This window comes from Pteronotus mesoamericanus, unplaced genomic scaffold, assembly GCF_021234165.1.
Source record: "Pteronotus mesoamericanus isolate MK-2021 breed Mesoamerican mustached bat unplaced genomic scaffold, CSHL_Meso_final contig_177, whole genome shotgun sequence".
Lineage (NCBI taxonomy): Eukaryota > Metazoa > Chordata > Mammalia > Chiroptera > Mormoopidae > Pteronotus > Pteronotus mesoamericanus.
The window spans coordinates 2,004,827-2,076,915 of record NW_026555073.1 but is presented as its reverse complement, the minus strand read 5'-3'; the positions used below and the strand labels follow the sequence as shown (position 1 = coordinate 2,076,915).

At 41.3% G+C, this 72,089-nt stretch overlaps 1 protein-coding gene across 2 annotated transcripts; it reads right to left on the bottom strand.

Annotated features, from left to right (window-relative positions):
* Positions 1 to 38,318: 38,318 nt before the first annotated feature.
* Positions 38,319 to 43,626, bottom strand: LOC129065382 (ubiquitin-conjugating enzyme E2 D3-like). 2 transcript variants are annotated; one of them, XM_054566637.1, is made up of 2 exons: positions 43,613 to 43,626; positions 38,319 to 38,751 (listed from the first exon to the last, which is right to left on the bottom strand). In XM_054566637.1, the coding sequence occupies exons 1-2, from the start codon at positions 43,624 to 43,626 to the stop codon at positions 38,319 to 38,321; spliced, it is 447 nt and encodes a 148-aa protein (XP_054422612.1). The 2 variants fall into 2 exon arrangements, with proteins under 2 accessions (XP_054422612.1, XP_054422611.1); XM_054566636.1 differs by lacking the exon at positions 43,613 to 43,626 and having other exon boundaries at positions 38,319 to 38,774.
* Between the last annotated feature and the right edge of the window lie 28,463 nt (positions 43,627 to 72,089).

The window sequence follows — 72,089 nt, the reverse complement described above, 5'->3', positions numbered from 1 at the left end:
GAGACCTTGGAGGCCTTGCTGGGCTGGCTGAGCCCATGCCGCTCCCACTGGGCCCCGCCTGGTGTCGAGCTGCTCTAAAGCGAGGAATGGAGGGACAGGTAAAATGTGCAGCTTCTCGGACTTTGTCAGGCAGCCCCTTCGTTGTCGCCTGGGACTTTTCCTGAAGAGTTTTCACCAGCTTGTACTTGTTTTGGACTGTTTCTGTCGGGGAGGCGAGCGCTGGAACCGCCTAGCCCGTCCTGCAGCCGACGTCTCAAATTGTTGCATTTTTCTGTTTGAGCTGGCCATGAGCACAAAGTTGTAGCGGAACAGGCTTCCTTAGGAAGTAGCAACAGACAATTGTGTAGCTCAACAAAACTGCAAATATTTTAGGAGCTTTGTGCCGGGTATGTAGGACAAAGGACAAATATATAGATTTATTCACCTACAGACAACTCCTTGGCCTTTGACCACGGGTGCTTTATAAAAGGGTCGTAGACATTAAAAGACTCGAGGCGGTCGCAGTCAGTAATGAATATTTCCTCCCGTTCATCGTCTTGTCATATGACGGTGTTTTCCATCACTCAGGTTTGCAAGCTTCAGTTTGATCTTGTCAGGTTGCAAAAGCAGGAGAGTACCTCTCCTTCCCCCATTCTCCCCACTGCAGAGGTTGTTCTGTTTTCCCACTGGGTGTCGGGAAGGAGAGGTACGAGAAGATCCTTCTTGACAACCCAAGAGGGAAGTTGCGCCACAAACTCTGCACAAACTAAGCCATTCACCCAAACTATGTTAACTTGTCCGTTCAGTCTCTATTAAAATATGACTCTGAGGTCTATCTGTCGCTGCTGATCATTGCACTTTTTAAACTGCCAATTGTCTTCCTCATTCCTCATTCTGAAAAAATATGACTTAGCAGCGCACATTGCCGTGATATTTTTTGTTCCAGTTCTGTGTGCCTTTGCATCTACCCCTGAGTAAGAGACTCTCAGTGCAGAACTAGTATCTATCCCTGTCAGCACCTGTTGGGGACCCCTCAGGTCCCCCTCAGGGCTACCGCCACCAGTCTGACTTGCCACGTATGTTTAAGGACTGCTTCCTAGACAATATGCAGCGTAGCCATCTGCGCTCTGTCTCTTGTGCTGGCAGACAGAACTGATTTCATTGGCATTTTGTGCCTCGGAGGGTGCAAGGAGAGTAAGTCTAGATTCAACCCATGTCTGCAATCCTGAAGTGACCCCCACCCACAGCCGCTAATTTCATCAGCTCAGGTGACTGCCCCAAGCAAGGACGTCATGATATCCATTCATTGATGCAGGTCATCTTCCAAACCCACAAGAGAGATCTTCTGCTGGGCGTCAACAATTCTACTCTAATGCACCCCTCCAATGGTTTCCGTTTTATTATCCGGGGTGGAGGAAATGTTCCTTAGTCTAACACGATGCCCGTGTCCATAAAACATTTAGGCCAAAGAAACACAACCCCTTCACATAAAGCCCACTCAACTATATTCTCCTCCAGTTCTCCAAAATTATTCCCCTCCAAATTCTTAATCTCTTATATTCCTAACTGTAGCTTCCATTAGAGCTTTATCAACAGGTTTCGGGTTTCCAATATCAGGTACGAAAAGGGTTACTCAACCAGATATAATAGTCTTTTCCACACAACATTTGCGGAAAGGAGGCACAACCTCTTTGCATAAAGTCTGTTGAAACATTTCAAATTTAATAACCCTATCAACCTTTACATTTCTATATTCTCTGAATTGAATCCCTCCCAGGGCTTCATCAATGGGTTCTGACCCCACAGTATAGGAGACCACCTACCGCGTAAAGAGTTAACACTCTTCGCCATTCCCTGAATATTTCACCCAGACCCAGGGGACTCTGGCCCTTTTGTAAATCTTCCCTGTACTGCATCTTCCTCTTAGTTTCTCTAAGCGATTCCAGGTCATTGTATTCTCTGTCCTCTGGTATCTTAAAGTCTCCCCAAGTCGGGTAATCAGTGTGCACTTGTTTCATTTCCTTAATGCTGGGGATAAAGAGGGGCTTGTGATTGTCCAGCCAGCCTTTGATAGTCTGTGCGAAGGCTTTTGTTTCAGCCCCATCTATGGCTTTTTCTTTCACACTCTTTGTCAACAACCCCCTAAACAGTTCCATGTTGCTGGCACTTGTCCCTTGACTCTCTTTCTTCCTCTTCATTTAGCACCCTTCCAAATTTCCTTTATTTACTCCACTTCCTAATATCCCTTTGAAAATGTCTATCCTCGAACAACGAGTTCCTTGACTTTCCCCCGCCTCTCTCCATTTCTTTGTTAATTTCCTGTTTTTATTAGAAACTTGAAGAACCATAAGAGGAAGCTAAAAGAGCAAATTCGTTAAGCCTCCTTGGACCGCTGCTTGACTTTACAGCAGTAAGGCGACACCGGGCGCCATGGCAATGCGGTCCCCTTAACAAAGGCATTTACCATCACCTGAGGAATGGGTATATTCAGTGTGTGAATATCCTAGATAAATCTCAGTGAAACTGAATAAAGCCTGTCCCGTTGGGCTCACATAGGAGTCACGACCACTGTCTCATCCAGGGTGCTGTACCGGGAACTCATAGTGGGAACCGGATGGTCCCTCTTCTCAGGGAAAACAGACCTCACGGTGACTTTGGCCCAGTCCCTCCTTCTGCTGTTCCCCCAGGAACAACCGCCTATGTGTCTGGATCATATACGGCCATCTGTGATTGCGCCAGACTGATCCACGGGCCCTTCACTCACTCAAATGCATTCATCCACTCTGTGGCATGCAAAATCAAAGGTGCTTCCCCTAAACACCTTTTGTTCTTACTGTTTTAACTGAGTGTTTCTCAAGTTCAAGATGAGGTGACTTCTCACATTATCCTCTCTGGCTTCTGTAGTTGCTGGGCTTGGCCTCTCCCCGCATGAACGACCTTCTTGGCGACAAGAGGTCTTAGGGGTACTTTTTTTTGTTCCAGCATAATTTTTCCCTTTCAGGAAAATGGCTTAAGCTCATAGTAACCAAAATCTTAGTGTTTTTGGAGGTCGACACAACGCTCTCCTCTCATGTCATGTTAGCTATTACAGATCGCAGTAATCAAGGGGTTGTATAGTTCACTTTTTCTTACTGGTTTGCATTTTTCTACGCCTTCCAGCGATCCAAGTACCTGGGAGTTGGATCCATCCATAAATCCCCTTGGTAAGTTTTACCTTCAGTAACTGATCACAGCACAGATGCTGTTCCTGAGTGACACTGTTTCACGGGTGCGTTTGTCACTGCGTTCATGGGTGACAACAGGGTCGCTGAAGAATCAAAGTTTCTTCATCCTCCTACCTTTCATCCTTTTCTCTCCATACTACATATTTCCATTATCCTTGGCCTCTCTAATTTCATGTTCTTCAACATCAATTATTAGGTTCTTTATGATATTAATTGTGCGAGCATTCCCCTCATCAATTCTCCAATCCGCCAACACCAACCTGGGGTCCAATGACTCCATTCAGTTCTGACACTGAGTACCCAGAGTTAGCACAAACCCTACAGGTGAAGGGTTCCGTCCCACAAGACCTCTAACACTTTATACGCCAGAGGCAGGTCCCTGGGGGCACCCATACCTTGGGCTGACTGGCTGTGAATTCAGGTTCCCACAACCCCTCCTTAAGTTTGACAATTCACTAGAAAGACTTATAGAACTCCAGAGAACACTACTTACGTTTACCAGTTTATCCTGAAAGGACCAGTCAAACAGAAGATATGGCCCGTGGCACACAGCTTCCTGGCACAGGAATGCGTGTACCAGCCTAGAAAATTCTCATGTATATATACATAGATATATATGTATATATACACATGCTCACGTGTGCACACACATATATATGCATATATATTCATTAGAAAGTGACAGTATTTTTAAAAAGAGCAAATGAGTATACAATATTATGTTTGTCAGGGTTTTGAAGAGAAACTGTTATATCTCTACATCTATCCATAAATATAGAGATATTTATATATCAGTTTATAATTTAGAATTGGTAACTAATGCAAAATTTCGATCATTTCCAATATAATACATTCAACCTAACTGAGACTTAATTAAGAGGTCCACTTACATGGGACATTTCCCAAGTTACTGAATTAATACTAATTAACAACAAAGATTGTTGCTTAATTGGGATGGTAATTCTGCTTAATTGGGATGGCTTCTAGCGATTAAATTGTACTCAAAAAGAAATATCCCAGCTTGGTTTAAAGGCTAATTATACTTTTTCTCCCCTAAAGACTGCTCTGAAAGTACTGCTTTGTGAGAGCCAGAAAGAGTTTAACCCCCTCCCCCTTCGGTGTAATGGAGCAACTTAAAAGACCATTAATTAGCATCTTTTTTAAACACTGTATTATTGTTCTTTTACAGTGAGTCTACTTGAAGAAACCACAGCAAACTAGAATTCTCTCAACATAGAAAGTGTTCCCTCTTTTTGGTGTCAGAATCGGCAAGCTAATACGAACCAGTACATGGAACTATCAAAGCAGTACTTATAAATATTAACTTGACTCAAACTATCAAACAGGGAGCTAAGTGGAACAGGAATAAAACCATTAGAGATCAATACAAAAAGGTATAAAATCCAGTGCTTGATTTTATGGTACAGACAAAAGCATTACATAATTCAGAAGCGGGAAAGATTATTAGCGTATGGGGAGAGATTCAATGAAAGGAATATTTTAGAGAATCTAGAATTGGTTGTAGAATGTGGATTGGATTAGGGAGACTGGGGAAGGCGAGACAGAGGAAGCGGAGTTTAAGCAGATGAGGCCAGAGACGACAAAAGTCTACATAAGATAGAAGCTACTCAAAAGCAAACCAACCAACCAATAAACAAAACCTAAATTGTGAGGTGATAAGAACCAAAACTGAAGCACATACCTGGCAGAAATTTCTACTACGTCAGCCTCTAGGATGAGTCAGGACATCATTGAACTCAAGAATAAAATTTCCATAACGAAGACATGTTTTGAAATAAAATAGGTCGTATCTTTCCAACACCACCTGGTTCGCCATTACTGACTCATGTCCTAGCTTGTGTGTGTGTGTGTGTGTGTGTGTGTGTGTGTGTGTGTGTGTGTGAGAGAGAGAGAGAGAGAGAGAGATGTTTCTCCTTCTGTGTTAAATCTTTAAAAGCTGAATATTTAAGATTCCATTGTCCTTCTGGACAGCTCATGTTTCTGTTCTAGTCTATAAAGAGAAGAATTCTATAATAACTTAATCATCAAAACCTCAAGGAATGTTTGTCGTTGTCTTTTGACTTTGCTAAATTCGAGACTTGTCTTTAAAAAATACATTTTAAGAATGAAGTTGGGAATAAATTCTTAGCTTGAAAAGCATTGAACGGACACAGAAAAAAAATAATGATTTTTATTAATTTTGCAATTTCATACTGAACTCCCAGCACTTTATGTAAAGATTACATTCATGAATATATGAAACAAAGTTTTCAGGAGCAGCCTGTGGGGACCATATTAAGAAGGTATTACATGAGGTTACAATATGAAATTTCAATGATCAACCAATTGCAGTGCAATTCTATTTGCAGCCCTATATGAAACTATTCTGTTGCTATTACTGCGTTGTTGTTGTAAGTATATGACTTGGGGCAAACTAGTTTTAGGGTGAAAACGAAACATACCTAATTGTTGTGTTACCACTGTTTGAAAGAGTTGTGTAATCATAAAGCAAAGCAAATTAAATAGAAATAACCTACATCCAAACACGATTAGGTTTAAAGCATACGCCTCCCAACGCAAGGGAATTCAAGGTTTTAGTGACGCCTCCTTGTGTTCAGGCCATGAAGTAGCTGCCTGAACTGTCCATATTTTCGCAGGTTTATTTGTTAACTGTGTACAGTTTATTAAATCAGCATAAATATATATAATTTAATCAGCCTTGCAACTCTCTGGCGAGTTTGATATTAATATGGGCCAAGAAGGACTTTTTTTTTTTATGAGGACAAGCGCAAGTTTTTTATTTTTATTTTTTAAATCATTTTTATTATAATTCTATTACAGTTGTCCCAATTTTCCCCCCTTTGCCCTCTTCTGCCCGCCCCTCCCCCACAGTCAGTCCCACCCTGTTGTCCGTGTCCGTGGGTCATTCATACATGTGCTTTGTCTGGTCCCTTCCCCTTCTTTCTACCATTGTCCCCTCCCCCCTCCCCTCTGGTCCCTCTCGGTCTGTTCTGTTTCCATGCTTCTGGTTCTATTTTGTTCATTAGTTTCTTGTTCATTAGTTTCCTCTTTTGGGTACCATCCTATCTGTCTCTCACTGACTGGCTTATTCCACTGAGCACAATGCTCCCCAGTTCCATCCATGCTGTCGCAAAAGGTTAGAATTCCTTCTTTCCTTCTGCTGTGTCGTACTCCACTGTGTAAATGGACCACAGTTTTTTGATCCACTCATTTACTAACAGGCACTTAGGCTGCTCCCAGCACTTGGCTACTGTAAATTGTGCTGCTATGAACATTGGGCGCACAGGTTCTTTTGAATGGGTGTTTCAGGGTCTTTAGGGTATAATCCCAGCAGCGGAATCGCTGGGTCAAAAGGCAGTTTCATTTTTAGTTTCTTGAGGAAATTTCATACTGCCTTCCACAGCGGCTGCACCAGTCTGCATTCCCACCCGCGGGGCACGAGGGTTCCCTTTTCTCCACAGCCTCGCCAGCACTTGTTGGTTGTTGATTCGGTTACGATGGCAACCCTGACCGGTTTGAGGTGATGTCTCAATAGACTCTTCTCCAAGGAGGACACACAGAGGGCCCACAGACATACGAAAAGATGCTCAACATCATTAGCCATCAGAGAGATGCGAATTAAAACCAAGAAGGGCATTTATCCAAAGTGAGAGATAAAGCAAAATCGCAGTTAATTCTTGAGAATTAGACCATCTTGCACCTGCCTTGTATATTTAGAAAAGGAAAGAGTGTGAATTTCTGTCCATTTCACGGAGTGATTTTTCATTTTTTTCTTCTATGTACTATCAAATTCCCTGACCTCATGTGCCCCAAAGCCTCTGAATCTGGACTTAAAGAAGGAATGATAAGGAGCATAATGAAAAAAAACAAACAAACCCTATTTTCTGATACATTTTTTTATCCTTGAATTTTCTAATGACATTTCTATTAAAAAGTTCAATTCTTGCATTTTCAATGTTATTAGCTAACATTTAACTGTAGTAGCAAATAACATAATTAATAAGGTCTCAATGTTATTTACAATGTGGTGCAAAAGTAGGTTTACAGTTGTTAGTACACAAAACACAGAGTTTATACTTCTATTATTATTTATTAATTATTATATTATTTTCCAGAATAACTGTAAACCTACTTTTTCTGCACTCTGTGCATACCACATAATGTAATAACAAGAATATTTAATACTTGTTTTTAAATATATTTTATAAAGATGAATTATGAGGCTACGACAATTTGTCTTCTAGATATGCAGTTTTGAAATAATGATCTGAACGGTATATTTGTTGTTAAACTGGCAATAAAAAATGTATTTAGGATCTGGTGAGAACCATATTCCTAGGAATGCCTCAGATAATGTTTTCTCAAGATTTGAGAATGTGCTCTATGTGGCAATTATATAAATTTCCAGTTTGACTAACATTTCCACAAATACGCACATGATACAGAATACAATGTAATATTCTGTTATACTTTTCTCCCTGGGTTTGTCCAATAAGAATTTTGTAGTAAGTTGGTGATTTAGGGAGGTTTGGTAGTTTGTATGTGTATGGAGGGAGTATTTTTTAATAAATTATGAAGTACAGAATTTGATATTCAACATCACCTTGGGTATCTTCCATAAAATATTAGGATTCTGGAGGGAACATGAATGTCCCCACAGAGCAGAATGCAAATATTAAGGCATATACCAGATACCGCAGAAGGAACTATACTTACTCATTCAGCAAAAAGTATAAGGAAATACGTGCTAGCAGTTGCAAACATGCAATAGAAATGCAACTGAAAGTTACATCGAACAATGCTGTTCAGTTTTCACAAAGAATATAACACAGGGAACCAGCAATATGCTCAATATTGTCATAGAAGGTTTTAAATGAACTGCAGAATAAGAAGGGATGAGAAGCAAACCTTTTGGATGGGCAGCACAGTGGATGGAAGAGAAAAAGAAAGAGGGAACATTCAGACATGTGTTATCTTGCCCTCTGTTGCCCAACACACGCATATCACATATCCTGGAGAACTTCAGTGTTGGTACCTTGATTTCTCAGACAAAAACCTAGGGGATTTCTAGCTTTTCCAAAAAGTCCTGACTTCAGAAGGGTGTTACATACAAGATGTTTTTGTAGCAGTAGCCTAAATCAGTAGTCTGAGGTAACTTGTTTAAACAGACTGAGCAGAGTATGGGAAAAGCCTCTGAGAGATCTCGTGACTCACTTCAAACCGTGTTTCCCCTGGAAATTGGTTTCCATCGTCTCAGACCCGCAACGGTTATGCTATGCCACTTAATAATTAAGAAAATCATAGCGTGCTTTTACATATTTGCATCTCATTTTCCAAAAAAAAAATGTCCCATATTGCCTGTGTCAGCATACTCTACCCAGTTACAGTAGAATGTCCTCATGAAGAAACTGCGTTTCATGCTTTTTATCCTCACACCCAGAAATGAAATAGATACTCAATAGCTCATTGATTTTTTTCTTTTTATATATTAACTTTGCAGTGCCCTTGACTTTTAAAGAAGTGCTTCTATGTCTTCATATTTTAATACAATGGCAGGAGCATTGACAATTTTATCTGTACAATATTTATTCACATAATCATTTATCAACATCTGGTCATTTTTAATAGGTTTTCCAGTCATTAGTTAGAATTAGTAAAAGCCAACTAAATTTGCATATTAATTAACTTGATCAGAAAGCTCTAACTACATACAGAGTTAACTGACATTTGTGAATTTAGATGATTATTGTCCTACACTTCAAGATAGATCGGTATAAAGTGTAGGTTTTACTTAACTGTGATTCTGATGCTGAATTTACATATAATGATCAATGAAAAGAAGTAATACACATTATGCATGTAACAGAATCATTTTACTATAATTTATCCTCAGGATATGCCATAAATATTTAAATTTGTTTAAACAGTTTGATAAAATATATCTGAAGATGTGAAATGCGCAGTCTGTCACTCAGTTGCTTAAAATAACACATGGCATCTTCTTATTTTGTTTGTTTAAATGTGGGCTTTAAATATGGCAGTAGAAATAAAGGTAGGGACCATGAAGAAAAAGATATTTGCCCCATTATGTTTCTCGATAGAAGGAACATAATGTATTAAAATATATCCCAGATTCTCAAAGGTAGGCACCATCTAAGCTTACCCTTATATAGAGAATGCTTTTATGTTTTAAATATAAAATTTTCTCATGACAATAAGTAATCTAATATCCCAAAGCAATTAATAAAAGTTTTTCTTTTTGTATGTAAGGCACATATTTAGTATTTACTAACATGTCTCTACTAAGGGACCTTTTAAATTTTAAAATAAATTCAATTTGGCCTGGCTGCAGTGGCTCAGCGGATTGAGTGCCGGCCTGAGAACCAAATGGTCACAGGTTCGATTCCTAGTCAGGGCACAGGCCTGGGTGGCGGGCCAGGTCCCCAGGAGGGGGCGCACGAGAGGCAGCCACACAGGGATGTTTCCCTCTGTCTCTTTCTCCCTCCCTTCCACTCTCTCTATAAATAAATAATAAAATAAAATCTTTTTTAAAATTAAAAATAAGTAAATAAGTTCCATGTAATGTGATGTATATCTTTGGAATACTTTTTAAATACCCATAGATCCTTTGAGGAATACAGAGATGAAGAAGATGTGATTTTGCTGATTTGCATTACTCAGATTGGTCCAAAGCACTACCCACATGGGCCATTTTGAACATAGGGCAGTTGCAGTCTTCTAAAAACCCCCAATTGTTAAAATTCTTTCTTATTTTCAAAATATCCTGTGTATTCATAAAGGCCCTGGATTTTTTTCCCCAGGTTTGTAATCAACTGACAATTTATTTAATAATTTGGCCATATATACATTCTTAAAAATCCTGAAGTGTCTGGATTGGTTGTTGGTATTGATCAAGTTAAATCGATATGTAGACTGTGCCATCAAATTCTTCATCAACATAAACTGTTGACTTTTATCTCAGTAATGTGACTTGAACCTCAGTATTTATTTTTTCTTTACATAATATATATCTTGTCTTTCATTTGGCTGCATTAACTGTAACGTTATTTGAAATAATATACAACTCCTCAAAATAAATATCATTGTGATCAAGGTATAACTTATTTACCCTGCCCCCATATGCCTAGTAGAAACTTTCAGCACAAACTAGACACGCCTCATATATTTTCTACTTTTCATACAGGAGCATATGTTTTAGATAAATTACACATGAAAAGAAATGACAATTATGTACCATAGTAATGACGATACCCATAGAACCATTATTTTGGGGACGATTATTATGCCCAGTATTTTCCATACATTATCTCATTTAACTTTTACAACAACCCAATTGGCTAGATGTATCAGGAAACTGACCCTCATTGATGTTACAAAAGTTGCTGCCAAAGGGCATTAAATTGATGGAAGACAAACTGGGATTTCAACACCAGTCTGTCCGACTGTAACATATTAACTATGAACCACTATTTCACTGTGACTTTTCATAGAGTTGTATTTGGAAGTATATTCATAGTTTGACATGGTCTATGCAAGAATAAAGTGGAAAGTTTTGTCAAACCTAATTGACCATACTAGATAAGCCACTTGGATTCGAGCTCAACTAAACTGAGTATATTTTTCCATTAATTGGATACTTTTACACCTTCTAAGGCAGCATGTTTGATTCAACCTAAGTTCTTTTTCATACTCCCTGTATTGGAATTTCAGACCTGACCTGATTCTCGGGTGCTTGCAGATACTAGCCTTGCTTCAACTACTATTTTTATGGATTCATATATCTGCCTACTTTTCTCGTGCACTCCAGATTTATATACAGATTACAGAATATATAAAAAAGAGTTTCAGATTTATATACTGATGTACAAGACATCTTCGGCTATTCCACAGATATTTGACTCTATGTCAGAAAAACTTAACACTTTCCACTTTCCAAATTTGGTCTTCTCTCATTCTCTCTGTCTTTGAATGACGTCATCATTCACTCAATAGGCTAAGCGTAAAATTTGAAAGGTATCCATGATGCTTGCCTCTAACTCATTTCTCATATACAATTAATCACAAACTGTGTTCATTAAACCTCCTAAATATCTCTCATCTCCCTAATTCCACCCGAATCATCTTACCAAGGCCTCGATTATGCCCTTTCCTGGACAATTTTGATTTCCATCTAACTACTTTTGTTTCCGATATAACGCAAAAAACCCCGCATCCTTCATACTAGAGCAAGACTGCAAATCTGATCACGTGCCCTCTTACCTAAAATCCTTCATAGAACAGTTTATAGATTCTATAATAATAATATAATTTTTACTAGAATTTTTAAAAATTTCTGAGGCTTTGACTTGATGCTGTGTTCACATTTGTATGTGTAAAGCTACCTAGCTAGGAACATGGAAAGACAGACAAGCATCTGCTTAGTACTCTCTTTCCCTTCCTATGTATTCACTGCTTAACCCTAAACCCACTCATTCAGTAAACTCATCGACAAATATTTTTGATCTGTTTTTGCTGAGCACCTATCGCATGCCTGCCCCCATGGAACTTACTACATTCGAGTGTGGAGAGAAGGAACTAAGACTAATAACATTGAAAATTTATGAAATAGGGGATTCCAAGATGGCTGCAGAGTCCTTGGAAGGTCCTCTCAGGTCCTCCCGGCACCAAACCAGATATACGGGTGAATTGTAGAGCCATCAACCGGAACGACCAGCTGAAGGACAGCTGAACAGAAGTATTATATCCAAGGAGTTGCAGGAGGAGTCACAGAGAGACTGGTAAGAAGGGCAGAGACACGGAAAGGGCTGGCTCCGCACCCCCACGTGGCAGCTGAGAAGCAGGAGGGATACCTCGGCGACAACACTCCAGCGAGGAGCGTGGGGTCCCCGCCTGTGCCAGGAGCGCACTAACCTGGACCTCCAGCTACTGGGCGTACCGCCCTGCCAAGCTCAGGCCCTGCAGAAAGGACTGGTGGCGCCCACCACGGGCCTTCGCCGTGCTCTTTTTGGGGACAAGCTGCAGGCAGACCCTCAGAAAGTCCTCGAGCTGGACGGCGTTGGAATGGTGGCCAGACATGCCCGGCTCCTGCAGGCTCAGCCGGCACCACCCCCGAGAAGAGGCTCTTTGGACCGGTCCTCCCAGCTCAGGGAGCGCTTTAAAAATAAAGGATCACCTTTCAACTTACAAGCAGCCACTGGTTCCAAAGTCCTCGGTAGGCAAATCAAATTAGATGTCACACTTGGAATGACCTCATTGAGAAAAATCCCAGCCATTATTTCTTCTCTTAAACTCAAATTCACCATGATTGGAATGAACGCCATGTCAGGGTTATCTGCTGATGTGAAAAAATGAAAATATATAGCTTTACTCATAGACCATGATGGATGGAGCCCCGTTGATTTATTTATACCAGTTAAAAGAGTTAATACCCCACAGTAACGGTTAAAACAAGAAACAGAAAAGCTACGGCGTGCCACGCCAGATTTATTGAAAGAAGAGGTTATAATTCCCGCTATTTCTCCTTTTAATAGTCCAATTTGGCCCGTCTTTAAAGAAGATAAAAATGAGTGGAAGCTAACTGGTGTTATAAGATCCTGAATGTTGTGGTTTCTCTCATTAAAGTGACCATATTTTGCAAAGGACCCCTGCAAAATATTTCCCTGTCACTGACCTAACCGATACATTTCATTGTTTTCCAGCGGCAATTTGACTTCTCCCTTGAAGGCGCCCAGTGTGCTTTTACCTGCCTTTCTACAGAATATTGAAACCGCCTGCCCTGGCCCATCACCCTTGTCGCCGAGGCCTGGAAAACATAACCAGCTTTCTTGTCGATAATACTCTCTTTCACTTGGAACCCCTGGAGGCCGTCCAGGCAGACCTGAATGCTACCGTGGCCAGATTCCAAGACAGAAGCTGGGTTATGGCCTCGCATAAAATTTAAAGGCTGCTGACTTGCGTTAATTTCCTGGGTATTATCTTGTCAGCAGACAGATGACAGATTTCTATCAACTATGGTAACTAAAGGTTCCGACTACCTTGTGCAGGCCCGGGAGCCGCTGGGCCTCTTTGGCCTCACTTGCTTATGTGATGAAGAATTAGCTGTCAGACTCTCCATAAAGCCTCTACTTTTATGTGGGGCCCCACAAAATGGAAAGCCTTTGGTATCGCCAGGGTCCGAATTTCGGGGGGAGGCCCTGGTCCCCAGAACTACATATTTTGGAGCTTGTAGACATAGCACAAGACCAAATGGCTTTCTGTGGGGTTTTGGGTTCAGCTCCTGTCCACTGTGCACATACGGTGTCAGCTGAAGGACTCTCTGCGGCCACAGAATCCTCGCTGTTATAATGGAAATGGTACCTTCAGAAGTAAGACTAAACCTGAAACCAAAATTCCTTCCACATTACAGGAGGAGGTGGCTTTCTACACCTTCGGTTCACAACCCACCAAAGGTTCGGAAGCCACAACGGAAACCCCATTGCCTGAGCCCTTTGCAAAGTAAGGAGCACTTTGGGACCAGCTAACTGAGGAGGAAAGGAATCCGTCGGGGCCTCCCTCGCGTGGGACTGTGCCCATGGCTCTGAACAACTAGGGGAATTACCAGCCATCAGCTCTGTTCTACAGGATGCCCAGAACAAAGTGTTGTCAGCTGTCTCCCTTCCTACACATTCTTGGAAATATCCAATGGTCCTAGTCTTGCTATGTGTTCCAACTAAAGGAGAAGCGACAATTTCCCAATCCGGAGCGAAGAACTATGGGGCTGCTCCGCTTGACAGCCGCTGGTCAGCATGCCCTTTGAAATGTGGCTCTCCCAAGTTTTCTGCTCAGAGAGAGGCTTACGTGCCCAAGACTCTCTTCATTGATCAAGGGGATAAAGTCCTCTGAAGTTCCCTCACTCAGCCTGTCTTTCTGTCATTGCAGCTGGCGATCTATACCCATAAACATTCTGGCCGTGGCAGAGTCCTTGCAATATCCTGTATGATAAACAGGGAAGTTGCTAAGAAAGTAAATCATAAAGGTTCTTATCACAAGAAAGTTTGTTTATTTGTTTTTCCCGCTTTTTTGTTCTTGTACCTATATGAGAAGATGGAGTTTAGCTCAACCTATTGTTGTAATTGTTTTTCGATATATGTAAATCCAAAATGATGCTGCACATCTTACATCTATACAGTGATGTATGTCAACTATTTCTCAATAAAAGGGAGAAATAATACCAAAGAATTTTAAAAGCATTTTCTATATTAACCTGAGTGGATATCAACGTTGTCCCAGCCCAAGCGCTCATTGCTGGGGACGGTGTCACCTTAAACAACATTGCCTAGTCCAAAACTGTTGGAGATGACTTCCACGAATTTTCTTGTGATGAGAACCTTTCCACTCTGTCTTTACCGGCTCTTGGAGTTCCATCTACATCGGACCTGGCAAATGCTTCCCGCCCATGTGTGCACCAGACACCCTTGGTGCTCCGGTGCCTGATTACACTCCTAGGTCTTATTTTAAGAGGTGGGACTCAGCAGGCTGGAGGGATTTTCCAGACGTAGCAATTTGCTTGCCCCATGTCCCAATCTTTTTTTTTCCCCCATACCTGTAAAACTAAGTTCTGCCTGGTACAGTGTTATAATTCTATATTGTGTCTTGCTAAGCCCCTGTGGAACCAAGTCCAATGTTTCCACAATGACTTCATGATTAATGCTCCTGCTAATCATTAATCACCAAGCCCCTCCTCCTGCCCAAAGGAAGACCTTACTGAAGTGCTTGAGCTTGGCGGTCTCCCGGGTATAACAGGAGAATTCTACTGGCTTCTCAGTGCTTAAACCACACTTGTTCCTCTCCATCTTCTTCCCTTGTTCACTTCCTCATTATTCATCATTCGCGCCTCTGTCTCAGTTTCTCTTATACTAATAGTGCTTACTCCTCTCTCTCTCCAAAGCACTGCATGGCAAATAAAATCCAAATCCATCTCTCCTTCCACTTGGATATTTTCATAGTTATTCAAAACACATACGCATTTAACTGAAGTAGCTTCTTTTAAAGATGTTATTAATTTATTTTTAGAGCGAGGGGAAGGGAGGCAGAAAGAGAGGGAGAGAAACATCCACGTGTGGTTGTCTCTCATGCGCTCCCTACTGGGGACCTGGCCTGCAACCCAGGCATGGGCCTTGACTGGGAATCGAACCAGCAACCCTTTGGTTCATAGACTGGTGCTCAACCCATTGGGCCCCACCAACCAGGGGTCTCTTCTTCTTCTGAAAGTACTGCTAACACCTCTCAAATTCTCTCTGTGGGCAGTTGGTTAACCAACCACACTTACCACTTCCTTTGAAAGATGCCCACACTCTGCCGGCTAAGCCCATCCCACGTGCCAAATACGAGCTGCCCCTACAGCTCCAGCTCACTGTCACCCTCTTCTCAGTGCCACCCTGTTTGGCCCTCCCTGGGCGGCAGCCTTCTTTCCGGGGTGTTCTGGCTGGCCGTTACAAGATGCGAACTCTCACAAAAGCATGCGGACTTGAAAATACTGTGGATATCACTGTCCTATGGAGTATTCTATCAATGTCATTTACGACTAATTGGTTGACAGTGTTGTCCAGGTCATCTATATCCTTACTGATTTTCTGTCTGCTTGTATTAATTATCGAGAGAGGAGTGTTGAAGTCTCTAACTGTAATTGTAGATTTATCTATTTCTCTTTTGGTTCATTAGTTTCAAAGCTCCATTGTTAGGAATCAAGCTTTGTCTTCTTGGTGAGCCTCACCCCTTTATTACGAAGCAATTCCCCCTTTTTATCCCCAATAACCTCTGTTATGCTGCTTTATATTAATATAGCTAGTCCAAAATTTCTGTTTAACATTTGCATTGTGTATCTTCCTCTGTGTCTTTACTTTAAAGATACATATATTTTCACATTTAAAGTGTGGTTGGTGGATTTTATTTTACTTAATATTTTAAAAGCAGCTTAGTGCTACGCTTCGGTGTCTTACTAACTTGGGAAATTTTTACCCATTATCTAGTGAGATATTTGCCTTTTTCATTTCCTCTCCTTTGCCATGTAAGGTTCCAAATTCACAGGTTCTGGGGGTTAGGATGTGAACGCCTCTGAGGAACCATCCTTCTGGTAACTACTGTAGTTAGGTCGCTTGCTCCTGTCCTGCAACTCTTGGATGCTCTGTTCTGTTTTTTCTCCTCTATATTATTTTTCTCTCTTTGTGTTCTTTTTAACGATTTTATTTATTTATGTTTAGAGAGAGGGTAAGGGAGGGAAAAAGCGAGGGAGAGAAACAGGCCCTGACCAGGGATCAAACGCACAATCCAGGCATGTCCCCTGACTGGGGACTGAACCCGTGGCCTTCCGCTTTGCAGAACAACATCCAAGCAACTGAGCCACACAGGTCAGGGACTCTCTTTGTGCTTTAGTTGAATAATTTTTATTGATCTATTTTTGTTCACTGATTTGTTTTTCCCTTGACTATGTTGAGTCTACCAATGAGCCTTTTGAAAGGGTTCTCTTCTGTTTTTTTGCTTTTCATTTCTAGCATTTTCTTTTGATTCTTTCTACCATTTTGTATCCCCTCTGATGAAGTTCTCCATCTAGTCTTCTGTGCTGTTCATCTCTTCTGTTTGAGCTTTGACACATTAATTACAGCTATTTTACATCAAATTGTTCCAACACCTACGTCTGATGGTTACCCTGGTTCCTGAGAGCATGTTGTCTGCTTGCTTTCTCAGGCCATATACATTTTTAAAATACAGTCCTGCTGTGTAGTATAGTAGAGACTGAGTTAAATAATGCTATGTCTAGAAACGTATCTAATTTTTTTTCCTGCCAGAACTTTAGTGTGGATGTTTGCATTGATGTGCATAGGAACCGATCTGGGCTCGCGACTTCTTGTTCAGATTACAGACTTCAAATTCCTACAAAGGTAGTATGGATGTGTGTCTGCTTGATTTTGAACTTCAGGTAAGTGTTTGGAGCTGTAACTCAAGAAGGGTTTCTTTGTACACTTTAATTCCTCTCCTTCTTTCTTCTTACAGTTTTCTCTTGTTTCTCGTTATTCAAACTTTTTCGTTGGGCAGTAGGTATGGGACCCTGAGCATAGTCTCCATTGCCCTGATTAATGCTTAGTCTTGTGCATGCACTGTGTTCTAGCTTCTAGAGCACGTGGCCTTCTTAGTTTTCTTGTTCCTGGCTATCATTAGTGTTCCCTAAATGTGTCATTGTTGTTTATGCTCCCAGATATTAAAGCTTGCTTGCTTGCTTTATTTATTTATTTTTGAATGGGAGATCGACTTCAAGGTTTCTTTCCCAAGATTTGCACAACAATAGACAACGCTTAGCGGGAACTTTCTGGTCTTTTCTGGAACTGCACCAGGGCATTTGGTAGGAAAGGCTCTGCAAGATTTCCCATGCTCCTCCAATTTCTGTGCATCCAGAGGACTTCCATTGTCTCTGCAGCTTGCACTTGACCTTCACGCATTTCTCAGCCATTCTCACTGAAGCTTTCTTCCTTGTGTCTGGCTTGGTTTATTCCAGATGAACGTAGATTTGCCCCTCCTTTTGCCTTGTGGACAGGCTGCCATTCGATTTTGGGCCATTTGTGTGCACTCTGTTCCCAGCTCTCCACAGAATGGAAAATAGTCACGAATATGAAATTTCTCTGACTCCTTTTCATCAAAATGATGGTACAGAAGCTCTATCGATCTCTTTCCATCCTGGGACAGAATATGAAAGCCAACTGGTAGCATTCCATTTTAATTTTTCTTGCAACTTTTCTATTAGGTGGTTACCTAATAGAAAAATTGCATTTTTCAGCAATCACTCTAGTAGTCACAATATGCTTTCTTTATGTATCATAGGCTACTTTAAGTTAATACTGTTCCACTTTACAGAAAATATAAACACCTTGAAAAGTAGTTTTATCTGACCTTTGTCCTATGTTGTGTTATTGTGATTATACCCCTTTTCTGGGCCGTCATTATGTGTATATGAAGCTCAAGCCTCATGATACGCTGCTGCATTTTGTTTTAAACCGTCATCGTCGTTGTCTTAAATACTTTAAGGATGGTATTTTATTTTATATTTGTGCTCTTCTATTACATTTCCATTGCTCATCATTCCTTCGTATTGATTCCAGTTCCCATCTTCTGCTAATTCTCTTCAAACCAGTGAACTTTCTGAAGCAGTTGTCATGTAGCAGAACTACTGGAGGTAAATTATGTTGGCTCTTGTTTATCTGAAAATGTCTTTATTTTACCACATACATAAAGGATAGTTACAATTGATAGAGGATTTTGAGTTGATGGGTTTTGTGTTGTTTTTGTTTTTCAAGACATCAAAGATGCCATAGTTTAGTCCCTGATGGAAATTCAGTTATCATTCATATTGTTTTCCTCCTATATACAACCTGTTATTTTTCACTGGGTGCTTTCAAGATTTTCCCTTCTTTTTTCCGCTTTGATTTTGGTAGGCCTCACTATAGCTTTATTTGTATTTTATCTGCTTGGGATTAATTGAGCACCTTGGATCTGTAAATTTGTGGTTTCATTTTCATTACATTTGCAAAGTTTTACTCATCGTTCTTTCAAATCCTCTTTGTATTTATTATTTTCTCTTCTTCAAGTGATACAAAATACATAAGATACATGCCATGAATCTTAGGTTTTTAAATAGTTTTCACATATCCTTTAAGTTCTACTCATTTGCAACGTCTGACTCAGTTTTCTCCAAATTGAATAATTTTTCTTGTTCTACCTTCAAACTCACTGAAATATTTTGCTCACATCTCTACTTTGCTAGTAAGTCTAATCTATTTTTCATTTCACATATTTCATCTTTTATTTATCCAATTTTTATTTAATTCTTTCCTTTGCAATTTTGGAGGTGCCCTTCTACTCGCTTAGGCTTTTCCGAGGTATAATCGGAGTGTCTGCATCGTCAGTGAATTCCCGTGTCGGGCTGGAATCCCTATTTTCAGTTGCACTGCTCGGTCAGTTTATTCTCAGCCAGGACTTGCTGACTTTCTGAGGTTAGTAGTTAGACAATACTAACTTTCCGAGGTCCTTGAGAAGAAAGCACCTCTCCGCAGCTTTCCTGCATCATTGCTTCTCAGCAGCATTTCCTCCGCTCCAGTGGCCTGCACCACGCACTACAGCTTCCTTAGCAGCTCTGAAAACTCCTTTCTGTTCCCTTAGTCGAGTCAAGTGTCTGTCTAGAAAGTTGCCGAAGGCAGGAAGGGCGGTGGCCGTAGTGCAAACATGGGTTTCCTGTCTCAGAGCGGTCATAGTCCCGGAGTTATTCTGAGGATCGCAGGGCGGCCTCCTACTCTCAGGAGGGACCCTGTGCCGGAAGTGAACATGCTGACGTTATAACCCTGACAGCAACCCCGCTGACCTCTCGCAGAAGGAGCGTGAGTCGTTACGTAGAAAAGCCCAAGTAGCAAAGCGCTTCATTTGGTTCAGATCACCCCGGGCGCTGTCAGAGCACATACAGGCACAAAACACCCATTCAGGACAAAACTCTGCTATTTGTCTTGATCCCACGGCATTCAGTAAGCAAGCAGAATGTTTACAAAACATCTCCTTAATTATTATCGCATTGGCTTTCTACTCCATTTTGCTAAAAAAAAAAAAAAAGTTTTGAAAAGCCCTCTTACATTTGCACATAAAAATGAAGTCATTTAAGGTGCGTTTGGGTAGCTGAGTAGTTAACTACCTGTTCTTCCTGCAATCATTCACTTGGCACATGAATTTCTCCTTTTTTTTTTTTTTAATCTTATGTGAGTAATGGTTTTCATTCTCTGGAATAGACGTGGATGATATCACCTGAATCAAGCTCACATACCTGTGAATTTTAAAATATTCATTCTTTTGTGCCCTTGACTATTTCACACTGCATTTCAAATCTTTTCTTTCCTCAATGTTTTATTCTCTGATTGTTAAAAGTGTGGCAAGTGCCATGGGCTAAACTCAATCTATCAGTGACTAAGATGTAAAACCTTGAGGAATCAGTACTGGCATGGGAATATTCACTGTAGTTTCCCAGGGTCTTAATCTCAAGGAGAGCATGCTTGCACCTTGCAGAGGAAAGGATAAGAATCAGGCTGAATAGCCCTGGCTGCTGTGGCTCAGTGGGTTGAGTGCCCGCCTGTAAAAGAGGTTCGATTCCCAGTCAGAGCACATGCCTGGGTTGCGGATCAGGTCCCCAGCAGAGGGCGCGCGAGAGACAACCACACATGGATGTTTCCCTCTCTTGCTCCTCCCTTCCCCTCTCTCTAAAAACAAATAAGGACTCGGGCTGAATAATTCTGCATGCGTGCTACATTCACTGTACATGGCAACAAGTAGGTTCAAGGCAGATACAAAATCTGGACTTCACCCTCCAGTACCATAGCTACTAACCCCCTAAGATTATTGGCACTTTAAATGCAGTAGTCTGAATCAAGATGTGTTGTGAGTTTAAACTGATTTAAAATGTTGAAAAGGAAAAAATATTGGTAACAAATACTTCGCATTTTTTATTTATTTTTTTTCTTTTTTTAACATCATGTGGATTCTCTGGCAGTGGGGTATTGAGAATGTGAAATTCTGGTTCCAGAGTCTAGCTTCTTTGCTTAGCTTAGTCCTTTGCTTTCTTGAATGTACCTGCTGCAGTTCATATGGTGATGCTCACCACTCAGGCATGGGGATGTGTTCGCATGTGCGTATTGATCCACGTGATGCATGACAAGATATTCTGGGGGTAGTTTCATGTGTGTATAGTTGTCTTAAAAAATCTGAACAGGCTCTTCTAATAGGTGTTTGACTTACTTTCAATGACATTTTAAATAGATAAAACAAATGCAACATAAATAGCTTATGTAATAATTCAGGCAAACATTGATGCAATTTCAGTGTTATGTGGCCCTCATAAATTCAATCTTAAAAATAAATCATTGATTTTCTCCCCCATTGAGTGCCTCACTGACACTGGACTTACTAATACTAATCATTCTTTTAAGTCTTAGAAAAAAAGTAGTGTATAGTAGTCCTATGGCCCTGGCTAGGGAGCTCAGTTGGTTAGAGCGTCATCCTGATACGCCAAGGTTGTGGGTTTGATCCCCAGTCAGGGCACATACAAGAGACAACGAATGAATGCATTAAGTGGAACAACAAATCAATCTCTCTCTCTCTAAAACAAAATTGGTAAATAAAAATTTAAAAAATAGCACTGTGTGCTTCAGGTGTTATCAGTAGGGAAATTACAGTGATGAAGAAAGAATGTCTTCATATGAAAATGGAACCTATCATCTGAGGCAGTTAATTCAAAGGGAAAAATTAGCCAAAGTAATACTATCATAAATTCTGAATATTGTTCAAGTCTCCCATACTGGAAGAAGTAATATCAGCTATTATTGTCCCTAAATCTTGAATTTAATTCACAAAATTAAAGCTGTATTTATATAAAATAAAAGCTATAAGATATTATTGGTTAATGGGTAGAAAGTTGATTTTTAATGTTCATATTATACTGACAGATTGCGCTCACCTTAGGTCACCTAAGTAATACCTTCTACAGCTGTGAATTCTAGAGTGTGAGCTAAGTATTATTCGTAAGCATGAGAAATGTAGGGCTTGCTATCACAGAATAACCAATTTTTTTAAAGCAAGCCCAGGTACCACACCAGGGTGCTCTTAGGATCACCCAAAATAATAATCATAGGAAAAATGTAAGGTTTTAAAATCATGATCGTTATCAAAGTAATAAAAATCACATTTAGTTTTTGCCTGTTTTTTAACTCTATGATTGGACAATATTCTCAAGATTATCAGGAAATGATTCTCTTATGAATAGTAAGGGCTTTGAAAATAATTAATCATGTCTGCATAAAATATATGTGTTCTATTAAAATAAACAAAATTCTATGCTCTTGTCCTCTTTAAGAACTCATTAATCTGAGAATCATTGTGGATTAGTGGAAACGTGTACACTGTGAATCCCAATGGTCTCTCAGAACTTAAACTAGTCCTGTGACTTTGGACAAGATACTTAACCTTAGAGAGCATCATTTGCTTTGTTTATAAAAATGAAGATGGTAAAAGACCAGTACTCAAAAAAGTAATAATAAGATCCCGAAGAAAGAAATGAAGGAAGAGACAACTAAGTAGAAGCATATACCGTGTTTATGGATTGGAAGAATTAACATCATTAATATGTCCATAGGACCCAAAGCAATGTATTCATTCAACCCCACTCCTATTAAAATACCAATGGCGTAGTTCACAGAAACAGAACACATATTCCAAAAATTTATATGGAACCACGAAAAACCCAATTGCCTCAGCAATCTTGAGAAAAAAGAACAAAGTTGGCAGTATCATAATACCTGATATCAACCTATACTATTGCTACAAGGTCATAGTAATGAGAAAAGCAAAGGTACTGGCATAAAAACAGACATACAAGTCAATGGATAGAATAGAAACCCAGAAATAAACCCACACCTTTATGGTCAATTAATATTTGACAAAAGAGGCAAGAGCATGCAATGGAGTGAAGACAGTCTGTTCAATAAATGGTGTGGGGAAAACTGGACAGACATATGCAAAAAAATGAAATTAGATGACCTCATTACACCATATACAAGAATAAACTCAAAATGGATTGAAGACTTAAATGTGGACTCGAAACCAAAAAAACCCTAGAAGAAAGCATAGGCAGTAACATCTCACAAAATTCTTGTAACAATATTGTTTTTGATATATGTCCTCAGACAACAGAAATGAAAGAAAAAACTAAACCAATGAGACTACACGAAGCAAAACATTTTTGCACAGCAAAGGAAATTATCAACAAAATAAATGCCAACGTACTGAATGGGAGAATATATTTGTCAATGATACATCTGATAAGGGGTTAATATCCAAAATCAGTAAAGAACTCAAACAACTGAGCACTAAAAAAAAAAAACAAAACCCCGGAACAATCCAATTAAAAAATAGGCAAAGGATCTGAATAGACATTTCTCCAAAGAGGACATACGGAGGGCCTATAGGCACATGAAAAGATGCTCAACATCACTCGTCATCAGAGAGACGCAAATAAAAACCACAATAAGATATCACCTCACGGCTGCCAGAATGGCCGTCATCAATAAATCAACAAACAACAAGTGCTGGCGAGGCTGTGGAGAAAGGGGAGCCCGCGTGCCCTGTGGGTGGGAATGCAGACTGGCGCAGCCGCTGTGGAAAACCACCAGAGGTGTGGAGGGTCCTCAACAAATTAAAATGGAACTGTCTTATGACGCAGCAACTCCACTTTGGGGAATTTATCTGAAGACACCTGAAACACTCATTTGAAAGAATATATGCGGCCCTATGTTCATTGCAATGATATTTACAATCGCCAAGATCTGGAAGCAGCCCAAGCGCCCATCAGAGGGTGAGTGGGTAACAATGCTGTGGTCCATTCACACCATGGAATACTCCTTACTACTCAGCCATTACAAAAAATGAAATCTTAACCTTCTGCGACAGCGTGGATGGACCAGGAAAGTATTATTCTACGTGAAAGAAGTCAGACAGAGAAAGACAAACACCATAAGGGTTCCTCCTTTACATGTGGAATCCAAAGAATGAAATACACAAACAAACAAAACAGAAACAGACCCATGGCCACAGAGAATAGTACGCGGGCACAGGGGTAGTTGGAGGACTGAGTGAAATAGGTGAAGGGATTAAGCAAAAACAAAACAAAACAAAATAAAACAGAACTCACAGACACACGCATCGGTGTAGCGATTAACAGAGGAAAAGAGAGTGCGGGCAGGTAGGAGAGGGTAAAGCAGGACTCAATGGGGAGGGAAGGAGGCTAGACTACAGCTGGTGAACACACAATACACATACAGATGATGTATTATAGAATTGCACACGTGACACCTGTATAATTAAACATCGTCATCCCAAGACACTCAATAAAATATTTTTTTTAAATGAAGGTGGGTATTAGACTGGATCACTGATTCTTAACTTTCTTTTTTTATTCATTGTGGAGTTTTGTGTTTTTTTTTTTAAGTTTTGGTTGTTAAACACCAGAATTCTTACCTGAAAATCTTATGAGAGGGCAGTGCCCTCTAGCGACCCCTAGAGGAGAGGGTGAACATAACTGATCTCCGACCCAGGGGATCTGTTGGGGTTTGGCCTGCTCGGATATTCTACATTATTTTTTAGTCTTATCTCTGGGACAAGCTTGCACCAAAATAATTTTTTCCTTTTATTTCGAGAGTGAAAATGCAATATTAAAATATTTCAACGCAGTGATCTGCATGTCTGGGTAAGATGCAAACCATAATGCTTTGACAAACTTATATGCATAATTTTACCCAAACTCTGGTCTAATAATTATTCTTCTCTCTCCATTTACCTAAGAACTCCCTTTCATTTTCTTTCCCTTTTGTCAGGTAAATGTATTCTCCTCAATGAGCCAGTTAAATTGGGAAAAATAATTTATTTTCATGGATGCACATTAAAATGTTTTGAAAAATACATTACACACTGCACTGCACATCATTACAAAAATAAGAAGTGTTATTTAATGATCAGCATTCCTAACATCGGATACAGGAGATAAAGTAACCTATGGGGAACTTAGAGAAGAATTAGGAGGAAAAATATGGCCCTACATTTTGACACTACTGCTAACTTTGAAGACCTTGGGAAGTTCAGACAATGTGTGACTTACCCCGCAGCATAGTGACACCAAATTGGGTTACAAGACTAGACTGCTAACCTGCAAAAGGCTTGTTTAATGCCATTTGCTCATCTACTCCTAACAATTTCACCTCTGCATCCAATGAATTAATTGCTTCATGTCCATATAATTGTCGCTCTTTTTAATTGTCCTACACTCTTTTCCAGAAAGGAGAGACAGATGTTTTATAGTTCCTTTGTTCTGTCATTAAGCTGTGTCTACCATAACGGCACTTTTTGTCTTTACAATAAAATGACTTTCCTAATACACATATGATCCAATGTTGTTATCCATGCTCCGTGAGTGTGTCTTTTCTGCCCAAAGCTGTTTTTAGTGCTGTATTTTTTGCTTATTCTACCACACTGAAGGCAAAATACATACGCAATATATACAAAATATATTAATTTTTCTCAAAATCCATCACTGTTATCATATTAAATATTCTAACCATCACATCTACCTCCAGAAAAAAACAGTCACATAATCTTCCAAATTAAAAAAAAAAAAATGCCACACGAAAAATGACTCAGTAGCTTTCAGGAGAAAAGAAAGAGAATTAATGTGGATAATATATTTGTGTTTCTCTCACTGAATTCAGGCCTCTTCTTTGCAGTGTTTAATTACTGAAAGCTTTTGCATCTTTAACTTCCCTTCTCAAACTTCTGCAGGCTGGAAGTGTGGTTTCTAATGAGGTACTAAATAAAAAGAATTGCACTTCAAAGAAAATGTATGTATGAGACTGTGTGTGTGGAATTTGTTTTAAATGATTATGATCTATATCATTTAGGACCAGAAAGGACAAAAGTTTAACTCCTGCTAATTCAAGAGAGTTGGGTGGCAGAAAGTAGGAAACAGTAGCTAAGGGTGAAAAAAAAATTGCTATGTAAGATATTAAACATGTTATAGAGACCGGAAGAAAGAAGTGTGGTTTAGAGAAGATCTTGAATAATTAATTATTTTTTATTTTTTCCAGCTTTAATAAAGTATAATTGAGACACAAAATTTTAATATAAAGTGTACCTGTGATGTTTTAGTATGCATATACATTGTGAAATGTGCCCGACTCTCATATTAATTAGCACATCCATTACTTCGGTAAAAAAGTTAGGATGTTTTGCCCCGGGTGGTGTGGCTCAGTTGGTCAGAGTGCCATCCAGTAGACCAAAAGGTTGCGGGTTCAATTCCCAGTCGGGGCACATATCACTAGGCAACCAATCACTGTTTCTCACATCGATGTCTCTTTCTCTCCCGTCTTTCTGCCTCTCTTTTTTCTCTCTCGTTTCCTTGCTCTTTAAAAGCAATGAAAAAAAATGTCCTTAGGTGAGGATAAAAAAAGAAAAGCCAGGATTGCACTCACATGGGCTATTTTACATAATTTGTTGCAACCTTTTGAGAAAGGATGTGATTTGATGATAAACTCAGACAAAAAGCTTTTGTAATGAGTAAGTTCTGAGGATCTAATATGCATGATGACTATAGTTAATAACACTTTATTGTACGCTTGAAATTTGTCTTTTTCTAATTTCTTGCTATGAATTAAAATGATTGTGGGGAACAAGAACATTGGCTCTAATACAGCTTAACCTAGGATTTATAAGACACTTTGAAGAAGTTAATTTAATTTATGTGAAGATAAGATTAATAACAGACAAAACCAAATGATTAATTACAGCATATTTATGCCATTACTTCAATCTGAAATGCCTGCATTACTATAGCAAAAATAGTGGATTGCGTATACCCAAGAGAAATAAAAATATTTTTATACAAAGACAAGCTCAAATAGTTCATAATACCTTTATATGTAATTATCAAAAACTGGAAAGAATCCAGATTTCTTAATTTGGTGAATAGAAAAACAAATTGTTGGCCCCGGTTGGTGTGGCTCAGTGGATTGAGCACCAGCCTGTGAACCAAAGGGTCACCAGTTCGATTCCAAGTCAGGGCACAGGCCTGGGTTGTGGGCCAGGTCCCCAGTAGGGGGTGCTCAAGAGGCAACCACATGTGGATGTTTCTCTCCCTCTCATCCTCCCTCCCTTCCCTCTGTCAAGAAAGAAAGAAAAGGAGGGAGGGAGGGAAGGACAAATTGTATATCCATACAATAGAGTACTACTCAATGATAAAAAGGAACCCTCTAATGATACACACAATAATGTAAATGAATCTCAAACCATTATGCTAAGTAAAAGAAGCCAGATACAAAATAATGCATATTAATTGATCCCATTTTTATGAAATTCTAGAAAGGCACAACTAGAGTGATAGAAAACCATGGATATTTTCTGGAAGCTAAGGAAGAGACGATATTATAAATTGTCAAAGGGCATGAGAAAACTTTTTTTAAATTTGGAATAATTTCAGATTGATAAGAAGGATGGAAAGATATTGTGGAGCATTCCTGTGCGCCCTTCACCCAGTTTGCACTAATGTTAATGTGGTACAGCTGTGAAAGCTAAGAAATTAATACTGGCACCACACTGAAGTAAAATATACGCTTTTATTTGAATTATGCCAGTTTTTTCTCCTAGTCTCTTTTTTCTGCATCAGGATCCAATCTTTAGTCACAGTGTCTTCTTCATCTTCTGTGGTCTACAGCACGTTCTCAGTCTTTCCTCAGTCGCCCATGAGTTTGGGTTCCTCCCGCCCAGGATGACGTTATGGGTTTTGGAGAAGAGAGAGGGGAATGTGCTTCTCGGTTCATAATATCAGAGGGTGTGTGATATTAACATAAGTTACGATTAGTGATGATGCTCTGGATTATTTAATTAAGATGGCTTCTGCTAGTTGTCTTCACAGTAAAGTCATAATTATTCTCCCTTCCCATGATGTTTTTTAGAAGCAAGTTACTATGCCCAATCCACTCTCACGGGTATAGGGGAACATCTTCACACATCACTTGAAATTCTTTTATAAAGGAAATCCACCTCTTCTCCCCCATTAGCTTATTCAGTCATTTATGTACCTCAGTGTAGATTCATGTACCTTCATCCTTTGTATTGAAATCCAATATTATGGTTATTTAATTGTTCAAATTATTTCAGATTTGACATTGGGAACTCTTTAAGATTGGTTCCACTCATTGTTTTAACAATTCTTACTTTCTACTTTCTGGTACTAGCGTATATTCCAGGTTCATTATTCATTTTCTCTACCTTAGTTCTAGAACCATCCATTTCTCTAAGGAGCCCTGGGTCCTTCCACTGAAAAAATGGTGTTTTGAAACCAAAATTTGGGCACATGGTCACTTTTGGAACTGATGGCAAAGTTATTTATGATCGTTCTACTGGAATTTATGTGATTAAATTTGTCCATACTCATTAAAATGTATGCTTAAACTATGTGAAATGCATTGTATGAAAATTACATTTCAGTGAAGGTTTTTGCAGAAGAAGATTGTTGAAAATATTTAACTCCATTTTTTCTCATACTGCTCTTTTCTACAAGAGACACTATGCAAATGAGTAAAAAGGCAAAAAAGCTAAAAACTGGTTAAACTAATTGTAATCTTATTTTTGGCTGAGTAGTCTGTGTGCGTGTGCATCTGTGTGCATATATAACAGAAATCAGTTTATTTATCAGTAGTTTGGTCAAATAAATTAGTGGAGTTATTTTTCTCTCTTTTCTTTTTATTCTTTTTACCTGTATATCCAGTTGTTTGGAGTTGTATATTTGATTAAGTTTTTTAATGTTGAAATTTATCTGTATATCTATATATATACAAGTGTTAGGAATTGTTTAGGATTGTACTTTTGATTAAGATGCTTGATCTAATGATCATATATTAAATCTTTGTCATATTTTTTAATTTGAGTTTTATTAACAAACGATATCTTTTCTCAAAATGTTGCAAAGAAAGATATGTGAAGCAGCCCACATGGGCGCACTGGGTATCTGATGAGGCAACTTAGCTTTTCCAATGATTTCAGTTGTGAAGTCTTGATTGATAGTGTTGAAGGGCCATCAGAAGCCCCCCATACTTAAGAAAGAATGCGATACTTACGTCATTGGTACCCCCAGCGTGAGCTCAGTTATTGGTTTCTGTTCTCCCGTTTGGCTCCTGTGCTCATCTGTCCTCTGAGGACATTTTTAGACAGGCTGCAAATATTCGACGTGACCCGCTACTTGTTGCAGTTAGTACTGAGGGGCTTTGAACAGGTGTTGTAAGAGGTTTTGTCACTGGGCTGTGTCAAGTTTCCTGTGGAGACAACCAAAGAGGTTCCAAGGAGGAAGAGGAAGACGCCGAGTTCCCTTTATTTTCTTTAAATGTAGAAGGTGGAGTCAGACAGTCCCTACGCACATGATAGAAAAAGGAGTTAAATGCCATTCTGGCAGCCAGCAGCCAACAGGCAAACTCTTGCGAAAGCAACGGAAAACATCAAAATGAGTGAATAACTTAATGAGTCTTACTATCTGTTTGAGGGACTGGCTTGTAAGGCGTTCTCAGTAAATGGTTGTTGTAATTAGCACAAGCACTTTTTTGGAAATGCTTGCATTTTCTATTAAGGTTATCTATAACAGTGGTAATTTACATTTTCTGAAAACATGGTTTTCCTTTGATAAGTGAAATTTGACATCACGTGTTGACAGGAGAGACGTGGTTCTTCTTGCTGACGCATGTAAAGAATTACAGATCGGCAAATGGATGAGCGCGCCGTCAGTTTATTAGCGATCCGTTCCCATGGAAGAGAGCGGGCCTCGCTAAGACAAGGGCCGGGGTGAAAGGCAGAGGCTCAGGGCAAAGCAGGGCGGCAAAAGTAAGGAGAGCGCCCAGCGCACCAGGAGAGCGAGTCCTTTGTCCTGAGGACTTACATAGTTGGCGGAGTGAGAGCAAAACTGTTCCATATTGATTAACAGGTGAAGGTGGTGCCAGCTTTCCCGGGGTCACATGGCTCCCCAGACTTAGGTGTGTGGGGGGTCTGTGAGGCGAATCCTTATCTCGCTCCAGACTCTGTTCATATTTTTGTATAAGAGATATGGGACAGGAGGCAGATAATTATCTGTGGGCTGTTTCTTTGGGAGCTGTGGATGCTCTCCTGCCTTTCAGGCCTTGGGAGGAAAGCACAGCTTCAAGGCTTTCTTTCCCAGATGGTGGAAACGCTCCATAGAATTTCAAGGCCTTCTCCTCTTCCTTGCTAACATAGTGTTTTTCGTGATGTTGGAACACCTGGCAGTGTTGTCGGACCAGGCTCAGGGCTGCTGACTTAGGGGGTGAGACAGGTCTCCCTCCTTCTCTCTGCCTGGGTTTACTATTCATTCCACCGAAGTGATAAAGGCATTTCCTGGCAGCCAGGATGTTAGACGCTGGCCAGTAAGAGCAGCGCAGTCTCAAGAGTCCTTCCTATGCTGGCTCCTGCCTCACATGCACATGGATGCAGGAAATTGTGAACACTTTATTCTAGGATTTTCTTTAAAGAAATCACGTCTTGAAGCAATTCTACATTTTAGGTTTGTACAAATATTCTTACATTTATGTTAACTGTGTCCATTGAATAGAGGCCACAGTTTCCCTCAGAGGAAGACATGCACTCTCACCTACCAGGATGTGAAATGAAAAAGCTTGTTGGAGGGCGATTTTTCAGGAATGTGGGTGTAGCTGTATGTATGTGCGTGTCACATAATTAATGGTCTATCAAGACATGTCTTCTTCTCTGATTAACTTTTTATTGACCTCAGAGTATTTTTTGAAGCAATATTTTGTATTATTTGTAATAGGCTGTATTTCTTTTTACATGTAGCCAGAATTGATTCACTTATTCCAAAGATATGTTCAGTAGCTTTTTCTGTAATAAGCACAGTGAAAGAAATCCACAAGTTATCCCCCCAATGAACCTTATAGTTAATGAGATAATAAAATAATAGAAATTAACATTTTTTTGGTCAAGGTAGGTTTTGTCACACTTATGTTTGGCAAATGTTTTAAAAAACTTTTTTCTGACTTCTGGTCAAGATGGTGGTATAGGCAGACATGACTCGCCACTTCACACAACCACATCAAAATTACAACTAAAATATAAAACAACCATCCCTCAGGAATCTCAGGAATCGAGCCGAATGGAAATCCGACAACTACAGAATTAACTATATCCATCCAGACTGGTAGGAGGGGCACAGATATGGAACAGGCTGGTCCCACACCCACGTGGATAAAAATCCAGGAGGGATATCTTGGGAGTGAAGAATCCCAAACCCACACCAGGTCCCTCAGCCCAGGGTTCCAGTGCCAGGAAGATAAGTCCCCGCAACCTCTCGCTGCAAAATGCAGCTGAGATTAAGTTGGTGGGAAAAACTCCTGGAACCCCAAGCAGTTCCTCTTAAAGAACCCACACACAGACTCCCCTACCCAGGCTCACTCCCTCTGGGCTCCAGCACTCGGGTGGCAGCTTGAAAGGCACAAGCGGTGCACAGAGAAAGACAAGTGTCTGGCACCAGGGTGAGCAGAGGCTGTTGTCTCTCTGCTAAACCCTCCCCCTACAGAGCTGGCAAGCTGGCGCCATATCTGAGACCTCATCAACGTGGCTATCACTGTGTGACCCACCTTGGAGATCCCCAGAGGCTCCGCCCCACCCAAATTACAGGCCCATCCAAGCTGCTTTTCTCTAAGAATGGCTGGCCTTGGCTCCCCAATCCTATCAAACAAGCAGCAGCTGACGTCAGTGAGCCCCAGGCCTGGCACTAGCACCAGCCAGATTAGATTCAGAGCTTGGCTTCGTCTGGGAGTCTCCAAGCCCAGTACAAGTGGCGGCCATCTCAGATTGCTTTAGCGCTCAGGCACGGTGCCCCAGATGAAACACAAGTGGAAGCTGACCTTGGCATGCACCACGTGGGAAGCCCCAGGGCCAGCGCACCCAGGGGACAGCTACAGACCAGGTCGGAGCACCGCCACCCTGCCCCTGCACCCTGCATCCTCCACGGAGGGCGGAGGTTGGGGGTCAGTGGTCATAGCCAGGCCTTGCAGCTGACTGATCTGGGTGAATTCTTCCATTGATCTACCAAGAACAGCCAAGGCTCAACGACAATAGGAGGATGTACTCAGCTCATACAAAGGGTGCGCCTCGAGTACCCAGCTTGGGTGGTAGGGGAGGCTGTGCCACTGGACCCTACAGGACACCTACTACATTAGACCACACGACCATGGAGTCACAGCAGCTCTACCTAATGTATAGAAACCAACACAGGGAGGCTGCCAAAATGAGGAGACAAAGAAACATGCCCCAAATGAAAGAACAGATCAGAACTCCAGAAAAAGAGCTCAATGAAATGGAGATAAGCAATCTATCAGATGCAGAGTTCAAAACACTGATTATAAGGGTGCTCAAGGAACTTAGCGAGGACTTCAGCAGCATGATAAAGACCCAGTCAGAGAGGAAGGATACATTAATTGGAATAAAGAACAATTAACAGGGAATCAACAGTAGACTGGATGAAGCCAAGAGTCAGATCAGTGATTTGGAACTTAAGGAAGCAAATAGGAACCAATCAGAACAACAAGAAAAGAGGATCCAAAAAACGCTGAGGTTACTATAAACAGCCTCTGGGACAACTTTAAGAGATCAGATATTCACCTCATAGGGTTGCCAGAAGGAGAAGATAAAGAACAGGAAATTGGAAATCGATCCGAAGAAACAGTGAAAAAAACTTCCCTGATTTGGTGAAGGAAATAGACATGCAAGTCCGGGAAGCACAGAGAATTCCAATTATGATGGGTGCAAAGAGGCCCACTCCGACACAACGTAATTAAAAGGCCGAAGGTTAAAGATAAAGGAACTATTAAAAGCAAGAGAAAAGAAGTTAGTTACCAGAAGGTTGCCAGATGAGAGCGGGAAGGGGAAGAATGAGTGAAAGGTGAGAAGGTTAAGCACAAATAGGTAGCTACAGAATAGCCATGGGGACGTAAAGTACAGTGTAGGAAATGGAGCAGCCAAAGAACTTATATACATGATCTATGGACATGAACAAAGGTGGGGGGACTGCCTGAGGGCGTGGGGGGTGCTGGGTGGAGGGGGGCAAAGGCGGAAAACAAGACAATGATAACAACACAACTAAAACAATTTTTTTCCCCTTAACTTCATTTTTTGACATTACTTTTCTTAAATGATTTCTGGTTTTTCCCCCATTGTCAGAAAACTGCACAAATCCTACACCTAATCTTAATGATTATAGAGGTGTGTATAATTTAACTTTTGGAATTCACATTGTGCTAACAGATAGTTCCCCCCACATAATCACAATGTAGTCATGAAGCCAAAAAAGAAGAGACAACAGGGAAAATAATGAACGCCCATTACTCTTGTATAGAGAAAACTTAAGGCTGTTTGGCAGGACTTTCAACATTTATTAATCTCTATAATAGATGAAACATAATTGATTTTATTTAAATGTGTAGTTCTTTCTTGTGATAGATGCTTCTATTTTAAACCTGTTTGCAGCATTATATTAATTTCTTGGACATTTCATCAGTATATTCTGTTTTTGAGCAATTTGCCTATGAGATCATAAATTCCACATTAATTCATATATTTAGATTTAAAGCAAATGTTTTCATTGAATTTTTTGTTCTGTTTTGAGTTGCTTTACAATTAATTAACTTTTAACAGATAAAAATCATGTACGCACCTTGAAAAATGCAAATAGTACAAAAAGACAAACACTGAAAAATTTGACCAGGCCCTCCCCTCTCAACAAATATACACCCACTCACATCTGTGCACGTTTGGGTTTCTATAAACATAAGTCACCTTTAAATGAAAGTGTTAGAACACACACTCTTCTGTATATTGCTTTTAAACATTAAATTGTGGAGATTGTTACATATTGACGTAATTATGTTGACCTCATTCTGTGTTTATTAATAACCTTTATTTTTAAAGCAGTTTTGGTTCACAGGAAAACTGTACAGAAAGTGCAGAGATTACCCATGTACCCACTCTATTCTCTCTCTAATTCCCCTTATAATTAATATCATAAGTGAGCGCGGTACAATGATCACAACTGAGGAACCTATATTGGCATACAGACTCTCTCCGACTTACCATGGTTTGATTTTATTTTTTCTTTAAGTTGGTGCAAAAGTGACACACTTTCAATAGAAACTATACCTTGGATTTTGAATTTTGATCTCTTCCTGTGGTGATGCCGTGCCATACAGCACTCCCTTTAGATGCCGGGCAAGAACGTGATCGAAAGGTATTCGCGCTGCCATGCTTTTTGGATATTGCGTTTTGAGCGCATTCAAGGCTGGCTAGGCTAACCTACGATGCTCAGTAGGTTAAGCGAATCCAATGATTTTTTGACTTATGATTTTTTCATATTGTGATGGGTTCATCAAGAAGTAACCCTGTCATAAGCTGAGGGGCGTCTGTATTATTATTAGTTAACGTTGGTGGCTTGCCTGGCAGTTCGCTCTTCCTGCCGCGCAGTTCGACGGATTTTGACAAATGAGTGATGTCCCGTATCGATTACCACACTGTCCCCTCTCCCCCGAACCCTTGGTGCTCCATTTATTCTTACCTGAACCCCTGAAAATCATGAATTTTTAACTCTCTTCATCTTTGCCTTTCCTGAATGGAATTTGATTGGAATCATACAGTATCTATTTTTTTCAGACTATCTTTTTTTCCAGTTAGAAATAGGTATTTAAGAATTATCCATGTCTTTTCCTGGCTTGCTAGCTCCTTTTTTTTCTTAGTGTTGAATAATATTTTCATTTCATGCAGATTTACCATAGTCTATTAATTCACCTGTTAAAGGATACATTGCTTGTGTCTAACTTTGTCAGTGATGAATAAAAGTACTATAAATATTTGTACGCCTGTTTTCTTTGGGTGAATCTTAGGAGACCAGTTGCTGGATTCCATGGTAGGCCTATATTTAATCTTCTGAGAAACTGTCAAACTGTCTTTCACTGTGGCTAATATCGTTTTACATTACCACCATCAATGAAACAGAATTCATTTTGTTTCACATCCTGGCTAACATTTGGTGTTGGCAGGTTTTGCATTGAAGCCATTTTAATAATATAAAAGGTATGTCATCGTAATGTAATTTGAAATTTTCTAATGTGATGTTGAGTGTCTGTTCAGATATTTATTTGTCATCTATATATCTCCTTTGGTAAGGTGTCTGTACAGATCTTTTGCCCATTTTTAAATTGGGTAGTTGTGTTTACTTTTAAGAATAATTTTTCTATTTTGATGCTCTGCCTGGTGTGACTCAGTGGATTGAACACCGACCTGAGAACTAAAGGGTCGCTGGTTCGATTCCCAGTCAGGGCACAGGCCTGGGTTGCAGGCCAGGTCCCCCACACGTGGATGTTTCTCTCCCTCTTTCTCCCTCCCTCCCCCTCGCTAAAAAAATAAATAAAATCTTTTTTAAAAGTTTAAACAAAGAATAATTTTAATATTTTGAATACAAGTCCTTTATCAGATATGTGTTATTAATAATTCCTTTCAGCGTATTGTAAAATATTGTCTGGGTTGAAGCATGTCAGGAAAATGTGGCCTCCCTCAGACATGTAAGTAGGACCATGCAGGCTTCCTGTTAGGTCCCAACCAAGGTCCTGAAAATCCGGCGAGTTGCCTCTTTCCCACACCACCCTCCAGCCTGCCGCGAACGAGCACCCTGATCTCACGAAGGCCGCGTCTGCAACATCTGTCCTGTCTGCCCTGTCGCCTGCGCCTTCACTCACACCCCGTCACTCAGACCCGGATCATCTCTCACGTGGAGCCTCCAAATACCTTCCCACGGGGCCTGCCTATTTGAGCAGCCTCTTGCACTTTGAATTCTGGCCGCGTCACTCTGCGGTTCCCAGTATTGAACGGTCCTTTGTCGCCTCTGGGGTCAAGTCTGCGGTTCTGTTTAGCATGGCACCTCTGCTCATGCACGGTGAGGCCCCGACCTGTCCCCCAATACTCGGTGGCGCGGTCATTCTGAAGGTGAATGAAGAGACACAGTGTCCTTTCTCCTCCTGTTCTCCCTGTGAGCGTGTCCTTCCATCCACCACGCTCTTCTGTCCCTTCTCCACTTGATGAGCTCTCACCTGTTCCTCTGGGCTTAGCGCCCGTGTAGGGACCTCATGCCGCTGCCCCTTCCCCTGCCCACGCCAGCGGGGGGCGGCTTTCGGTGTCACTCGCTAAACAGAAATGGAGAGGACATGCATGAACACTTCCAAAAATGCCTGTCAAACAAGACGTGCTCTACGAAAGTTCGACATTCTTACCATTGTGCGGCAATAAATCCCTGCTTTGTTTGGACCATGACTATAAGCATTAAATAATCTGGGAAGCTTGTTCACCCAGTTACCTAAGGCAAATTTGGGGAGAGGAGGGGAAGGGTCGATGTAATATAATGCTTTATAAATGTTGTCTTGATCCACTATCTTTCACCTGAAAGCTTTCATTCATTTTTAAAGTAGTTTACATTTTATTTATTTTTTAATTTGAGGGGTTTATTTGAGCAAAACTTTATTTGAATCAGGCAGCCCCAAATTGGAAGGGGTGAGGAGTGAAGCCGAGAGCTCTGACCAGATCACTGGGGAGAAGTAGGAGGGGCCATAGGAGGGGGTTGCCTGAGGCATGGAATTAAGGGCTGGACGATTTCAGATCGAAGGAGGGCAGACTCTGGCTGTCAGGCCGTCTTCCCCGAGGATGCCTGGGTGATGGAGCCGCAGCTGCCTGCGTGTCCCACAGGACGGTGTTTTCCATGGGAGAACGAACTCCGGGCACAGCCTAGGGTCCGGCTGGCCTGGCCGAGGGGGGCAGGGGTTTCCTCTTTGGGGGTCCTGCAGGGGACGGGCTCTGAGGCAGACGCCTGCCCTCCTTCCAGCATTGGGCAGCTTTCATATCTTTATGTTGTTTTATTTTGTAAACTACCTTATAGAAATAAGATAATTAATAACTAACAGGGGGAATGATAGAACTCAGGAGGTAAGATTTTAGCCTTCACTGATAGGCCTAAGTGACTAAAGCTGTCACTAAAGAGTAAAAGAGTTCAACCTTAATGGATAGGCTTAACTAACTAATGCATGTGGAAAGCCGTTATTCCAACATTGTGTAGCTTTTGACTAAAGACTCCTTTCCTTTCTCCCCACACCTCTGCCTCCGGAATTTGGTGGAGCTGCTCAGTCACAGCACTCCAGGGACAAGAGTGGGAAGGGACGCTTTCGTACAGAAAAGGATGAAACTCAGTAAGAAGTTTCTTCTCTTTTTCTTTTTTTAAATTGCATTTATTGGGGATGACTCCGGTTATACAGGTTTTGGCGTACACTTCTGTAACACATCATCTGAATGGGGTCGTCTGTGTTTACTCCCCCGAGGCCAGACTCCCTCCATCGCTGTGCATCCCCCCTTTACCTTCTTCTACTGCATCTCCCCCACCCCCTTCCCTCTGGTAATCACCATACCGCTGTCTGTGTCTCGGGGGTTTTTTCCTTCATCCCTTCACCTTTTTTGCCCAGCTGCCAAATCCCTTTCTCTCTGACAACCGTCATCTGCTCTCCATCTATGAGTCGGTCCCCAAATTCCTTGTTAGTTCAGGTTGTTCATTTGATACCACGTGAGTGAGATCATACGGCAGTTGCCTTTCACCCCCTGGCTTATTTCACTGAGCGCTGTGTTCCCCAGGTCCCTCCGTGCTGTCACGGAGGGTAAGATTTTTTCTTTGCTCACAGCCACGTCCCACTCCACTGTGTAAGGGCCCCAGAGTTGTTGTATCCACTCATCTGCTGATGGGCACTTGGGCTGCTGGTAAGGATCAGCTCCTGTAAACAGGGGTGTCCTGGGAAGCGGGGCACAGCGCACGGTGCGCAGGGGGCCGACTGCTCCAAAGGGGCGGGCTGCGGAGTGGGAGGCGGGGGGATTCTGGGAGCAGAAAACATTGTTTTATTTTCTAACAGCTCCTCGTCCACCTAATTTTTGTCCACTTAAATTTAGACCTCAGAGTAGATGGGTTAATATGAATCTGGGTCAAAAACAAAACAAAACAGCTGAAGACACAGGTTCTTCCGAATAAAATAGGCCCCTAATAAGCTCTCTAACCTTCGCCCGGTTTTTCCTCACCATCGTCCGCTCTAAAGGGCTCACCCCACACACACCACCCCCCGCCCCTGGTTCTTGCTTTCCCTTCCTGAATCCGGGCAGCAGGCTTTTAGTGAAATGTTGGCTAAAACTGGTCTCTCTCACACTCCCCCATCCCCCAACCTGGCCCCACCCCCTGCCTCCCCCCCACACGCCCTCATGTGGCAGGTGCGCACCTGTGCCCAGAAAGATGGGGAAACGACACTTCCCAGAGAGCAGTCACAAGACAGCCGATTCAACAACCAGGTGTTTTATTACGATGATGGCTGATCATTTACTTTTCATTCACATGGCATATTTCCTGGTCCAGGCTCGGGCCATCATATTATAGGTGTCCCTATCCTTTAAGTACATTCTCGCAATGGATGGGACTAAGGGGTCAGCGAGGTTGGGGTTACATAACATTGAGCTTATAGATATCAGGACTTTGGATATGGAGAGTGCAGGGGTCCACTGGGACCTGAGAATATCTAGACAGATACACCCTCGTCTGCTGATGTTGGGGTGGTAGATCCGGGTGGTGAAGTAAATCCAAGGGGGTCTGAAGGGGTAATCGTATGGGAAGTGTATGTTTAGGGAGAAGACCCCCCCCTCGTAGGGACTGTCCTCCGCGCCCAAGATGATGCCCCTCCAAGTGAATGGATCCTTGTCCTCCGGCCCTGCCGAGCACAGGGGAGGGGGGTCCTTGCTGATGTCCTTCAGTTCCCTCTCCAGGCGGCTTAGAGCCCTGGGCTGGTCCATGGGAATCTGCTGTAACCAGACGTCCTGAAAGGGACAACGGGGACCACGGGTCATGGGGCCCGTGGGGGAGGGCGGGCGTGGGTTCCGGAGCCACGGGTTACAGGGGCAGTTGCTCCCCAGGTCGGTGGGTCAGGAGGCCGAAGGCGGCCGGCGGGTGCGACGGGGTGTCGGGGACAGGACAGGGGCGGAGCAAGTAGGAAGGGACCCCTGGGGACCTGGCTGGACCTGAGCGGCCACTGCTCACCTGTTCCCCACTGGTCTCTGGCTCCTCCATCATGGACTCCTATGCCGCTCGCTGCACCTGTCACCTGTCGTGACCTGGAGCCTCTGCCACTCAGAGCCTGAGCTCTAAGGCCGCGCTGGCTGTAGGCACCGCTGTCCCAAGACAGGACTCACCACTCCTGCGGGGCTGCCTGCCACTGCCCTGGGCCCTGCTGTGCACACTGAGTGCCTGGGGACAAGAGGTGATCCCCTCTGTGAAGTCACAGGGCCAGCGGATGACATCAGCAAGTCAGTGGGGACCGAGCGGGGGGGAAAAGGCAGGGGGCGGGGCCTGAATGAGAGGGGGTGGAGGGTGGGAGGGACCATGGAGCAGAACCGGGGGGGGGGGCAGAGTGGGAGGGACCATGGAGGGCAATGGGGGGTGGAGGGGCAGGGGGTCCTTGAAGGGGAGTGGGGGGTGGGACCAAGGGGAAGCCGATGGATGGGGGGCCGGTGAGAGACCTGGGAAGGTGAAGGGGGCGGGGTGGAAGGACCCCGGCTCCCTGGCTGGCTCGGCTTGGCGCTCCGACTGGTTAGTGGGGTCCCAGGCCCCCCTGCCTCCCGCTGAGAGTCACCCAAAGGAACAAGGGCGGTTGCACGCATTCCCCACCCGTCCGTCGCCCAGACTCACCCCGAGAACAGGCCACCCCCAGGCTTTGAGCTCATCCCTCTCCCTGCCACCCTCGCTCCTGAGCTCGCCCCCCCGCCCCATGGACACAGAAAAACAGAGCCACTCGGTCTCCCCCCCACCCCAGATGTCGCAGGGGCCCCTGAAGAAGCTGTAACAGGGCGTGTGGCGTTTGTGGAGCGCATGATCTGCCAACACAAGGACCAAAAACCGCAAACCATGTTCGCCCGAATGACAGGTGCGCCCTGCGGCTCGCCCCAGGGGCCGGGGGAGACACGGAGAGAGGGCACTGGGAGGGCGCCAGGCTCCGGGGCTGCGAGAACAAAGCCTTGAGGCGCCAGCCGGCCTCGCCCAACTTGCCCCCCCCGACCCCCACGCCTGTGGTTGCTGCGCTGCCCGCCGCGTGCAGCTGCAGGGCCCTGCGCTGGGGCTTCAGGGACGCGGACTCCAATTGCCCGCCTCATGCCCCGGGGCCTTCTCAGTGCCCTGGGAGGCAGGCTCCCCGGTCGCAGAGGAGATGCCCACCTTCCCAGGGAGCAAGCAGCTCCTTCATGGCCCCACAGAGATCTGAGAGGCCGGAGCTGAGCAAAAATCCTAGAAAGTCTGTGCTTCAGTGACGTTTACTGAAAAGCAACAGGAAGACTTCTTATGGCTCTACCAGAGAGATGCCGCTCATGTATAGATACCTAGACAGAGAGGGAACCCATTAAAAACCATCAATAACGAAGGTAATGAGGCAGCCCAGAAAGAAACTTACAGTTTTCCCAAAAATAAACTCAAAGACATGGAAATATATCATTCGAATGACAGAGTACTCAAGGTAGCAGTTCTGAAAAAAATTCGAAAAGATAAAAATAAAATAAAATAAAATAAACCACTGACGGGCAGTGTAATGAAGTCAGAAAACAAATCAATTAACACCACCGGTGCTTTACCAAAGAGATGTAGACTTTAAAAAGAACCGAATAGAAATTCTGCGGGTGAGGAACTCCGTAAAAGAGACAAATAATGAAGGAGTGAGCTTAGGACATTGAACTGTCCAGATGGAGGAAAAAGTGAGTGAAATCAAAGAGGGAAATCTAGGAATGACACAGACGGTGGAAGATAGAGACCGGCATCAAAGAAGGAAAGATCCGACATCTGGAAGAACGATCCGACTCCATCAGAAAGAGCACCGAAAGAATTACAGGCATGCCAGAAGGAGAAGACAGGGAGAAGGGAAGGGAGAGCTGATTCCAACACATGGTGGGCGAGAACTTCCCAAATCGAGGGAGAGAGCTCCATCCTCCAGTCCAAGAAGCACACAGAACACCTCGTTACCTCAATCCAGAAAGGCGTTCTCCAAGGTGCACAGTACTAAAACTGCCAAGAATTCATGACAAAGAAGGAACTGTCAAAGCAGCCAAGGAAAAGAAGATAGTAATCTGTGAAGGAAAGCCCATTAGGTTCTCCTCAGACTTCTCAGCAGAAACTCTGCAAGCCAGAAGAGTGGGGCCAAATATTCAAACTACTGAAAGAGAGAAATTACTTTTAAAAGTATATCCAGCAATCTTTTAAATATGAAGGAGAAATAAAGACTTTTCCAGACACACAGGAGCTGAGGGAATTTATCACCAGTACACCTCCAATGCAGGAAATACTCAAGGGGGTTAGCCTACCGGAAACAAAGAACAAATGGATGCAAAACTGTAAGAGTAACAACAAGCAGACAGAGAAAGGACATTACAACCTTTTTTCAGGACACTGAAGTGTACTATACTCTTAAATATCACAAAAAGGTTACAGGAAGTAAAAAAAAGCATTTAAACAGAGAGAAGAAGAATACAGTAGCTAATGTAATTCAGAAATTAACTCACAGAATAGGGGTAATTTGTGAAAACAAAGCTCTAAAAGGAGAGAGGGTAAAATTCTGAATTTTCAAGAAAGATGGAGATTAGATACATTCAGAAGGAAAATGACTACTGCATATATAAAACTTTCTCTTGTATAAATCTAATGGTAACCATGTACAATAAACCCCAAACAGAGACACAGAAATTAAAAAAAAAAAAAAAAGGAAACAGAAGAAAGAGGTATGGAATACCACCAAACAAAAACAACAGAGAGAAACACAATGAAAAGAACCAAAGGAGACACAGAACTACCAGAAAACAAAAGATAAAATGGCTGTAGGAAATCCTCATACATCGATAATGATCCTAAATGTAAATGGACTGAATTCACCAATAAAAGGTACAGAGTGGCAGATTGGATCAAAAAAACAACACCCACCCTTATGCTGCCTTCAGGAGGCACATCTGAGGTGCAAAGAGAAATACAGACTCAAAGGGAAAGGGTGGAAAATGATTCTCCAAGCAAGTGGCATCCACCGAAAAGTAGGTGTAGCCATACTTATATCTGACTAAATAGATTTCAAGATTAAAAGGTAACAAGAGACAAAGATGGACATTTTATAATGATAAAGAGGACATTACATAAAGAAGACATAACATTTCTCAATATATATGCACCCAATCAGGGAACACCAAAATATATAAACCAAGAGAATGAGACAGAGAAACTGACAAAAATCAATTATTGTAGTGGACCTAATACTCCATTGACACCTATAGATAGATCATGCAAACAGAAAATCAATAAAGAATTATCAACCTTAGATGATATATTAGACCAAATTGACATAACTGACATTTACAGAGCTTTTCATCCCAGCACAGCAGAATATACATTCTTCTCCAGTGCACGTGGAACGTTCCCAAGGATAGACCATAGATTAAGTTACAAAGCAGCCTCAACAAATTCAAGAAGATTAATATCATGTCAAGCATATTTTCTGACAACACTGCTTTGAAATTAGAAATTAACTGCAAAAGAAGAAATATGAAAAACCACAAAGATGTGGAGATTTAAAAACACGCTACTAAAAAACACTGGGTTATAGAAGAAATAAAAAGTGAGATCAAAAGATATACAGAGACAATATGACATATCAAAACTTTTGGGATGCAGCAAAAGCAGTCACAAGAGAGAAGTTTATATAGTCACAGGACTACCTCAAGACACAGGAAAAATCTCAAGTAAACGACCTAATGTTACATCTTTAACAACTAGGAAAAAAAGAACAAAGGCAGCCTGGAGCTGTGGGAGGCTGGAAGACGTCATGGAGGGTTCTGCCCTCCAATCTTTGGAGAGAATACACCCTGCCAGCACTTTGCTTTCAGACCGAAGGCTTCCCGGAACTGGTTGTTTTAAGTCACCCAATTTGCTAGAATTTGTTACAGTCGATCTTGGAAATTAAAAGAGATCTCTTTAAATTTTTTTTATTGTATTCATTCTAGAGAAAGGGGGATAGAGGGAGAACGAGAGGGAGAGAAATAGCAATGTGAGAGAGCACCACCGACTGGTTGCCTCCTGCACACACCCGGGCCTGGACCGACCCAGCAACCCAGGCAGGTGCCCTGTCCAGGAAATAAACCAGCGACCTTTCGCTTTGTGGGATGATGCCCAACCCACTGAGCCACACCAGCCAGGGCTCACGATCTCCTCTCACACCTAAAAATAATGATATTTTTTTTACCTAGAAATATCAGAGTGTCTTGGGAATTGGGTAATGGGTAGAGGCTGAATGAAATAAGTCTGATAGAAGGAGCCCCAATTGCCCTGAGGAGATTGTTGGTAAAAACGCTGCCATGAAGGTGTTCCTGGCCAGGGCTGAGGAAAAGGCGAGGAGCCAGGTGTATGGAGTCAGAGCACCACACAGGCTGTGCGTGTTCTCCGGCACAGTAGACCTATGCACATTAAAGTTGCCTCTGAGGAGAACTCAGAAGGAAGTAGGATGTTACTAAAAAATAGAGAAAGGGCATCCTTGTTATAAAGCAATGGGATTTTATATAAATTGTGTTGTGCAATTGAGTAGAAGACAGAACTTGTGAGCAATGAATATGAATACTTAGCTGAAGACATTTTCAAGCTTTGTGCTGAAATTACAACCTGGTGCCTTCTCGATCCTTCTAGTAAAATGTGAGAGGGGAGAGATACATTGAGGAAAGAACTGCTAAGCTGCAAAGAACCAGAACTTGATGATTTGGAAGATTTTTAGCCTCTCCAGATGGCAACAATGTTACAATTAGAAAGTTTTCTGTTGCGAAAGCGTGCTTAGGATAGAAGGCCAAGGGGTGCCCTGGTAACCTTTCGCTTGAAGAGATTCGCTGTGTTAACCGGGTGTCTATCAACCGTCACAGCACACGGCGGGGGTCTAGCGCCGAGGGACACCGTCACACACGCAGGTGAGCTGCATGGTCTCTGAGACTATTGTGTTAGCGCTAACAGCACCCCCTTGAACTGAAAGGGGCAAAGGCAGGACAAACTGGCTTTCTTCATCCCTGTAAATGCCATTTATAGGACATGTTCAGAGAGACAAATTCATGGGCACAGTGGATGGTGATTCGCTGACCCTGCGAACAGGGAGAGAGGATGCGGAGCGACCCCTGATGGGTGTGGGCTTCTACCGGGGCGACGCGTCGGTGCCGAGGTCGGTTGGGGCGGGGGCTGGGCCGCCCTATGAATATGCTGCAAGCACGTGACATAATACTTCAAATGAGCGAGGGCTCTATGGCCTGCGAATTCATTCTTAACAGAGATGTTGCAATTTTTACTAATTGGCCTAAAAATGGCAGGTGAGCAGCGTTTAGGCTAAAAACAGATTATCCTTAATCTCCTTATTTCACAAATGTATGTACAACAACCCTTCTATAAAATGGTAATGGAAATCAAATATATAAATAGCTTAAAGGGAGCCTAGTGCAAAGCATGAGCATATACAGGCGTGCACAATAGTAGCTTTACAGTTGTGTATGGAAAATAGTAGAATAAGTAATCAATAATAACACAAGAATGAACGCTGTGTTTCATGGACTCCCCACTGTACACCTACTTTTTAAAAAAGATTTTATTTATTTTTCGAGAGAAGGGAGCAGAGGGAGAAAGAGAGGGAGAGAAACATCCATGCGTGGTTGCCTCTCGCGCGCCCCCTGCTGGGGACCTGGCCCGCTACCCAGGCCTGGGCCCTGGCCGGGAATCGAACCGGCGACCCCGTGGTGTGCAGGCCGGTGTCCAGCCCGCGGAGCCAGGCCAGCCGCGGCTGTGTCCGTGCTTCTGAGAAGCCCGCATATGCTCTCCTGTTCGGGTTGATGGTTGACAAGTTACCTGTCATGCCCCCGTCGGTCAGTTTGGACGACTGAAGGCTTCCTGGGCGGTGGGACCTGAAACTTACCCGGACAGAGGCTGGCGCCCACCCGTGGACGTTGTTCCCGCCTTCCGTCACGAGGCCCAGCTGTCGCTCGCACGAGCGCTGCGGCGTCCACCTGCTGTCCGGACCACGATGACCAGCACGGAGTCTGCTCTGCCTGTGCAGCGCCGGCGTCTCATTCAGGGAAGCGCGCAGACACCGCTTCGGGAAGCCGCCGGCACGAAGCAGGGAAGCCTGGCAATGACAACGGCCGCCGTGGGAAAGACAGGCGGCGGTGGGGGGGTGATGCGGGTGTGCTACAGCTGTGCTTCCTGGGCAGCAGGCCCCCGCCGTCCGCGAGGCGCTTCCGCGGCGCGGAGATCTCACTGCCGGGGGCCCTCCGGGCCTGGGAGCCGATTGGAAGAGTCGACGAAGGCGATTGGAAGCGTCGGAAAGGAGCCACACTTGCCCTGGAGAGTCCAGTTTGGCTTGCAGGCCATGCCCTGCTCTTGGCTTTCCTGTTCTTTGGCTCCCCCTCTGGTTTTCCCTCCTTTCCATGACCTGAAAGTAACGGTGGGTCTCCGGGGTTCTCTTCGGGCCTCTCCCCGTTGGGCCTCCCCCCGTTCTGTCTACACTCACTCACTTGGAGATCTTACCCAGGCCTCGGGCTTTAGATGCTGCCCCACCGTGACTTCAGTGCCCTGGTGTTCCTTCTATGAATGTTTTTCCTAAGCAGTCTGAACCACTATGCAGGACATCCAGAAACTATGGCATGCTGTGATATCAAGGGCCCGGAAGTATACAGAGATTTCCGTGCAATGTAAAGACAGAAATCTAATTATTAGTCGAAACCCAAGTGACCTTCTCTCACAGTCCCATCTCAGACAAATGACAAAGCAAGGCATCAAATTATATTTTGCATGAAATGGATTACATTTAAATTTAGGACATTTATTCTGAGCCTTCCAGGAAGCACATTGACATCCAGCATAGCACAGGCTATTGCATTTAAGGTTTGAAAGTAATTTATGATAAGAGTGAGATGCCAGAGCTTGAGTCGTGGTAGCACTTGTAGCAGTCCGCATGAACCGTAGGCATAGAAAGTGGGAATTGCCTCCCTGTCCTTTCAGCCAAATGGATTTGCGGTTCATTCTTGCTGGAATCTGTTGGGCTGCTGGAATCTGGATGCCCAGATTAGGGATGTTTTCAGCCATTATTTTTTCCAATAAGCTTTCTTCCCTTTTTCTTTTTCTCTTCTCCTTCTGGGACACCAAAAAATGTATATTTGGTCAACCTGATAGCATCCCATAGGTCATTTAATCTCTTTTCATATATATATATATATATTGCTTCTCTGACTGTATAATTTCCAACTATCTGTTTCAAGTTCACTGAGTCTTTCTTCTATTTGACTATATCTGTTGTCGATTCTCTCTAGTGATTTTTTTTTCAATTGTTATTATACTTTAGCTCTGACATTTCTCTATTTTTAAATATTTTCTTTTTGTTATTATTTTTGTGTCTTCATGAATCATTTCCTTGAGCTCATGGAGCATCTTTATGATGGTTATTTTGAATTCTTTTTCAGGTTATTCACCTCTGTTTCTTCAGGATATGTTTTGGATAGTGACTTTTTGTTTGTTGGGCCACGTTTTCCTGTTGATTCACGGCCCTTATAACACTGTGTTGACATCGGAGAAAGGCCTTTAGTGTTCAGTGTGCTACGTGTTTAGTGGCCTGTCATACCTTTCTGTGGATATGCCTTCTCTGGACTTGCATTGGTAAATTCTCAGTTAAAGGACTTTTCTGGTTTATTGTGTTAGGATTTTATGATATCTTGTTCTTTTTCACACGTGTTTAAAGCACTGCAGCTTCTAAGGGCTTCCTGCAAGCCTCCAGCTCACCTTTGCTCAAAGTGGCCTCCAGGTATCTAGAATGCACCGACACATCTCTGCACACTTATCTATATGCATAGTGATAATTGCAAATTAACTGCCTAATACTAACATTTATCCATCCATTATTCTGTGTTGATTAAAATTTCTTGTCACAGCACCGCGTTTACTGAGGATTATCTTCATAACAAATATCTTGTAATTTAATAATATTAAATTTAATAGTTATAAAAATAAAGACAAATAATTATTCAACATAATATTTCCATAGTTAAAATGATTTGTTGTAACTTATATGAATGTTCAGAATATGTCCACTCTCCCTGTTACCCCCTGTTGTTGGGAGAATGTACTTCCCTGCTGTATTGATGTTGATCTTGGACATGTGACTTACTTGATCAATGGCAAGTGAACAGATGTGATGTACAAATGTCCAATAAATGCTAATTACTGTCACTCCTCATTAGCTTGTGACAGCTGCCTACAAAAAAAATGTTCTATGTAACAGGTACTACTTCATTCTTGGCTCCCACATGGGAGAATGCATCCTTCAAACTCGAGTTCTACCTTCGACGGAAGCCAAGCCAAGATGAGATGCGGAGACTAAACAAAATCAGAGGTAAACTGAAGACTCAAAAACAAGATGCAAGTATTTGTTTTAGTCCATGAGATTTTTAGTGCGCTTATTGCTGGGACAAAACCTGGCTAATCTGTTATATTTACAAAATGTATTTGGTGTGTCAACTTGGAATACCTTTTGTTGTAAGTAATAATCATAATAATGCAAACAATTAATGCTTAAATAGTCAGTATAGTTCTACTTTTTCCCAGGCACAAAAGTCAAGAAAGTAAGTAGTTGCTGGTGCCATTTCTCATGAGGTGTCTCTTGGTGTCCCTGGGGCTTCCCTAATTGGTCTCGAGATGACTGCTGTCATTCCAGGCACTGCCTCAGCCGTCAGTGCAGGAGAATGGCAGACACGACACAGGAAGCATCTTGGTTTTCCTTTTAATGGGTCAAGAAAAGGGTATTCCGAGGAAGGCCCTGGCAGCCTTCATTGTCTGCCCTGCTGCCCAGAGCTGGGTCACGTGGCCCCTCGCGCCTGTCATGTGGACTATGAAAGTGGGACACGCATGGCCCTGACTGGGCAGATAAATTGCAACCCAGGGCTGAGGACTTTTAAAGTGTTTTGCCATGCAAAAATCTGGGTTCCGGCAGCAATAAAGAAGTGAGGCGGTGATGGCGAATATTGAAAAGGCAACTAACAATGATTTCTCTTGTTAGAATTATTTACCACATCCTTTAATTCTTGCTCTCCCCATCTACTGCGATGCCAGAGTAGCATAATATATATGCATAACATATTTCAAAAATATGTTTGGCTGCCTTAGAAAAACACCCTGTATTAATAAGACTTTAAAAGGTGTTATGTAGTTAATTGAAACAGGGTAAGCCCTGAGATTAATTGAAGCAAAGAAAGCGTGATGTCAAGGTGAAGACGTAGTCCCTCCAAGTTCATATTTAGTGGGCAGTCATGCTAACACACGGATAAAGAGAATAAAATTTGGTGTGTCAGATTTAATGATACAGAAAGTAGCGCGAGATCACATTAAAATGCAGCACAGGTGCACAGCCTGAGAGAGTTTATGAGCCCTGGGTTTTATCGCTCACATTCTCCTACGTGATTGGATGCCGTATATTACAATGCAATCTTCAGATGTCCCGGGCAAGGTTGCGACACTGCTGTAAAAACGGTGTCATGCAAAAGGATTTAGTCTCTGCCAGGCGAGTCTCTGTATATGTCGCTTGCACACTTGGAAAGATGATGTGAACCGGAACCTTTTAGTATTATGTAAAATCCAGAATATAATCACACATCTAGCTTCTGAATATAATTTAACTTTTTCCTTTGCATGATATTGTTTTGCTCTAAAAACATAAATGCAACACATTCTCTCAACCACGCAATCCTTTCTTGGTTTAGTTAGTATCAACTTCCATAAAATTACTGTTACATTTTTTTCTTCCTTTCTGGAACAGCTGGTTTCCTCTTTACTTGGGGCATAATAAGAAATATTTACAAGTATTTTCTTACTTTTAACACATCAACGAATTTACTAGTTGTCAGAAAACCTCATCACTTTAATTTAAATGGAAGACATAGCTGCAATTATTGCAGGTCATCCTCCACCTGTGGCATTAATTGGACATATTTAAAGCTCCTTTAGTTTGGGTTTAATTCCTTCTACTTTATTAAAGTGGAAAAGGTCATGCATTCTCCTTTAAAATACTGAGAAAATGAAAAGTACCATAAGCAAAAAATACCAAATTTGATGTGCATTCTGCAACAATATCAGGTCCAAGAATGTTCTCAGTATTAACAATGTAATGTATCTATTGTTAGGAATTGGGAAATGTGGACTTCAGTGAATATCAGAAAGGATGAAATCCGCCTCTCAATGTGCCAAGTGACTAAAAAAATAAATCTCAGGAAATAAAGCTGCATTCTACTCCAAGGTCACTGTTTAACATATCAATAAGGATTCATGAATCACAGGCAGTAACCTGATAAAATAAACCTCTGGGCTTATTAAAATATTTGATAGAATAAAAAATTGTGAACTATAGAGAAGTAAAAATTAATTTACCACTTTAATTAGCTATAAAAGCATATATAAATAGACACAGCAGGCATAAAATATGGTGAAGTGCTATTGATATTAATCTCAATTTTTAATGTGCCACTTTGAAGCCAAATAAAATAGCTTGTTTTTCTAGTTGTGTTTTTTTTTTAATATAAAAAGTTAAGTTACTTAATGGAAATAGGAGAATCAGGGCCTTAGAAAGGAAACGGTTAAGCAGAGTTGATGAGTTAAATAATGGCACATAAATATTGCAGACTAATAGTTTTAAACTTATTACGCTACTTTTTCTTCATTCAGCAAGAAAAACCCTGCCATTAAAGCCCACTCACATTTTTCACATCTTTCAATAAACATTATAAGAAAATAACATTTTTTCTTCTTACCTTTCCTGATGATATTTTATGCCTTATTAAGAAAAAAATTTAAGAGGTCAGTGAAATACCCCTAGATAGCACTTAATGACAGATGATAAAACTAAGAGTAGAATGCTTTCTTTAAAGGAAGGAATACACCTTTCCCACTATGCTCATTCATAAAAGAGGGAAAACTATACTTTGAAAAAATGTAAAGTAATCATGTAAAGACAGTAAGATGAGAAATAAAGACAAAACTAGTAAAGAACTATTGTATTTCTTCTACAATGTATAACTATTGTGGCCACCTACTTATAATCTGATTTATAGAATGTACTGGTGTGGTAGTCTCTGGGAAGACCTAGTAAAAGATCATTTGAATCCTCTTGATGTATTCAAATATAAAAGACCTAAGGACTTGCTTCCTAGGGTGCTTAAAACAAGAGAGGTCATTGTAGGGTAAGTACTTACTTGTTATAACAACGTGTAGATAAGTGGAGAGATTCATGAATATTAGAAGAGGGACATTTGAAAAAGGTCAAAGCCTAGGAATTACACATTTAGTCTTTATAATTTACAAAAGCATAATAATTAATTTTTCAAACCTTTAGAAAACCATGAGTTTTCTCACAAAGCTTCAAATAGTCAAGCATTATGTTTGAGTAAATTAAATGCTTTCTAAACTCCATAATAGGCTTGGGATATAAGGAGAAGTTATAAGAGTCAGTCTTCATATGACAAGGTTTAATTCAGAGACAAGAACTTAGAATGAACAAAATGGTAATTCCAGCCTAAAGCATAAACTGGATTCAGAACCAATGCTTTTATAAGGTAATAATTAGTAACTAATTTTGATGTAAATGAAAACCCAAAATACAAAGACACATACAAACATGCATGCACGTGCATACACCTGAAATAGTTTGCAAATGAAGCCAAACTGTAAGGACTCTATGGAGATGTGAAGCAGTTAGACATAACTTAGACAATTATGCCCAAACTCAAAGATTCCACACAAGCCACTCAACCTTCAAGACCTGTAATTTTTAAAAGTAGGTTGTTAGACTAGACAATTTCCAAGGCCCCTTACAGTGATAAGGTGCTGTGAGCCTTTTAGAGACAACCAGCGGTGTATGGGACAGGTGCAGAGCAGAGCAGAGAATTGTTTAAAATATTCAAATGTGCTGCACAGTATTCCACAGAAAGTCATCTCATTTCTCACTGACCATATTCCCTCCCACAAACACCATCTCAACCAAAATTCTTTAATCATGGACAGACATGTATCATATTAAAGACCTGATATGTCGATACTAGGTTTGAACTATAGTTGTAGCAGTAGAACCGCAATGGGAGAGATGAAAGAGAAAGAATCTCTTTGCAAGATGGATCAACATCTTGTCTATTGAGTATACATGTATGTGTGAAAGATGGCGGGGGGGAGAAAAGTCAGATGCACTTTTAACTTAGGAGCCTTGAACTTGAGAAGGTTATATTAGTGTTGATTACATTGGGTGAGACAGGAGTGGAACTAGTTTTTAAATGGGAGATGACTCTCACTCTTTGTCAAATGAGTTTAAGAAGCTTCCAGGGAACAATTTAAAGTGCATGATAGAAGACTGGTACAGATGTTAAAGATGGGGTCTAGTTTAGGCTACACCCTTTCTGAGGGCAGGGACGCTGTCTAATTTATCTTTGTCTTATTTGTCAAAGGCATTTAAGTAGAAAACTTGGGTACATAACAGACTCCCAAAAATATATGCCGAATGGATGATTAATATCTAAGCACTTGTAAAGATAAAGTGATGATAAAAATAAATAATCTGAAGAAAGTATAGAAAAAAAACTTTTGATGAGAGCCTAGACTTAGGAACAGGCAGAAGAGGAGCCGGCGAAGAAGACAGGACATAGCGGTAGAAGAAGAGGAGGAACCAGGACGACACCGGCATGGCTGCCTGCTGTTGAGTGTCTCAACGATGTCATTCCCAGAACGACATTGCAGATTCCAGACACACAGAGGAAACTATGTCAACACTTCAGGTGTAACAGTGCAATGAACTTCCTCCCTCTAATCAAGAATTTATTTATGCTTTCATCAGCCCTGATTCATCGTCTCACTTAAGTGTGTGAACAGCACAACTGCCACCTCCAACATTCCCATGACTTCTCAGCCTCGCCCTGTCACTTCCTGTCTCCTGTACATTTGTTGTGCTTTTGTCAACTCTTCAGACCCTTTGGGAACCCCATTATGCCATGTGTAAACTTCATAATATACTTATTTTTCTATGGTATCTTCGATATCCAAACCTGAACTGAATTTCTTACAAAACGACACCTCTTCCCCCAGTTCAGCGAGGCCTTCTCTGACTCACCATAAAGTGTCGAAGACACAGTGTGGGCTCACCTCTTCGCCTCTAGTGCCACTTGCACACAATCGAGCTCAGAAATAGGAAAAAAAATCACTGGCAATACTCCCTTCCTGGGACACCCATGGTTTTACTTGACACTTTCTGCTATTTCCAGACGCATCACGCCTTTACTCAACTCCGAGATAAACACCCTCCTCAAAGCGTTTCCCGCCTGCTTCACAGGTTTCGTCTTCTCAATCCATTGCAGTCACCCGAGAGGACTTTGACTTCTACATCGGTGGCTCTTTAAAAATGCCAAATTCACATATTTTTATCTCGATTCTCATTATATTCGTCCCCAAAATGTTTAACCCACTGGTGTGGCCACAGCGTATATTTTCAAGGGCTTTTCCTCCTGGCTTTCTAACTACAGCTTCTTTACCTGCAGCTTGCCTCACACTTTACCATTCACACTTTGGGGACCACTCTGCTTCTACTGTTCCTTCCATCTCCCCTAACTCAGTCTAGGCTTAAAAGTGTATGAATTTCATTCTGCTTTCTCTTGACTAACAGTTTTAATCTGTTTCACTTCCCAATTATGTAGTAAGTGACTCACAAAAATAACTTTATTTGCCATATTATTTGTTGGTTTGGGGTTGGCCTGGGTCCTTCTCGATTATGTCCCTTCATTCTGGAATCCAAGATGAAGGAGAAACCCTTCTCTGTAACATGAAGTTTGCAGAGTAGAGGGGAAAAGCAGTGTCAGGACCCCATGCTGGTTCTTGAGAAGCTTATACCCAGAGGTTTTAAATTCCATTCCGTTGGTCAAAGTGAGTCATATGCAAAAGCCTATCATCCGGGAAGCAAGGACATATGTATTCCTCCCTCACCGGGTGTCAAAGCAGCGGTATATACCCCTCTGATGGAGAATGATACCAAGCAATAAATAAACACTTCAGAAGACTGGTCAACATAAAGTTCTCGTACCAATAAAGACTCTTGATGCTTTTTTTGGAACCATGTACAACTCTTGCCACATCCAACAATACAGGCTCCAAAATGGAATACTCACCACTATTCACTTTTTAATATATTTTATTGATTATTCTATTACAGTTATCTCAATATTTCCCCCTTGGCCCCCCTCTGCCTGGTACCCCCTTCCCACCAGCATTTCCTCCCCGCTTTAGTTCATGTCCATGGGTCGTGCATATAAGTTCTTTGGCTTCTCCATTTCCTATACTATTCCTAACATCCCTGTCTGTTTTGTACCTACCAATTATGCTTCTTAATCCCTGCATCTTTTCCCCCATTCTCCTCCGTTCCCCTCCCAGAAGATAACCCTCCAAATGATCTCCGTATCTATTATTCTGTTCTTGTTCTGGCTGTTTGCTTAGTTTGTTTTTTACATTCATTTGTTGATAGTCAGGAATTTGTTGCCATTTTAATGGTCATAGTTTTGATCTTCTTTTTCTTAAATAAGTCCCTTTAATGTTTCATGTAATAACGGCTTGGTGATGATGAACACGTTTAGCTTTACTTTGTCTGGGAAGCACTTTATCTGCCCCTCCATTGTAAATGAGAGCTTTGCTGGGTAGCGTAATCCATCACTTTGAATACTTCTTGCCAGTCCCGTCTTGCCTGCAAAGTTTCTTTAGGCTGCAGTCTTATGGGAACTTCTTTGTAGGTAACTCTCTGCTTTTCTCTTGCTGCTTTTAAGATTCTTTCCTTATCTTTAATCTTTGGCATTGTAATTATGATGTGTCTTCGTGTGGTCCTCTTTGGGTCCAACGTCTTTGGGGCTCTGTGCTTCCTGGGCGTGTATGTCTATTTCCTTCACCAAATTAAGGAATTTTTCTTTCACTGTTTTTTCAGATAGATTTCCAATTTCTCTTTCTCTTCTCCTTCTGGCACCCCTATGATGTGGCTGTTGGTGTGTTTGGAGTTGTCCCAGAGGCTCCTTATTCTATCTTCTTTTTTTTTTTATTCTTTTTTTCTTCTTGCTGTTCTTATTGAATGGTTTTCTCTTCCTTATATTCCAAATTGAATTGAATTGAATTCCAAATTGAATTGATTTGAATCTCAGCTTCATCCCCTCCACTGTGGGTTCCCTGCAGATCTTTCTTTTTTTTCACTTAACATAAACTTTATTTCTGTCTGGGTCTTTTCTATGCTGTTTCCATACTCAATGATTACTTTGAGCATCCTGATAATCAGTGTTTTGAACTCTGCCTGTGATAGCTTATCTCTGTTTCATTTAGTTATTTTTCTGGGGTTTTGTTCTGTTCTTTCATTTGGGTCACGTTTCTTTGTCTCCTCAATTTGGCAGCCCTACTATGTTTGTTTCTGTGTGTTAGGTAGTGCTGCTTTTACTACCTGTCCTAGTAGTGTGGTCTATTGTGGAAAAGACACCTGTAAATTCTGTAGGGTGGAGTCTTAGGTAATTGCCAGAGTAGGGCAATGGATATCACCACTTTGTGGCTTTATGTGGGGGGGCGGGTCAGAGAGGGGACAATGTTGCTGCCTGGGTTCTAGAGGTTTCCTTGGGAGGAAGTTGTCCCCCAGCGCTCGGCCTGATGCCAAACACTTCAGTTTCTCTATGTGCCACAGGCACCCTGCCAGCTGTTGCCCTGGTGCTGAATCTGAGCGGGTGGTTCTGTGTGAGTCCTAAGTCCGTGTGGGCCCTTTAAGATGAGCCTCCTGAAAATCCAACAGTTTCTTCTGCTGTCCCAACCCCCACTGGTTTTTATAGCCAGCAGTTATGGCATCTTATCTTCCTGGCACTGGAACCTTGGGCTGTGTGGTCTGGCCTGGGGCTGCGATCCCTCACCCCAAGGTGTCCCTTCTGATTTTTATCCACCACACACAAATGTGAGGCTGCCCGCTCTGCCTCCTCTCTGTGCCACAGCACGTCTCTGCATTTCTCCGCCCATCTCCAAGTCTCCACCCCTCCTACCCATCTGGATGAATGTGGCTTCTTTAAATCTTTGGCTGTTGGACTTCCATACAGTTCAGTTTTCTGATGGTTCTGGCTGATATTTGTTTTGTAGTCTAGTTGTTATTTTTTTCTGTAGTTGTGCGAGGAGGTGAAGCACATTTGCCCACGCCTCCATCTTGACCAGAAGTTCATCACTATTCATAATCCTTGCTTTGATTTTTTGGATGTTAAACATCATTAAAGAAAGTCACAAAGCCATGCTGTGTGCGCCCACTTGAGATTTGGCTTATGCATTTCGTCATTCTTTACTGCTTAGCATATTTCTATATAACTCTAATGTCCATTTTCCACCCGACTCTTGCTATGTGAAATATTTCCCATATTATTTAATTTCCAATTCCTACTTCGTGTCCTTTCATTTTTGGCAGATAGCTTTGACTCTTTTAAAGATTTTTTTCAATAGGTTCTTTTACTGCTCTTTTGCCACCTTGAATGTTTTTTGAAATTTATTTTACATCTGTGTCTTTTTCTAATGCTCAGATCATGAGTTTCTTCACTGACTGACCCCATTCCATTACTGGGTTCAAATCAAGTGTATGGGATTTGGAATCCAACAGACTTAGGCTGGAACTATCACTACCCTCAATAGAGAAGTATTAATACATTATGGGAGTAGTGTGAGAATTAAGTGAATATTCAAACTTAATATATAATAGGTAACGATAATTACTTTTCTGTCTTTTAGTCTGCTCAATATATATGAGTCTCGATTTTCTCTCTGTTGCCAAATCAATATGTATATTCCATATAGTCTTTCTCGCTAGACTGTGAGGTGCTTGAGGATGGTGTGAACTATTTGCCGCTGTAGGTCTCATGGAGTTACACAGGTCCTGAGATATGCAAGATACTTAAGTACACGATAAATGAATGGGTAGACGAGTGGTTGAAACCTGTTTCCATTTCTACGATTGGGTTGTATAAGTATTCTTTCCCTCTCCCTCTGACAATGTCATCCATACATATCTTTATATTGTTTCTATCTCTTTTTCAAAGACATTTTCTTTTTTTCTTTTTTTAATTGTTGTTCAAGCACAGTTGTCTCTATTTCCACCCCCCACCGCTCGCCCCTGCCCCACCCACCCCCACAGACATTTCCTTGAACTTCTGTTCCATTGATTGCGACTCCTTAGCTCTGTCAATAAAGAGGTGGAGTCTATTTCCTCACTCCTTCAACGTGAATTGTACTTGTGATTTGCTTGGGCAAAAATAGTGCCACCGAAAAAAACTCAGTTACCGTTTGGAGTGTATGCTTCCAAAGGCCTTCTGATTCTCATTTGTTGTCTTGTTATAATGTCGAGCAACCACGAGAATAATCCAGGAATAGGCTGATAGATGATAAGAAATACATGTCCCCATCGCCCCTGCTGCCCCAGAAAATAGCCAGCAGCTGTCACACATGAGAATAAGGCCATCCAACACTAGCCAGCTCCCTGATGACCTGCCAATTGATTCTCTTTGATCTTTTCATAGAATTTGGGAAACCAAGGTGATGTCCAGAAGGACGGGAAAGTAGAGAACACAGTACTCATGTACTTCTACCTACCAGGCACAAGGCTGGCTGTTTTACATAATTGATCTCATTTGTTACTTACAACTGTATTTTCATTTAGGCAAAATTTGCTTCATTTAATAGACAAAAATAAGTAGCAACACACAAGTCAAAAAAAAAAAGATTAAGCAATTTTCTCAAGGTCACATAGTTAATATGAGCCTAGTCCTACCAATGTATAAGAATCTTTCAGACTAAGATTACAGATAAAAAGAAACTATTAAATGGTTTCTCTGTTATATATCACAAATAATTAATAGAGGATTATAAAAATAGATTGTTCTTATAAAGCACTAAGGGGAAATACAATATTATCATAGCAAGTAGCTAAAATTTCATTTCAAAAAATAATTTAAAGTTTGCCCTTTAATGTCTTGTGTAAGTTTTAGCTACTTTCTGTTAGTGTTTACATATCCAGTAATTTTGCTCTATTTTTGTCCTGCAAACATTAACTAACATAGTATCACCATGTTAAACCCTATGGACTTGTTCACAATTTTAAAGTTAAATTTGTCTTCATTCATCAAAAATTAATTTGGCAATGCATAAAAATACACTTGGACTGTTGACTATTATCGCCTTTCCTCAGCCACCTGCACTGGCATAGATATAAATGGCCCGGCGGAAGAGGAGTCATCTCTCAATATGCTGAACGAGAATACTTCATAATCCCTACAATGCTCGCCTCATTGTAAAATATTAGAAATCATTCTTCATACTAACGTATTGCTTATTCAGTTATGTTTTAATCATAAGAGGACAAAGGCTATCCTAATCTCTGAAGAAACACAATAAAATATGCCACTATATCAAAATGAAGGCTTCTAAACTGTCAGAAAATTGTTACTATAAATGGCCAAAGTGAAGCTGAGCTTTCAATGTACCATCGCAAAAGAAGAGTAGTCATGAAATCACTGTATTAGCAAATGCTATGGATTAGGTTGACGCTAGAGTTTTAACTTACATTTTACCTGAAGTAAGGGAAAGTAACTTAGTAAAAGTACTTGTTCTAGATCACAGCCTTATATTTCTAGGCTAATTGTCTATCTGGCAATCACGTTGGCAAAACTGTGGCAATAGCGCTGAAGTCACAATAAGGACTTCGGTAAGGTCAATTAGTCAGAGTATTAGCCTAGAAACCAAAAGACCTGTGCACAAATCCCAGCTTTATAACTTAAGTTTTGCTGTGCCTTTGAACAAGTCACTGTTTTTTGTTAGTTTGTTTTATGCTCACCAGATGACATGCTTATTGAATTTATTTATTTTGTAAAGATTTACTGATTTATTTATTCTTGGAGAGGGAAGAAGGGTGGGAGAAAGAGAGGAAGAGAAACACTGATGTGTGAAAGAAGTGACCAACTGCTTCTTGTACACATCCCGACTGGGGACCTGGCCCACAACTGCGAATGGAATCCATGACCTTTCCGTTTGTGGGACGATGCCCAACCCACTGAGCCTCACTGGTTAGGGCTGCTTATTGATTTTAGAAAGAGGGGAAGGGATGGAGAGAGAGAGAGAGAGAGAGAGAGAAAGACAAACATGCATGTGAGAAAGAAGCATCGATCAGCTGCCTCTCACATGTGCCCCAACTGGAGACAAAATCCACAACCTGGGCATTTGCCCTGACAAGGAACTGAACCCATGATCTTTGGGTTCATAGCACGATGCTCCAACCAACTGAGCCACACTGGCCAGGGCCCTTTCTTAGTTTTTATTTCCTCCTAAGTAAAATGAGGGGCTGTACTAGGTACTATTTTAGAGTCCTCCCAATTCGACACTGTGTACTCTGACTATCCACTTACCTCACTCCTCCATAAAACTCTTAACTGAATATCCAAAAGCGTGTTTTATTCTGTAATCCTAAAGAACTTGCTCTCTTACCAACCAGTTTTGTCCTTTACTTCTTTTCATCATTGGCTGTCTTTCAAGTACATCTTTTTCAAGGGAAGAGCACAAAGATTCTGCACTGGGTTGCAAATTGCTGGAGGACCAAGACTGTATTTAACTTTTTATCTCCAGTGTTTAATACTTACTAGATGCTCAATTAGCATTGATGATTCTGTGAGTATCCCCTGCATCCAACAGGGTTGCCTACCATGAGTAAGAACTGATAACTGGCTGATGATAATAACAATAATGCATTGAGTCCTTGTAACATATGAGGCACTGTTAAATGTTTTCAACGTATTATGTCATGTAACTTACACAGAACTTCTATACAGGAGGTGCTGTTATCATATCTCTGTGGCACATGAGGTCGAGGCACATATATACAATAAAATATCACTGAACCATAAAAAATAACGAAATCTGACATTTGCAATGACACGCATGGACCTCGAGTGTATTAGGCTCAGTAAGATAGAAGTCAGACAGAGAAAGGCAAGGACAATATGATCCCACTTCTATGTGGAATCTAAGAAATGAAATTAACAAGCAGAGACTCAGAGATACAGAGAACAGACAGTTGCCAAATGGGAGGGGGTGGGGGATGGGTGAGGAAGGTGAAGAGATTAAGAAGAACAAACTGACAGTCACAGAATAGTCACGAGGATGTAAAGTCCGGCACAGGACATAGAGTCGATAATATTCTAAGAACTGTGTATGGTGCCAGGTGACTTTTGGACCTTTCAATGTCTAATTACTGGGTTGTACATCTGCAACTGATATAATATTGCATGTCGAATGCAATGGAAAAAACATTTAAAGGAAATAAAAAAGACAGCTCAAGACTACACAGTAAATAGTTGTAGAGAGAGAATTTGAACCCACTGTTCTGAATCCAGGAGAAATTGATGATGAGAAACATAAATCAATATCCACTTTATAAGTAAACTGAATTACTCCAAGTACTATTATTTATCTCAGATATCATTATTCAAATAAAACTACTAGTTTATTTTAATAGTGCAAAAATGGTATTTTATGCTATTTCCCGTAACTGCACTTCTGGATTTAGTTGTGCGTTCATTCAACAAACATTTTTTAATGATCTACTTCGTGCCCAGGATGGAAGTTGACAATGTCTGATCTTATATCAATATGGCTTTGCTATTCTAAATAACTATAATTTATATTACATCTTAAGAATATATATTATCCATCCAGGAACAGTGCGCTCTCCTCTTCGACTGTGACTCAAGATCAAGTTCCTTCTCTGGCCTTAATGTCTGCAGCCGGGTATGCAGCATGACCTGGATATTAAGGAAAAACTAAACCTCTTCAATGTTATTACTACATAAGGCACAGAACTTTGTCATTTATTCTTCAGTGATTAAATGCACACTGAAAAAAAAAATCAACAAAGATTATCATTTGTAGAACTAAAATAAGTTTTGAAATACTGGAATGTAATAAAACCTATTAAAAAAAACAAACCCTGAAGTTTCACACTTAGCCTGGTAGTATCTTTAGCCATTGTGTTTCATAGTAGGACTTTTTGCCCCACATTTGGCAGTAAAATAAAGTTAAGAAAACACTGTGTGGCCCTGGCCTGTGTAGCTCAGTGGATTGAGCGCCGGCCTGCAAACCAAAGGGTCATCACTTCGATTCCCAGTCAGAGCACATGCCTGCGTTGCAGGTCAGGTCCCCAGTAGGGGGCACATGAGAGGCAACCACACATGTTTCTCTCCTTCTCTTTCTCCCCTCTCTCTAAAAATAAATATATAAAACCTTTTAAAAGATACTGTGTGGCTTGAGCACACTTCGAGTTTTTTTTCCTGGACCCCATCGTCTTTCTTTTTATATTAGGTCTTTTCTTATTGTTTGTCTGCTGTGGTGTCCTGGGCTTTGTTGTGTTTCATGTTCTTTCTCAAAGCTCCCTGACAACAAATCAAAACAAAAATCCTTGCTATTAGTTTTTTCTTTAATATCATCATATAGAATATTCCCAACTGTATAAAATAAACAAAATCTTTACAATTACTTCTCGGTGGAGAGAACTGGATTATATTTTCTAATACACTCTTGGTTTGCAACAAATACAAAAGGATAAATTGGACCAATGGGGGAAAAATAAAAACAGACTATAGCTATAAATTTCATAAATATAAAGGGCAACATATATCTCAACCAAAAGTGTATTCACAATTTTATAGAGAGTGAATTATTCAGGCCATATTTTATAGGGTATTAGATACATTATACGGTTCTTTTTGTACTTTGAAGTTTGATAGTGTTTTCATGATATCTAAAGTCCTAATCACTTTATTAAACATTTTAATGGAAAGCTTTGTTCATTTGGCAACTGCAACAAGATTTCTAAAAGTTACTAATATTTTTACTCAAAATATTAAATTATTTACATGCATAGCCCTTGTTTACATACAATTATAAGATTCTGTGTAGCCAAATCAGTGTATTGAGCAGATAAGGTGCTGTCTCATGGAAACAAATGTTTTTCTTTAAAATATACTGAAAAGGGGAAGGGTCAAGTCAAGGGACACATACGAAAGACCCATGGACAAAGCCCAAGTGGGGAAGGATTGAGGGAGGGAGGTGCGGGTGGGTGGGGCAGGAGGAAGTAGTGGCGGGAAAATGGAGACCAATGTATTCGAACAATAAGGAAAAGAAAATAAAAATGCTGTACCAATAAAATGAAATAGAATATACTGAATAATAGAAGGAAAATATAAATAAGTTAAGAGATAAAGCAAAGATGGTGGGTCATTAAAGTTTGGGACAAATTTAAAAAGTGATCTCACCAGGTGACTTGATAAGAGCGTTCAAAACAAAAGAAGACACAGCAAGAAGATTCCAGAACTTAGTGGTGTGGGAGTAAAAACTGGGAAAAATAGGCAAAAAAGATGAATAGATAAATGTATCCCCAATGACTATAAATAAGTGAGATAATAACATTATTAACGTGCTACTGTGTCATATTTAAATAAATGATATATTGAAGTCAAAAAAGGCTTCCTTATTATCACACCGGACCTTGACAAAGCTGTGAATAGACTACTTCAGAGTGACGCTGAACATAGTACATGTCCATAAACACCACAGAAGAGGACGACTGTGTCAACATTTTAACATTCAATATTTAATGCTATCTAAATACTTTATTAACAGGAAGAGCAGAGGTATTATAATCATATTGCCAAAATTTAAAGAAAAAGTAACTTACCTATCAGAATTTTAGCTTTGAACACATGAAAGTCCATATCTTCCAAAAATGCCCTGAAAACAGTAAAGTCATTAAAAGTAATACTTTAAAAAAAGCAGATATTTGCATCTTGTACGTGTATGTATCCTATTATTTTACCCAGTGCCTCTATGAAATTGATATTGTAATTCCTGGTTTATGGGTGAGAAACAGTCTCTGAGCTGTGAAATCATTGGTCCAATCATTGAGCAGGTGAGTAGTTGATCTGGGATTTGAAACACTTTATTCTAAAGACTGTTCTTAAATTCCATGTTATTCTGGTTCCAAATGGAACTTTCCAAGTGTACAATGTTTTACATCTATCGCAACAGTCCTTCACGTAAATTATCTGTAAATGATTAAGTAAATAAGAAAAAAATAGTGGTTATGTTGAGTATATTTTTTAATAAACAGAAATGAAGGAGCCCGTGAAAGTGTGTTTTATTTTTAACTTCAACTTGACCCTCTTTATTTTCCTCTCTGAAGAACGACTATCCAAAGGCAGCCCCGGAGGGACCAAATTTTAACTTTTTCATAACAATTTTATGAAAATAAAGATAATTGGAATACATCATATTATAGCTTTCTGACTACAGAACAAATTGCAATTTTGAATAAGTTAATGCTCAGTTATGAGATTAAAAGTATAAGCAGCTCAAGTTAATACTGCCACAAACTATTTATTTTTAAGGGAGAAACCTGGGGCATGAGAATATGCCCTCTTGGTTAGAAAGAAACATAATTTTTACAGTTTCTTCTGAATCATATAGTCCATTTTTGCTTTCTGCCAAGCAGTTTTTTAAGGATTCTTCTTTCTTATGCTCACTTAAACTGTATTTTTAAAGTAAACTTTGTGTCCTTTTAAGACCGTTGCTTTTTCCAGGAACTAATCTTGTCTCCTTTAACTAAGAAGGCTACCTCCAAAAGCCACACATACGGTATTGCAATCTGGCTTGTCATACTCAAGCGCTGCCGTGGCCACGACAGACCTGCTGAGTGGTTCAACCATTCCATTTTCTCTATACCCAGAAAATGCAATTTTTTCTTTGCAATCTGGAGGATCTCCCCAAGGACTCTCTTCACAGTATAACTAAGTGGAAGGATACTACATTGGAACAGTGAAGACTTTGCTTACTTTCCTTGCAATCAATAGCCAGGAAATATCAGAGGGCACGGGTGAATCTAATATAGAGCTCTTGAAACAGACAAAAGCACTTTTGCAAAAGACCACGACCAGCTCTGATTTAAGCCACAGCAAGTAAGAGGAGAATACTCGTGTGAGAGTTTTCCTTTCTAGGTTTGCTTACCATGCACGCATTTCAGAAACTTATATTTTAGTTAGCTGGCACAAGGAATAAGATTCACAAAAAATGTCACCAGCTTAGGAGTTGCGGATGTCCCGGAAATTTGAGGATATAAGGGCTGGCCTTAACAGGAGGGAGAAAAGAGAAAAATGGCCTAAGTGTTCTAATTTCTGGCTTCCAATCAGATACAGATTATGATATGTGGATATAAATTTTCCAGTCACCTTAATGATTATTAGAAAAGCATGAATAAACTAGCTTCAACTGAGTGATAGTACAGGTAAGGTGAATTTTATTTGGGGTCATGGGAAGTAACGGAAAACGTTTCAGTAGTTGTTGATTTCTTATGTGTGAATAAAATCGTGACTTTGTTATACTCTCTCAACTTTCTAAAATAAATGTTTCCTCTCTACTGCATGTTTTTATTTTCTTCTTTGCATTATTCAGCTCCAGAATTTCTGTTTGATTCTTTGTCTGATTTATATTTGCCTGTTAAATTTCTCATTTGTATGTGTATTGTTTTTATCATTTTATTTAATTTTGTGTCTTTGTTTTCTTATAGCTCACTGAGCTTCCTTAAAACAAATGAGTTGAATTCTTTATTAGGCAAATCACGGCTCTCCTTTTCTTTAGGATGAATTACTGGAAATTTATGGGTCTTTGGTGGTGTTACGTTTCATTGATTTTTCATGTTTGTCAAAGTCCTGCATTGCTTTGCACCTGGCTTCAGTCAGTTCTCTTAGACACTCTGAGGCTTCTCAGGCTTCTTCTTCAGATCTATACTTGCTGTTGCTTTTTGGAAGAGATCGATTAAAATTAAATACCTTCTGCCCTGGCTGGTGTGGCTCAGTGGATTCAGTGCCAGCCTGCAAACCGAAGGGTCGCCGGTTTGATTCCCAGTCAGGGCACAAGCCTGGGTTGCCGGCCGGGTCCCCAGCAGGGGGCGCGCGAGAGGCAACCACTCAAGGATGTTTCTCTCCCTCCCTTCCTCTCTCTCTAAAAATAAATAAATAAAATCTTTAAAAAAAAAATTAAGTGCTTTTCACTCAATCCTGAAAAGTGGCCAAGTGGCACTTGCTTTAAATGCTCAGATTCCTGGGCTTTCTCCCAATTCTACAGAGGTCTGTGCTTGCTCAGCCATCTGCAAGGACGCGTGCTCAGCCCCACCCCGCCCCGCCCCTCTTGGCGGCTTGTAGGAGGCTGGCCACTGGGTGTGGACTTCGCCGAGGGTGGATTCCGAGGTTCCGAGGCCTGATTTACATACTCTCCCTGCAGTCACGCAGCCCATCTCGAATCAAAGCGGTGGAGCAGCTGGGCCTTCACTGACTAACCCTCACACTTCCTCACGGGGACAGTCACGGGCTTAGAGGATCTAAGGGCTGAGAGCATCTCTCTGGGCATCGAGCTGTGCTGCAAGGTGGAGAAGTGATTGTGAGTAAAGTCTAAGTTCTTGTTACACCCTCCGACACATAGAATTTTTGCTCCACTGCTGTGCTGGAATTTCCTCAGTGGATTTCTGCATGTCCAGAAATATACTCTTATCCATTAGTAATTGTCAAAATCAGTGTCCTTTGAGGTTAAGAATGTGACAGTCTTCTATTCCACCATTGCTAACATTTCATTCTCCTAGCCGTGTTTTATTCTATTATTTTTTAATTAGGATTTCCAATTGGAAATTTACAAAAAGGAAAACAGGTCCTATGGAAAGAAATTTCACGCAGTGATCTGATCATAAATTGCCAAGGGGGCAGGTCGTGGCGGGGAGCCATGCCTCAGGCAGATGACTCTATAGTAAAAAGGCTTGTGTTTGCCTGAAGCCAGCCCTGTGCATTGTTTCTGTGCATCTAGGTTAAGGCGCCTTTGACACGCCTCCTTTTGGACCCCTCCTTATAAAGCATGACCCCCCGCAAAAGAGCACATGATCTTAACCTGGAATATGGTCTCCACCTTGTTTTCTCCCACCCTCATGCAATTTTATTTAGTTCCTTCATTGATCTAAGATGCATAAAAGAATCCACAAACTGCTATGCTCAGGTGCATTTGAGATGTTGCTCCCAGCAGATGGAATCATTTTTGGCTCAAACAAACTTATAAAAATTCTCTAGAGGTTTGCACATTTCTTATGTTGGCAGTGGGCATAGTATGGTGGAATTCCGAATAAGTCCATCGAGGACCACTTTGTGGGCCGCGACATAGCACTAAGGACAGGCAGGGCACCTTCTGTCCCTTCGGCTCCCCACGTCACATTGGGTGAACTTGGGTAAGTCTTCTCTTAGGCTTTTGGGCCTCCTTGCTTTACGTCGCAAACCATGACTTTATCAGAGCTGCCCTGAGAAAATCCTCAAGGTAGATAAGGGAAATCCTCCAGGTAGCGCAGAGAAAGGAAAAAATAAAAACGGGCTGCTGCTTTTAATTTTTGCTTATCAATTAGGTCGCTTACTGAGAGTCTGAACAAAACCTTTGCTGGTTACGCGAGAGATCGAACTATATTGAACTATGAAAGAAAAAGGACTTTCGCTTCCCCGACCTGAACAGACAATGGTGTGATTATAATCGTTCAGATCCAGAGGGGCAGGTGTGGTTGTCCAGTGTGGTCGTGCAACAGATCTGGAATAAGCTGATGGGGACCCTGGGGGCAAGAACAGGACACCCTGTGATCAGTTCACCCTGAGAAAGTGTCACAGTTCAAGGGTATCTAATTCCAAGCTCGCGCTCGTTCTTGCTCAGGTAACGTTAGCTGACTAAGAATCTTTGTCAGGTAGGCTGGGGGAAAAATTTCCTCTAGGTTGTAAAGCGCTCTTATAAGTAGAGTCAGTGCATTTGGCTGGTCAGGAAATGTGAAAGTAAGGACTATTCTCCCTACTCGTTTTTTTTAGACTTTACCGTCTCAAAATTAACATGAGAAATCATGCTTTGAAGGCTGATAAGTAAGTACCACGACAGCTAGCCTCCCGTTTAATGCTAAGACGGTCAAGATACGAATCCTGTGATATTTCTAAAAGGCTTTTCCCTTGCACAATTACAAAGTGTCAGCTATAAAATCAGGCAGAATAAATGGAAAGAAGGGTTTAATTGGTCTCTAGAAGCTTCAAAAAGAGGAATTAGATAAATTGATAAACCTATGATGTCATTCAGGAGTCAACCTAATTCTTGTCGGTATTAAAAATGACTGTCATTATTTTAAAACAGAGCAGGTCATTTGGAACTTTACTTGTCAAGGACAGATATAAATGCCTCCAGAGTAAAATTTGGATCCAACTATTCTTTTCTAAACTAGTGAGTTTTTCTCATGGCTACTAAGTCTCTCTGTGGCCGTGTGTGTGTGTGTGTGTGTGTGTGTGTGTGTGTGTGTGTGTATAATGTTGTAAATGTGAGATAATTTTCTACCTTGGGTGCCATTACTAAAATTAATTTAAAGACAAGTGCTTGTAAAGATTGAACATTCTACAGTTTTCAAAAATATAGACACTAACTCATGCTGTTCAAGTTCACATGCTCTAAGATTAATCCTTAGTAAATAAAAGCTACCTTAAGTGTGTCAATTTAAGTAAAACAGATATATATTTATCCTGGGTTTTACACAGAGAAGTTCATGGTAATAATTGATTTTTACAGCTATGAAATATATTTCTGGAGGTTATATAATGCCTTCATAAATCTGCCAGGCGAAGGAATGCTAATTGCTTACTTCTTAGTTTTCATTAGAAATTGACGTCTGAAGGATTAAAATCTCAACATATGTAAGAATAACTTGGTGGTGCTCCAAAAAGTCCCCTGGAACACGTTAAAGTATTTGTCTTTTATGGCAAATTTCATGGGGAATATTGGAAAACAAGGCATGAAAAACTTCTAGCATTTATTGTACGTGTAAACAGCGGTTATAAATTAAATGAATTGTAAGGACCACGGGAAATCCAAGATGGCCGCTTGGTTCTTTGGGCTCCACGGCAACCCCGTTTTGCTGTTTACATTTCCTCATGCATCCCAGTGCATTAAAGGCGAACTTAAATTGCATGAAGGAACTTACATGCTGACATTATGGAAAAGAAACATCCTAAAATATTGCCAAGCTAAAAAAGATGTGTGAGATAACTTCCAATATCCTTTTTCTGGTGTATGTAGATGTTATACTAGTTGCCAAATACAGAAAAACATGAGACAGAGCAAAATGTGGATCATGATAGTTTATGAAGGGGCCAAACTTTATGAAGGGAAGAATTAGAGCCCCCCTTAGTAACAAGATAGGACAACGGCTGAGCCTTGACTCAGATAAACAGCCCGTAAAAGCAGGGTCAGAGCTGAGGATAAGGGAGGAACTAATACCAAGAAAGACATATCAGGGTGCAGCCCCCATGCAGCTGGGCCAGAGTCGACAAGAATAAGGAGGAGGCATAGGGCAAGAACAATACGGATATGGGCAGACTAAGGGGAACAAGTTGACCCACACTAGAACAAACAATACCCCAAGATGATGGAAGAATTGTGACACCCCCAGTAACAATGTAGAAAAACCAAACAGCCAATAGCTAACCGCCACCTCTTGCCCTTGTATCCTGCTTGCTTGCTCTGCTTATAAAAATCCATGTAATCTAACAGCAGCGCGCCTTTTTCCTTTCGAGGGAAAGGTGGCCCCTGCGCAGGTAAAAACTTGGCCAAATAATAAAGAGTGTGTGATCAAACTCTAATTTCTGAGCTCATACTTGCGGGGATCGTAACAGTTTACAGAATAGAAATGATTTTTGCAACGAGGACCATAAGACCTGACCGTTTTCCATTTACTTGCCCTTCTGTTTTGGGGAAAATTTGGCCTCCACTCATGGCACATAGTCATACCTCAGGGATCTAACTTCTTTAGTAAAAAAGCTTATTTTTGCCTTCGGCGAGACCTGGCCATTGTTCCTGTGCATCTAGGTTAAGACACCTTTAAAATGCCTCTTTCCAAACCTCTTCTTTTAATGTGTGACCAGCTTAAAGAGAGCGCATAATCCTGTTAACTGTGTTGTAACCCAATCACTACCTTGCTTTCTCCCACCTGCACGTTATCTTCCTTACTCGCCCCCCCTTAATCCAAGTGTATAAAAGAAGCTGTAAACTCATTTCTTGGAAACCTTTTTTCTCAGTCTATTGTGATCTTTCCTCAGGTGTATCCTCGGTTTGGCTCAAATAAATTTTTATAGAAATTCCATACAAGTTTGGACATTCTTACATTGGCGTTTTCAACACTCTCCGCGCGCCCCCCCCCCCCCCCCGCTCCCTGGTGTGAATGGGCAAGTCCTAGAGTCCAGGAAGCTGAGAAGCTGCAAAAACCCCTCATTTCCTGCCGGGGCTGGAGAGCAGGTGCATTTGTGGCATTCTCTCATTCTCGGCCAGCCTCACAGAGATGAAATACTCTCTCCCTGTATTTTCCCAGTACTGATTAATCAGTGAGCAAGCCCCGCGCCTCCGTCGTCTCCAGCCTTTGATTGCCTGCCCCTGGAAACTGAGCTCGGTGCGATTGTAACAGTCCAAAAGATTTTTCTTGGTAGGCTACCGCCTCCAGGGCACGGGACAAACAGCACAGGGAAACACATCCCCAGTCTTGGGGTGAAAAAAGGTCTACTTCCTTAGTCTGAAGATTCAGCTTGAACCACAGGCTCTAGGCTTCCTACATACCTAAAGGCTAAGGAGAGACTCCTATGGGAAAACAGCGGAGAGATGTCATCTTCGCATAGTCCCTTGGCCTTACTACGGCTTCATGAGACATTCCAGAAAGGAGCTTAAGCCCTCCTGGGGAGTCCCTATTTTGGGGACTGTTGCCCAGTACACATCTCCAGATCTGCTGGTCTGGAGTTTGGCATCAGCAGTGACCGGGCCCCCACTATAGATGCTGCTGTGTGAGGGTCTGGCTTCCTATGAGCCTGAAAGTCTGTGTTAAATAAAATATCTTCCTTTGGAACACCGACACATTGTGGTGCTCCTTCCATGGGGGCATGTCGTGGAACAGCAAGAGAGGTCCCGCTGCCCGCCGCCACCCTCGAGGCAAAATTCCGGAGGCAGAGGCTGGGTGAGAAAGGAAAAGAGTTTTTATTGAAAACCTATAGAATTTTGGAATAACAGCTTTCCACTTGCGTTAGTCACTTAAGCTTATCAACTAAGGCTGAAATCCTTTTGAGCTCTTGAGTTCCAGCTTTAGTTGCTTAAGCCTATCAATTAAGGTCAAACTCTTTTAACTCTGTAGTTCCCCCATCATCCCCTCTGTTGTTAATTGTCTTCTTTCTATAGGGTTAGTTACAGACTAAAACAACGTAAGACACAGAAGCTGCCCAATGCTGGAAGGAGGGCAGGCTTGTGCCTCAGAGCCCGTCCCCTGCAGGACCCCCAAAGAGGAAACCCCTGCCCCCCTCGGCCAGGCCAGCCCGACCCTAGGCTGTGCCTGGAGTTCGTTCTCCCATTTAAAATACCGTCCTGTGGGGCACGCAGGCAGCTGTGGCTCCATCATCCAGGCATCCTCAAGGAAGAGAACGAGAACAAGTCTCTGTCCTTCTTCCGTTTAAATCTTGTGGCCCAGGATTCCACGCGCTCCGGAGGCGTCCTGCTTCTCAGCCAGTCCTGTCCTAGACTGTTTACCATCGCCTTGCGGAACCTGTCCCTATGCGTTCTGCTCAGATCTCTCTGGATCAGGTATATCAGCAGTAACCCCGGCGGACAGGACAATCACAAAAGTTGGAGAGAAAACCAAGAGCAAGGACAAGTGTGAACGAAAAGGGCCATCGTGCAAACAAGGCCACATTTTCAACATTGAGAAACGTAGCTGTGTCACCGACTGCATAGAAACAAAAACAGAATCGAGCAAAGCGAGAGCTCAAAGGTTCCAAATGAGAGAACGAGCTTCGACCCCCACCCTCCAGAAAGACGGTAAGGACATGAAGGAAAGTTATATAACTGAGAAAAAATTCAAAGTTGTGGCCATAAAGATGGTCCCCAAACTTGGGAGAATAATGGGTGAACAACAAAGATGCATAAAATAATAAAAGTACCAAACAAATGCTCATAATTCTAAAACACAGCATCTGTTTTATTTTTCTCAACTGCTTTCTTTAATGCCAGACTCAGTCAGTAAACACAAAATGTGCACAACAAAAAGTTATAGGCAACTTGAAGAACTATATATTGTGCCTTTTCATAATTCAAATTTTCCAGATTCTAATTTTAGTTTTCTTACCCTACCACTCAGCCAATCTGAAATATATTTTTTCTTTTGGTAGCATCTTGCTTTTATTTATTCTACTTGATATACATTGAGCATCTTATAGGAGACTCAATAAGCAATATCCACTTTAAAATTTTATAAATTTAACTACAATGAAATCAAGAACTTCAATTCATCAACATATTTATTAAAAGTGAAAGCATAAATAATTGTTTTAGAGAAGACATTTGAACCACACAGAATAGAGAAAGGCTCAGGATCCAAATGTAGAAAAATAATAAGTCTCAGAAAAACAGCTGAATACAAAATGGGAAGGGACACTGCATTATTCTATCCATATCCTTCCACATCCTCTTATCGTTTTAAGTATTTCATTCCCAAAAGCCGGCGTCTAATTTCCCTTCCTTCCTCCCTCCCTCCCTCCCTCCCCTTTCTTTCTCTTTCTTTTCCTCTCCCTTCCCTTCCTTTCCCCTCCCCTCCCATCTCCTCCCTTCCCCTCTCGTCTTCTCTCTCTCTCCTTCCTTTTGTTAATGAACTCAGCCTGTAGACATGGGTTTGTTTGCATGGAGAATGGAAGATAACGGGGAGACTATGCTACTCTGGGAGAATCTCTTAACCAAAAGGTAGGGATAGTGGCACGTGTTCACCTTTCCATTCTGGATCCCACGCTAAATGTGTCCTGGAAACGTTTTCTAAGGAAATGCTATCGTGCGAGCCCCCAGCACAAGGCTTCCTTCTGGGGGTCACAGCCTAACAAAGTCACATACTAACACTTGAAACAAAGCAAAAATTCTTCAGTGGTCGGAGAAAGGCAAATTGATTTTACAATTGGATTCACTTTTATATGCATGGGATTGATGAAAAATGGAGATGTTTGAAAACTTGAAGTGCTGATGAGAATGCAAATTAATAAGAAACCTATAAATTGCTGGCAGGGGGTGTAAATTGCTACAAACACATCGATACAGTTCTTCACATTATTTGTATAACCGAGCATTCCCATGCTCTATGACTCAGAAATATATATATCCTGGAATCTTGCTACTTACGATGTGTATTAAAGCCAGAAACATAAGCATCACTTGGGATATTGTTAGAAATGAAGAATTTTAGTTCACACCTCCAATCTACTGCAGTGGCATCTACATTTTAACAAGATCCAACAATTTTGTCAAAATCAACCATTTTAGAAACACTATCCTAGAGAAATGTGGCAGAGATATTTAGAGCTCATGGAACAGCTACACCCTCCCCGACATACGTTAGACACTTGCTAGTTCACCTGGGTCATGTGGCCGGTTCTGGCCAATGGGCTGAAGGGGGGAAGTGGTGTGTGTCACTTCTGGGACCACGAGTTTAAGAACAGAGACACTCTCTTCCGGTCTCTCCCTTCCCACACTGTGGTGCCCTGGGCACTGTGTTTACTATAAATTGGTATCTGGATGATGCATTTGTCTCAAGCACTGATTCATCCCTTGGAGAACTTTCAGACGTAGGGTTACATGACTGTATCTTAAGCCCCGCAAGTTTCAGGTTGTATAATGATTTATTTTTTTTCTCTTTTCCTGTAAGTAGCAATACTTGAAACATTTGAGGTGTAGATTTACTGCCACGAGAAAATTTCCAATGATTGATTCATAGCATCTTTTCTGCAATCTTTCCACAAGATATGTATATTCATGAATTAGAAGTGAGCGGTAGACAACTTTGACAGTTTCATAAAAAATGTGCCTAGATACAGAAGGTAAACTTGCACAAATGTTGTAATTCTTTATCA

Coding starts and splice junctions, on each gene's coding strand:
- LOC129065382 (XM_054566636.1), bottom strand. CDS start 38,774: ATGGACCAGCCCAGGGCTCTAAGCCGCCTGGAGAGGGAACTGAAGGAC.